This window comes from Hippocampus bargibanti, linkage group LG07 (assembly GCF_051943395.1).
Source record: "Hippocampus bargibanti isolate YZ-2025 linkage group LG07, ASM5194339v1, whole genome shotgun sequence".
Lineage (NCBI taxonomy): Eukaryota > Metazoa > Chordata > Actinopteri > Syngnathiformes > Syngnathidae > Hippocampus > Hippocampus bargibanti.
The window spans coordinates 1,136,448-1,208,536 of NC_142740.1; the positions used below are offsets into that span (position 1 = coordinate 1,136,448).

General features: G+C 41.1%; 3 protein-coding genes and 2 long non-coding RNA genes across 8 annotated transcripts; 2 read left to right on the plus strand and 3 right to left on the minus strand.

Annotated features, from left to right (window-relative positions):
• Nucleotides 1–19,209: 19,209 nt before the first annotated feature.
• On the minus strand, nt 19,210–29,281 carry LOC148895049 (kynurenine--oxoglutarate transaminase 3-like). The gene is made up of 13 exons (XM_089001554.1): nt 29,195–29,281; nt 28,099–28,168; nt 27,958–28,022; nt 27,718–27,862; nt 25,977–26,213; nt 24,750–24,875; nt 24,543–24,663; nt 23,386–23,462; nt 22,255–22,344; nt 21,987–22,173; nt 20,986–21,059; nt 20,816–20,902; nt 19,210–20,115 (listed from the first exon to the last, which is right to left on the minus strand). Exons 2-13 carry the CDS (start codon nt 28,165–28,167, stop codon nt 20,047–20,049), a joined length of 1,347 nt encoding a protein of 448 aa, XP_088857680.1. The 5' UTR covers nt 28,168; nt 29,195–29,281; the 3' UTR covers nt 19,210–20,046.
• Nucleotides 29,282–30,431: 1,150 nt separating this feature from the next.
• Nucleotides 30,432–36,706, minus strand: LOC148895050 (uncharacterized). Of its 2 annotated transcripts, none has more exons than XR_016115513.1 (4): nt 36,565–36,706; nt 33,662–33,800; nt 30,651–30,817; nt 30,432–30,567 (listed from the first exon to the last, which is right to left on the minus strand). It is a non-coding gene; the product is annotated as an uncharacterized LOC148895050 (long non-coding RNA). The 2 variants fall into 2 exon arrangements; XR_016115512.1 differs by having other exon boundaries at nt 30,651–32,085.
• Nucleotides 30,467–37,206, plus strand: lrrc8c (leucine rich repeat containing 8 VRAC subunit C). Its single transcript, XM_089000436.1, has 3 exons — nt 30,467–30,605; nt 32,132–32,274; nt 34,975–37,206. The coding sequence occupies exons 2-3, from the start codon at nt 32,137–32,139 to the stop codon at nt 37,204–37,206; spliced, it is 2,370 nt and encodes a 789-aa protein (XP_088856562.1). The 5' UTR covers nt 30,467–30,605; nt 32,132–32,136.
• Nucleotides 36,810–38,152, minus strand: LOC148895052 (uncharacterized). The gene is made up of 3 exons (XR_016115514.1): nt 38,016–38,152; nt 37,063–37,266; nt 36,810–36,935 (listed from the first exon to the last, which is right to left on the minus strand). It is a non-coding gene; the product is annotated as an uncharacterized LOC148895052 (long non-coding RNA).
• Nucleotide 38,153: 1 nt separating this feature from the next.
• On the plus strand, nt 38,154–46,889 carry lrrc8db (leucine rich repeat containing 8 VRAC subunit Db). 3 transcript variants are annotated; one of them, XM_089000435.1, is made up of 3 exons: nt 38,154–38,292; nt 40,710–41,719; nt 41,801–46,889. In XM_089000435.1, exons 2-3 carry the CDS (start codon nt 40,712–40,714, stop codon nt 43,217–43,219), a joined length of 2,427 nt encoding a protein of 808 aa, XP_088856561.1. In that variant the 5' UTR covers nt 38,154–38,292; nt 40,710–40,711; the 3' UTR covers nt 43,220–46,889. The 3 variants fall into 3 exon arrangements, with proteins under 3 accessions (XP_088856561.1, XP_088856560.1, XP_088856559.1); XM_089000434.1 differs by having other exon boundaries at nt 40,710–41,152; nt 41,228–46,889; XM_089000433.1 differs by having other exon boundaries at nt 40,710–46,888.
• The last annotated feature ends 25,200 nt before the right edge of the window (nt 46,890–72,089 follow it).

The window sequence follows — 72,089 nt, forward strand, 5'->3', positions numbered from 1 at the left end:
TTGGCTTTGATGTTTACACGCGTTAATCGCACAACTAAATCCATACATAGATGAAGCTGATAAAAACAAACAAAAAAAATAGCATTCGACAAGCTTGTCTTGTTGCTAAGTTCGGCAACATGTAAACAAAGGCAACTTTTTAAAATCATCTTAGGGTTTTAGCTGGCTAATGCTAATTTAACATGGGGGTAAATGTAGCTGTTAGCTTGCCAAAGTTGGCATACAGAATGTACTGTCAGAGGTTTGTTGTGATGGTTCTCACTGGCTAAAGCTAATGCTAACCGTACAGTTAAACAAAATGGCAGGTGCGTTTGTGAGGTGGCGAATGTTAATAGGATATGTATGTATGTATGTATGTTTGATATGGTGATTGCCGAAAGATAATGCTAACCATGGAGGTTTGATATGGTTGATTTAGCTAGCTAATGCTAACTGAATTGAAAACTAGAAGTGTGTGTGTCAGGAGAGTTAGAGAGAGTGAGTTACATCTGTGATTTATTTATTTCACAGACTTTGTGTAATTTTAAGTATTTTGTGTTGTTTTTTGTTGTTGTTGTTTTGTTTTAGTGGTTTAGTAGTTAGATTCCCAACCCAAAGCTAACTGGATAACTTGTAACCCCAATGATTGAGAGTGGATTGTGGCTAATGTACTGCTGAATTTCCTCGGTCATCAAAAGCCATCACGGTTATGATTCCATCAATGGACTTTTGTTTTATTTGGCCATCTGGGCACCATCAAGCAAACCATTTTTTGATTTGATTGTCAAACTCATGGATTTAAACATCAATCTCATCAGCTTCCAACAAGGCCTAGCGTGTGGCTAGCGTAACTCAATGATGTTTTAAAATCATCAAATGGCGTCTCGGTTACATCGCAGGCGACATGAAGACAAGTGGAACGTCTGTGAATCCGTCCGCTCATTCTTTGCTAGCGAGTGCTCGTTAAGGAGCGCTTGTTAGCCGCGGCGAGCTCTTGTTATGAGGCATTTCGGAAATGAGGCAAATAGAAAGTTGAGCATGAAGAGCGCAATCAATAGCGCTTTTCATTTGCTCTTAATGCTCGCCTGCATTTTGTCCCCGGTTGCTAAGTCAGAGATGGGATGTCTCCCGTCTCGCCGCCGTCGCCGTTCTGGCACGTTCCAGCGCGCAAATGAGTATGGATTTAACATCACCAGATGACATGATTCTCCTTTTTTTTATCCTTCCAAATGAGATATTGAAGTCAATATTTCAAGCGGCGTGCGTGGACAACAAAGAAATGACAAAAAAAGCCCAAAGATTCACATAATTTATCGCAAAATACAGTGATACCTTGGTTTACGAACTTAATTGGTTCCCAGAAAGTGTAAGGCGAAAAGTGTGTCTTCCAAACGTTAATTTAACATAGGAAAGCATTAAAATGAGAATAATCCGTTCCCAGGTCCCCAAAATACATAATTTTCTACTAAATAGGCCTTAAAACTGCAGAAAAGATACCTTATTTACATATAATAAATGTGCTATTGTATTGTAATTAAAGAAAAGTTTGTGTGCCGAACATTTATTTCTCATAAGAAACCATAAAAATAAGAATAATCCATTCCCAGGTACATAATTTTCTACTAAATAAGCCTTAAAACTGCACAAAATATATAACTAATAAATGTGCTATTGTATTGGGCCGCACCTCCCTCGCCCCTCCCCCACCCAACGCCTCATTCTTCATGTACGATCGCTGGTCATGTCCCATCAGTGTCGCGGTTACACCTGAACACTCGACTGGTGCCAAACACCTGGCGTCCGTCTCGCTCGGTCCGAATGAAAAATAAGCATAATCTACGTCTGGTAAATGAGGGGACTGGGGGGGGGGGCTTGTGACGGATTGTTCGGGCGCAAAACGGAGCGAAGAAACGGCAAATGCACACGACGACTCTGCTCTTCTGTTTTCAACTGGACTGTATGTTCTAGTGCGGTTAGCGTAGCTAGCTAACATTAACATTATTAGGTATTGGCTATCTATTCGCTAGGTATTGGCTATCTATCTATTATTATTGTTATTATTATGATTATAATTATTATTACAACCTTCCCCCAGAGAATAAACCCCGCCCTCGCCCTCCAACCTCTGGCTCTAACTTTTGAGCAGAGTTGCCGGAATCTGTTGCGGTTTGTTAATTAGCCGAGCTGTGAGCATATTGTAGATGCAGCTGTTAAGGCGGGAAATCGTCACGCGTGTACCGACAAGATTAATTCCCGCACCTCTTCAGCATAATGGCAGAGCGGAGCTGTAACAAGTACATTAAAAGCCGCGGCGAGCTAGCCAAGGGAAAATTAGCATGGAAAGCGCTTAGCACGACTTGATTACAGAGCTCGTTTGGCCGCCGTAAAGACGCTTTGACGTTCTTTTAATCAAAGTTCAGCCATCGCAAAATGCTGACTGCACACGGTACGCAAGGGAATTGGGGGGGGGGGAATCTCGTGGGGGGGGAAAAACACACAAAAGTCCAAATTTTTGGTCTAATTGTGACTGACGCTGCTGACTTGGTCTTTTTTTAGTCCTCGCGATATTTTTGTGGGTCGTTACGCATGAAAATGAGTTGACTGTGTGTCAGAGATGTTCGATCGGACACTGTGGACAAAGACTCAAACCTAGAAGGATTGTCTTTACTGCCGGCAGGAGACACAGCAATTCATGACAGACGGCTGAATTCTGCAGCCCTCTGCCAAGCTATTTATTGAGAGTATCTGCAAATTTAAGCGATACATTAGTAAAACATCGTTTTCTTGATTAGAATACCATCCCCCTTGAGTTCTAAGCACAAACAGCTGTAAGCAATAAAATATTGACTGAAAAATGTGTAATCTGGCTCATGAGCTCTTCCTGTGAAGGAGTTTCAAGTCGTTTCCCTAATCCTAAATTCTGTCCAAGGCGTAGATTTTATTTAATGTTTAAAAAGACTGGACACCAAAGCAACAACGACAAAATTTAAATGCCTGTGATTATTTTGCTATTTTAGATGCTATAAAACCTTTTTCTGATGTCAGTTAGGAAACAAACCTTTAAAGGACAACCGACATCTCCGGACAAGTTGCGTCCATAATTTGTAAAATGGCTTCAAATGACTTCTACTGAGCGTATTTTAATAAGATTCCGCCGCATACAGCTATATTTTACCTTTTAAGACACAGACGTTACGTAGGGAACGCCCCTGACCGAGAAAGCGACACACAATGCATTTTGGGTATTTTTTTTTTTCCGTCTGAAAACACCGTGTTGATTGCGAAATTAGAAGGAAATCAGCCCATTTCCAACGGAGCTTGTGCGCCATCTTGTGCATTTTCTGGGCGCTACATTGGAGGCCAGACGGCTCGAATTGTTACGGAAGGACTTCTTTAATGGATTGCAAACATTTATGCTTTCCTCTTCAGAACTATTTGAATCATATTCATAACTGGATGAGTAACAAAAAATGATCTTTTTCCGAATCTGAGCTCTCTGAAGCTATTGTTTTGATTCTGGAGCAAGGCAGTTTGTGAAGGAGTATTCTGGTGTGACGTCACGAACAAGGGGGCGGGACCTTCTGAAACTCGCCATTTCCGGGGTCATTTTGAAGTAGTTTTGGGACACCAAGTCATTTTTATTGGTGTTTTGCATTTGACAAAAAATATCCGCCTGCGTGTTTTGGGTATTTTAGATGCTATAGAACGTTTTTCTGATGTCAGTTAGGAAACAAAAAAAAATGTGTTGGTTGTCCTTTAAAGGGTGAATAATCACGATGGCGGACATTTTAGTTTTTCACCCATGACTTGTTTTGTTTTCCTGTCACGCCCGTGCATTTAGCGCAAACAGTACATACCGCTTTGAAGCTCTTTAAACGTCACTCTAGCGCATACAAATAGTGGACGTTAGCACGTTTTTAGCGCATGTGCACTTTCAAGTCGCTCGGCGGGCATTAAGCAGTTGGAGCGCTCTCGCTTAGCTAACAACGTCGGCGCTAATGCGCGTAAACACAAAGAAAGCGTCGCCAAACGTAACAAACGAGAGGCCTGGTTGACATAAGAGCGGACATTTGCATCGTCTCCGCCGAGGTGGGGGTGAGCGCAGGAATAATTTAAAATGGAAGGGCATTAAGGAACAGGAGCCCGGTGGCTAATTAGAATTTGCACATTTCCAAATGGGCCGCGATAGCCACGCAAATGATGAAATATAACCGGCGCTCACGTGAGCGGTCCGGGGCCAATGAGGGCGCGGCGAGTCGCAAGACATCACGTCGCTAATGCACTGGCGGTCGCCCGCGTATTGATAGCTTCAAAGTGCGCGGCGCTAGCTTATAGCGCGCGGCTCATTAAGCTCGCGTCCTTTCAAAGAAGACGAGGAAAAAGGAAATGTTTGCCGTCGTCGTCGTCGTTGTTGTTGTTGTTGTTGTGACATTTATTGGATTAAGGACGCCCGGACGGGCACATTTATCAAACCGAAAAAGAGGAGCGCTCGTTTTCAGACACAGGCTAAAAAGTCAAAAAGCTAGCTTGGTTTTTTACCCTCCGTTTTCCACTTCCCCTCCACCTTCCTTCCTTCCTTCCTTCCCGTCTTGCTTCCTCTCGCTGAGCCATCACAGGGCGCTACCACATAAAGGGTGACAAGGTCGCAAGACATTTATCGTACGATAAAAGGTCACCTCTCGATCCCCCCTGATGGGCCATCACTCCACTCATGAAGCGTCCTTGAGGCACGCTTTTTTCTCCGCCAAGGTACTTTTATGTTAGCATGATGTATTTCATTAACTTATAAAAAGAGAATAAAGGTATAAATGTGCTTATGGAATTCCATATAGCACAACGACAACCAGGTTTTTCTCCATTCTAATGGTCATGATAAGAAGAGATTGGACTCCTACTCTTTATCTTCTACTCAAAAGCTGTGCTGACCTCAGATTTCAATCTGCTCCAACTGACCCTCTGAGCTAGTGGGCTGCATCTTCGGCAGTATCGAGACCGAATCGAATGCATTTAGATAAACAATCCGTAATGGAGGCAACCGTATGAGAAGCTTTTTAATGATCCGACTCAATCAGCTAAAGACGGGCGAGGACGGATCAATGTCGTCTCCATTACGCCGGAGCGAGCCACGCGACGGATTACGGCGGCGGCGGCTGATCTAATGGAGCGAGTCCATCCTGAATTGCGACTGAGCCTCGGTCGGCGTCACTTAACTGCGACAACCTGGCAAAGAGGAACTTTGACAACATGTCCCGAAATCTGCCCAGCAACAAAGTCGAAGCGCAACAAAGTCGGATGAGGACAACTTCAAGTTGGGTTTGAGACGGACAGAAAGACATTGGCATGAAAATGTGCTCAACTCAAGTCCTATCAAAGCGACGGTTGAAAGCGACCAGGAAAACATAAAGCGATCACACCTCGCAGGGTATCGATCCGCTGTCATAGTCACGACACCCGATATGCCAAGTGTACAGAAACAAGCACTTTATTGTGGCGGGGAAATCACAATAATAAAACGTCGACATGCTGAGAGAGAGTGAGAATGGACTCACTTTGATGCCGCGCCTTCGTCCAAATTAAATTTGCGCTCTTCATGGAAGAATTTGTCAATTTGCAACAAAAAAAACAACAAATAATATTAAATAAATAAAATAAAATACGCAATCTGGAAGCACATTTTATGGTCGAGCGTCAAGTTTTTGTTTTCAGGATAAACTTGGAAAGCGCTCGCTATCACATTTTTCTTAACTCCGCCTACATTGAGGCTGCTACTTTCTATCCATCCATCTGTCCATCTAGCTACGTATACATCCATCTAGCTACATATCCATCTAGCTACGTATCCATCTAGCTACGTATCCAGCTAGCTATGTATCCAGCTAGCTTGCTATCCAGCTAGCTAGGTATCCTGCTAGCTACATATCCAGCTAGCTACGGATCCAGCTATCTACGTATCCAGCTAGCTATGTATCCAGCTAGCTTGCTATCCTGCTAGCTAGGTGTCCAGCTAGCTACATATCCAGCTAGCTAGGTATCCATCTAGCTACGGATCCAGCTAGCTACGGATCCAGCTAGTTACGTATCCAGCTAGCTATGTATCCTGCTAGCTACGTATCCAGCAAGCTATGTATCCAGCTAGCTACGGATCCAGCTAGCTATGTATCCATCTAGCTATGGCTCCAGCTAGCTACGTATCCATCTAGCTATGGCTCAAGCTAGCTACGTATCCAGCTAGCTACGTATCCAGCTAGCTATGTATCCAGCTAGCTTGCTATCCTGCTAGCTAGGTGTCCAGCTAGCTACATATCCAGCTAGCTAGGTATCCAGCTAGCTACGTATCTATTTGCCTTTTGTCCATGTTAACGCTTTGTTAAAGCTTCAGCTGATGTTAAATATAAATCAATATGATTGTATTGTATTTTGTACATCTGCCCCCATTTCAAGCTCAAATAACTCCAGACCCATATAACTCTTTTTTTTAATGAAAGAATAAAGTCTAGGGTTTCTAACGCTGTATTTAATGTTTATGTCATCCTAAAACTAAATATTCTGTGGGTCCTGCAATTTGAGTGAAAATGACACACAAAAAAACTGGCACTGGAGTGGACACCTATTTGCACATCGTCCATCTGTGAATGACTTAATAATCCTTTTATTATTTTTTGGGGGGGCTCTGGGACATTATGGGCCTTAAATTATCACCGAAGAGCTTGATAATTATCTTTGAAATGATCGTCACGGAAACCTTTGATTATTTTTTTTCAGCGACTCTTTAAAAGGCAAGCGAGGCGTCACGGCGGCCTGAGTTTGACGTGACGAGATCTATTTGGCTTTCTCCTCCCATTAGGCCAGCTTTAAATAATACCGTCAAATAAATAGCCTCCATTAGCGCCATCACGTTGTGCTAACTCACGCGCTGTTTATTATGCTAATGGAACTTGAAATTAAGAAAAAGACCTCAGATGCCAGAGGATTTAATTAATGGGCTTCGAGGGGGGGGGGGGGGGGGGGGCGTCTAATTCATTTGTGAGTAAGTAAGTCTCGTTTGCACTTTGCACCGTTGATTGCCTCTGACTTCCTTTTTTTTCTTCTTCTTCTTCTTCGCCTCCGCTAGACGTGAACACCTCGTTATGGCAACAGGCTAATTAAAGCTAATATGGCGGTGAGTCATTTGAGCCGTACCCGCTTTCACTTGGAGGGAGAAAAAGGTGCCGTTGGAAAGGGGCGGGCCCTGGTAAAACACACCACGCCATTTGTCATTTAAGAGTCCAAACGATTTGATTTAAAAAAAAAATATATATATATATATATATATATATATATATATATATCTTGTAATTCTTATGCTATGCTAACAGAAATATTTGTTTTAGCATGATCAGACAGAAAAAAAAATGGAAAACTAACCTTGGTTTCAAAACACAAATTGGAGACCCAAAAACCTATCAATCAATCAATCAATACATCAATCAATCAATCAATCAACCTACCAATCAATCAACCTAACGATCAATCAATCTACCTGTATCTACCGATCAATCTATCTGTATCTATCGATCAATCTCTGTATCTATCGATCAATCAATCTGTACCTCTCGATCAATCAATCTGTATCTATTGATCTATCAATCTGTATCTATCGATCTGTATCTATCGATCTCTCTCTCTACCTACCTACCTACCTACCTATATCTATCTATATCAATCTATCTAGCTATGAGCTATCTATTCGCTAGCAATTAGCTATCTATTTGCTGGCTATAAGCCATCTATTTGCTAGATATTAGCTATCTATTCGCTAGGTATTAGCTATCTATTTGCTTGCTATAAGCTATCTATTTGCTAGCTATTAGATATCTATTTGCTAGCTATCAGCTATCTATTCCCTAGCTATTAGTTATCTACTCACTAGCTATTAGCTATCTACTCGCTAGTGAATAGATAGCTATTTGCTAGCTATCAGCTATCTATTACCTAGCTATTAGCTATCTACTCACTAGCTATTAGCTATGTATTTGCTATCTATTATCTATCTATTTGCTAGCTATCAGGCATCTATTCGCTAGCTATTAGCTATCTATTGACTAGCCATTAGCTATCTATTCGCTAGCTATTAGCTATCTATTCACTAGCTAGCTTTCCATCTATTTGAGTTACTTCCGGGTTGAGTGAACGCTGGCGCACGTGGCTGCCACTGCTCCCCCACATAGAAAAATTTATCCTGACTGTAAAGTGATCTTGAGAGTTTTGAACGGCGCTTATAAATGTAATGTATTATTATTATTATTATTATTATTATTATTATTATTATTATCACAATAGGCAAAATGGCAGTGAAGGAGCTAAACACAACAAAGTCTACATTGCTAGCTAGTATGGGCTCTCGATGGCCTCCCACTCCCGCCCCCCCCCAAAAGCTAACAAACAATAAACCTGTCTACAGTACTAGCAAGTACAACGGTTGTATGCTAAACAGACAAGCTAACATAAAAATATCGACGTTATTAGCTACTTTAATGACCAGAGAATAACATAAACATGCTAGTAGCTAGTCTAATGATCAGAGGCTGGCATAAACATGTCTGTGTTACTGGTGAGTATAATGAACACAAGCTTAAATCACCGCCGCACATAAACACGTCGACGCCGACTGCTAGCTAGGCGCTAATGTAACGTAAAGAAGAACAAACGAGTGATGTGCAAGATGGAGGATGGGGAAAAAAATTGAGGCTAGGATGAAAAATAAACAGGCCTCTACCCCGCCATGAAAAAAAAGTGCCTCAAATCACCCCCACCCCTGAAAGGAAACAACATTTGCGTGAGTGGCAATAATTCAAGGCTAATTAAGACACCAGCGTACACAAGCACTTTCGGGGATGTGCGGCTCGTCAATCGCTGACACGGATCTTGCTCCTTTTCTTTGCTTATGTGGAATTTGTTCTTTTGTGTACCATGCGTGCGCGTTTCCTTAACATGAGCGACCGGTCATTTTCATTTCCTTTTGAACGGAGATTTTAGTATAATAATAATAAGAGCAACAATAATATCAATAACGACGACGAAAAATAAAAATCCAAATTAAAATTAAAATTAAAATCACAATAATAATAATAATAATAATAACAATAACAATAATAATAAAAAATAAAAATAAAAATAAAAATAAAAATAAAAATAAAAATAAAAATAAAAATAAAAATAAAAATAAAAATAAAAATAAAAATAATGCAATAACGACGACTACGAAGACGTCAGTGAGGAAACAAAAAAAATGGTGTCGGTTGTCCTTTAATGGGCGCAAGTGAAGACTGACTTCAGATGGTTAAAAATCGGTTGAAAATAATCAGTGGTGAGCCAAAAACGGAACTTTTAACTCATTCACTGCCATTCACGAATTTATTCGGGAATTGAAAAGCATGACGTGAAGCGCCATTCCCAAATTAGTTCCGGTTGTTTGTTTTTATGCTTGGGTGCCGATAAAGTGCTGGCCAGATGTCTGGCAATGTTTTTTCCCCTTCTATAAGGGGGCAGCATTTCGTAAATGGTCCAAAAAAATAAAACATAAAAACCTACTATTGTGTCATTTTTCCATTTTTACACATTTAAATGAGTCAATCGCAGAGCTAAAAGGAAAGTGGAACATTGTGGAATACAATAACAAAAAAATAATTCCGCCATTAATCCGATGAATTACAAGGCAAACAACACATTTTAAAACATTAAACGCGTAGCCATGTTTTCTTCCCCCATTTCTTCTTCTTCCAACAACTTGTTTAAGTGCAACACATATTTCCACAAGGAATGGAGGATTAAAAGATTATTTGCCACACAAACATAAACACACGTGCACCCACCGTCATATTTGATAAGTAGCATTAATTAGCAAAAGATAAAAGTCAACCGAAAAGGAAAAAAAAAACAGGGCAATTGATGGTAGGGGCTATTAAGAATTTACCTTCTTAATTAAGCCACGCTTGAGTTTGACAGCGCGCATGCGCATGCGTGTGTGTGTGTGTGTGTGTGTGTGTTATGGCTAGTCTTGTGAGGACCACTATGCTTTTATACCATACGTATTGAGAACATTTTTGACAAGTGAGGACCTTTCGGCCGGTCCTCACAAGTTTTTCATTGTAAAGGCTTCTAGAGTGTCTATTTATGTGTTTGTTAAAGTAGCCATTAGCTATCTATCTATCTGGTTAGCTATTAGCTATATATATGTTTATATATCTGTATCTATCTATCTGTACCTATTCCGTAGCTATTATCTGTCTATTCACTAGCTAGCTTTCTATCTATTTGAGTTACTTCCACTGCTCACCCACAGAAAAACGTTATCCTGTGACTGTAAAGTGACCTTGAGAGTTTTGAAAGGCGCTTAGAAATGAAATGGATTATTATTATTCCAGAGAGGTCCCCACAAAATCACCCAAAATGATTTTTGGTGTGTATTTTCAGTTCACTTGGATACACACACTGTGTGTGTTTATGTGTGTGTGTGTGTGTGTGTGTGTGTGTGTGTGTGTGTGTGTGTGTGTGTGTGTGTGTGTGTGTGTGTGTGTGTGTGTGTGTGTGTGTGTGCGTGGTTAATGAGAGGAAAAAGTAAAATGATATTTTAACCAAATTCACTACAGGGGTGAGGACTTTGAATGTAGGCATACAGAAACCTCACTCCTGCTGTTATTTCAGTTTCAAGTTCACTTTTTATTTTGTTGTTTTTAAAGATGGAGGGGTGATATTCAGTGTTCAAATGTGACACTAGTTCTTCTCTAAACTTATCAGCAATGGTGGTCCGCACTCCTTATCTGGAGTTGTCCGGACCTCACAAAACCATTAAAACAGAAAGGTGTGTGTTTGTGTGTGTGTGTGTCTGTGTGTGTTTAAGGTGTTGCCAAATGCAAACAACAAGTCAACCCCCAGACCACAAAGTACACATTAGACGCTCCCGCCGTAATCACAAAGGGGGTTCACAGCCGCCTGCAAACGTGGATAATTAGTCCGCTATTGGTAGAAATGAGGCCATTATGAAAGCCTTCCCCGCGTGATTAACTGTTCGTAATGTCGCCCCGCCAGGACCGATGGCGTCTAGTGATGTGTCGTTCGCGAACGAGCCGGTTCTTAGAGCCGGATCTCTGGAGTGAACGAAGAGAGCCGGTTGCTAACAAGGAGCCAGAAATGGGAGCCGACTTTTTTTGTCCTCTATTCCCTGCCTCCAGTCTTCGGTTAAAGCCACATGATTGGTCAAGAACGCAGCAGGGGGGGGTGGTTTAAACATTAAAGAGACAGGCAGACGACACAGAGAGAGTTTCAACTTTGATAGTTCAAAGGCAGAGTATAGACTGCAAGGTTAAAATATACCATCAATCAGGCTCCACAAATAACGCGCACAAGCCATGTGTACACTTGATGCAAAAAGCTATCAACCCAGCTAAACAGATCACAATTGATGAGGAACTAGATACGATGATAGCAGAGAAAGCACCTACAAGGGATCATTCCTCAAGATGGTGAAAGAAGAAGGTTACGTTCCTCATCAAGTGTTTCATGCTGATGAAATCGGACGCTCCATTCCATCAAGCCATCAACGACAAAGGTAAATAAAACCACTTTATTAGACAGTACAGTTTATTTATTTCATTATAATACCATAGCACGTTTATTATACATAAAATGAGGTATATTTTGTGTAGTTTTAAGGCTTAGAAAATTAGAAAATTATGTTTTATGAGGACCTGGGAACGGATTATTCTAATTTTAATGGTTTCCTATGGGAAATAAATTTTTGGGATACACACTTTTCGCCTTACTCTTTCTGGGAACCAATTAAGTGCGTAAGCCAATGTACCACTGTATTATATGTTTTACTAGTTGGTATGATAGCATTATTAATATGAAAAGCTGATCATCCAACCACAGGGAAAGTGAAAGTGAGTAGATGCTCTCTGTGCACATATAAATCAAGGCATATAAATAAAAATATAGGTTATGGTGTATTATTTACATGTGTAATTCATTTTTCAAATAAGTTTACATGATTTTTGGTAGTTAATTAATTTAAGCAACAAAAAAAACCTTTTTAGTGAGCCGAGCCAAAGGAACCGAATCTCTGAAAAGAGCCGCAATTCCCATCACTAATGGCGTCGCTCAGGAAACGACGTCAGTGACGTCAAGCTACCGCACCATTTTTTGGGGTGCTTTTTTTAACCCCTCGCGGGTGGGGGGTCTGCTCGCGTTTATTCTTGAAAATGACGGCGCGCGGCACCGCACCGGCCGCGTGGAACAGCTGTGCGTCGCTAACGAGGCGGGGGTGGAGTGGGGGGTCTTCGTTCGTACAAGGCCACCCTTCGGGGTACGCAAACAATGACTTAATGAGAATGGCCGCCATTACTGTAATTAACACAGAGCACGTCAAAGCACTGTCAAGAGTTTCAGGAAGGTCTCGCGTTCGGGGGGGTTGGCGTGCGATGACCAGAGGACCCCCCCACTCAACTGACCCCCCACCACCACCCGAGACGTAAATGGAATTAATGAAGGGACAAAACCCACAGCAATGAAACCAGCCATCCTCACACGTTAAATAGTCTCGAACCACAAAAATGTTCGGCTTGCTGTCCCCCCCCCAAAAAAAATACAAAAATATATATATTATGACTTAAAAAAATGTATATATACTGTATTTGAATTGTTCTTTCACTTTTTAAAATTCTCAAAGACTAAAAAAATCCACCTTGACTATGGGGGAGGTGGGTGGCAGCAAGTGGCAAATTATTTGTGGAATAAAATATGTAACTTATTTAAATTGTCAATTTATTAATGTATTGATGTATTAATTTATCAATGTATTAATTCATCAATGTAAAAACTTAATATTTTAGCATTTTAACATTTTAGCATTTTAGCAATTTAGAATTTAAGCATTTTAACAATTTAGCAATTTCACATTTCCACAATTTAACACTTTAAAAATCTAATAATTATTTGAATAGTCATAATGTAATAATGTAATAATGTAATAATGTAATAATGTAATAATTTAATAATTTAATAATGTGTCAATGTAATAATGTGTTAATTTATTAATAATTTTATTCATGTATGAATTTGGTAAGGTAATTTAATACTTGATTATTTTATTATTGTGTTATTTTATTTATATATTTAATTGTTCATATATATATTGATTTATTAATCTGTGTATTTATTTGTTTTTATTGTATTTATTTATTTATTTATTTATCTGTTTGTCTATTATTTATGTAATTATTTATGTAATTATTTATGTAATTATTTGTCTAATTTATTTGTGTATTTATTTATTTATCTGTGTATTTATTTTATTATTTATTCATTCATGTATGTATCTATGTATGTATTTATTTACTTATTTATCTGTGTATTTATTTGTTTTTATTTATTTATTTATGTATTTATATTTTATTTATTTATTTAAGTTCTGGCCAAATGAATGTTGTGAAACTCACCATCGTGAAATCGCTCTAAAAATAGTCAATCCATTTTTTCCCCCATAAATAAATAAAGAACATTTGTAGTCAAAGATTCGCCTTCTTATCGTGTCACGATAAAGTTAGCGAGTGAGGCGTCTTTACAAAAAAAAAAAAAAAAAAAAAAATTGAAGCTTTAATTTCCTATCTGGGTCCGAGATCTGAACGTCAATCCGCGCGGGCCGAAATAAGGAACGCAAACCTTTCAACAGAAATGAAAGGCAGCACATTGAAATATTATGAGATGGCCCCCTCATTGAAATCAACTTGAATTCAAATCATGGAGGCCTGTCTGTTCTTTCTCTTGGTGCGTCTGCTTTGTGCCAGTTTGAAGCGCTTAAATGGACTTTGTGTCCCATTTTGATTGCAGCAGATGGGCTTCATGAGAGGAAGAAAATAATATTTATAATCATAATATTTAATCATCAAAACCCTCGCAAACAACAGTCAGCCAGTGAAGTAATCTGCAAAAGTGTGCGTCTTCATTTGCATAATTGACACATGTGTAACCCCCCCCCCCTCCAACTGCCGACAGACCGACCCCCCTCCCCCGCTGAGCACCCCACTCCATGTCGATGAATGATGAAGACAATAAAAGATGGTAAAATTGGGAACAACAAAAGCAAAAGCAAAAAAATTGTCATCTGGGCCCATACGCGCTCTGATTAATCTGCTCTTGCAAATCAGGGCCGCGGGGGGGGTTGCGATGGGATGCCAAAGGTGGCCTTGGTGGGGGGGTTGCAAAATCCTCTAAGGTGATGACGACTTTCCCCAGTTAGACATCCCCACATCAATCAAAAACAAAAACAGGTACTAAGTGTTGTCCACGCATGTATGTATTCATATACTGTGTTGCTAACCAAAACAGCAGCACGTAATCATATGTGAAGTATGTAAGTAGAGTATGGAGTGTAAAATTATGCCCAGTCTTGAGGACACCATAAAATAGATGACACAAATCCTCCCCAAAAATAACTTGGGTCCTTCTTATCACCTCCACGGGAGTCCCACAGGGCTATGTCCTCTACCCACTGCTCTTCATACTCCATACGCAACTCAACTATAAACAAAGTGCACGATATGGAGTCAAAATCCATCAGATGACAATGAAAAAGAGTAAAACTAAAAATTAAGTTTCATGCTGAGTCAAAAGCACCCCCCTAAAAATTTTTTTATATTTTTTTAAAGATGGGGAGTCGAGTTGACATGCCCAATATTCAGTGGAAGGTCATTCCAAAAAGAGAAAAGGTCGATCCCTACTGAGCTTCAAATGCCAGTTCACTTATCTCATTATTATTATTATTATTATTATTAGTAGTAGTAGTAGTAGTAGTAGTAGTAGCAGTAGTAGCAGTAGTACTAGTAGTAGTAGCCGTAGTACTAGTAGTAGTAGTAGTAGTAGTAGGAGTGGTAGTGGTATTGGTATTATTATTATTAGTAGTAGTCGTAGTAGTAGTAGTAGTAGTAGTAGTAGTAGTACCATAGTAGTAGTAGTAGTAGTGGTATTATTATTATTATTATTAGTATTATTATTAGTAGTAGTAGTAGTAGTAGTAGTTGTATTATTATTATTATTATTATTATTATTATAAGAGGAGATTATTATTGGTGCGCCCTTTGGTCGTGAAAATACGGTATTAGTAGTATTAGTAGTAGTAGTAGTAGTAGTAGTAGTGATAGTAGTAATTTTATTATTATTATTAATTTTAGTAGTAGTAGTAGTAGTAGTAGTAGTAGTAATATTTTTATTATTATTAGTAGGAGTGGTAGTAGTAGTTGTTGTTGTTGTAGTAATAGTAGTGGTAGTAATGTTGCTGTTATTGTTATCAATTTTAGTAGAAGTAGTAGTAGTAGTAGTAGTAATGTTATGATTATTATTATTATTATTATTATTATTAGCTATCTGTAATCACTTGCTACGACGGCATGAAATGAAACTTATTAAGGCAAGACAATGAGGGCGCCTCATTTCTATTCGTCTTATCAAATGAACAATTTCACGTCGTCGATCTCGCGCGAGATAACAACATTCTCATCACAATGATAAAGCGACACTCATTTGCATAAATACCGCGAAAATTCTGCTGTGATTTACATGTCAAGTGTTCGCTTTTTTTATTTGACCTAATTAATAATGAAAGTTTACACAATTAGGCTTTGATATGTTCAATTAATCTTTTAAAATCGTGATTTATGATTTTATTTTTGACGCTAGGCTGAAATATACTGTGCTTGTGCGTCCTCTGCCGGTCCAAAGCAGTATTGCAAAGTGAATGACCCGGAAGATCGCCTACAATTATTTCGAATTCAAAACTATTTTTTTAAAATAATATTTAGAAAAATGGCGGGGTGGGGGGATATCAAATTTAAAGGAAATCTACGACGTCAATACAAATATTTACACACAACGTTTACTTCTGTCGCCGTGAAAGCAAAACTGTGGTTGCATTTTTTTTATCAAGCATGACAACGGCGACTTCCGGATTCTGTCTTCCTCTTTGCTAGCTTTTAGGACAACCGACGCCATTTGTTTTTGTTTCCTAACTGACATCAGAAAAACGTTTTATAGCATCTAAAATACCCAAAACAAGCAGGCTGATATTTTTCATTGATTTGAACCTCGTCGGTGCAATTAGGGAAATGTAGGTTGGAAAATAAACAGGCAGACGCCACCACAAATTAATTATGCGTCCGGCAAGCTGTTTAGGCGGTGGGCCATATGGCCACTGTGGGAACGTGTATTAATGGAAAGGTTATTTTGGGGAGGGGGTGTTGTAGGCCCCTCTCACACAGAAATTCTCACAGATATTTAAGGTTGGGACACGGATGTCGGCGAATGCGGAAGACTTTGTTGTGATGCCGGCGAGGACTTCAACTTGCGCCTTCATTGCAATGAACGCAACCTCCTTAAAACACTAATTGTGAATTGGATTTATGTTTAATTGTGCTCATTTTGTATATGCATATTGTTTTATTATTTGTACTTGTATTTGTAAAAGTTCAAGGTGTATGCATATATTGGCTGAATTGATTTCCATTGGCTGGTGCGAATGGCTGCCGCTGCTCACCCGCACGAAACTGTCCTTGAGAGTTTTGAAAGGCGCTTAGAAATTAAATGTATTATCATTACTATTATTATTAGTAGTAGTATGTTTTTTATTATTGTTTTATTATTAGTAGTAGTAGTATGTTTTATTATTATTAGAATGTTTTATTATTATTATTATTATGTTTTTATTATTAGTATTTTATTATTATTATTATTATTAATATTGTTAGTAGTAGTAGTAGTACTAGTAGTAGTAGTATTATTATTATTAGTATGTTTTTATTATTATAATAATAATTATTATTATTAGTAGTAGTATTAGTAGTATTAGTATTATTATTAGTATTAGTATTATTATTATTAATAATATTATTAGTATGTTTTTATTATTATTAGTATGTTTTAATTATTATTATTATTATTATTAGTAGTAGTAGTAGTAGTAGTAGTATTTGTATGTTTTTATTATTAGTAGTATGTTTTTATTATTATTAGTAGTAGTAGTAGTAGTAGGAGTAGTATTAGTAATAGTAGTTTGCAGTCCACAGCAGCAATTGAAGAGTATTAGTAATAGTAGTGGTAGTATTATTAGTATTATTATTAGTATGTTTTTTATTATTAGTAGTATGTTTATTATTATTATTATAAAAATATGACGTAGAGCACCATTCCCAAATTTGTTTTTTTTTTTCATGCTTGCGTGCCGATAAAGCGCTGGTCAGACATCTGGCATTTTTTTTCCCTTTCCACGAGGGGGCAGCATTTGCCTTTTGTACATGTTAGCGCTTTGTTACAGCTTCAGCTGTTGCTAGCTAGCTATTAGCTGTCTAGTAGCTAGCTATCTTTCTATCTATTTGAGTTATTCCGGCTTGAGTGTAAACTGGCGCGTATGGTTGCCGCTGCTCGCCCACAGAAAAACTTTATCCTGTGACTGTAAAGTGACCTTGCGAGTTTTGAAATGCAATCTTGTCTCCAAACCCTTCTTAAGGAAAACGTAATGTATGTAAAACGCACCTGGAGGAGAGCATGAGCGCGGTGTCAAATTTCCCGGGCCGCCATTAACCTGATTCACGGCCACCACAGATTATTGGCACAATCATGCTCATTTGCATAAATGATGGCAGGATTATGAAAGCGGCGGCAGATGACTAATCCGGGTGCGAGCAACGACTACGTGTCTGAGAACGTGACGGATAAGCTGCGTGGAAAACGTTCTCGCGCCACCGAATGCCCATCGCCGTTCAATTATTAGCAAGCGTCAGTCGATGGGAAAGTGTCAAAATGGCTGCCAGGAGATTTGACCGTTTTTTTTTTTTTTTTTTATATTCTAGGTAATTTTCGTCAATTATTTGATTTAATTTGGTTAAGTTTTTGTACTCAACTTCACGTTTAAAGTCTTAGCGCGGATTTAAAACCTGGAATCCTGCTGTGAAACACCAATTTTGAGAGCTTCTTAGCATATTTGAGGAAAGAGTTGTTGACATCCGACGGAAAAGTTGGTGTCAAGGGAAAGACATTTTTTTTTCATCTGAAAGCGAAGAAACCAAAATGATCAGGCAACAACGTAGGCCACAAAACTATCTATCTATCTATCCCTCCACCTCTCTTTCTCTCATTTTTCTCTTTCTCTCTCTACATATATGTATGTCTCTCGCCCTCTCTCTCTTTCAATTTCTGTTTCTCTCTATGTCTCTCACCCACTCTTTATCTTGCTCTCTCTCTCTCGCCCTCTCTCTCTATTACACACTCACACGCTTTCTCTTTCTCTCTCTTTTTTCTTTTTGGTTTCGTTTGCTGATAATTAAGCATGCGACGTGCCATCTGCCGCCCCGATTGGCGTACACTTTTGACTTCACACGGTAATTAAACGACGTTGCACTCACAAGCTCGCAAAGGGGGGAGATGGTGGTGTGAATCAAATGACGGCATCGTCGCCAAAACACATTGATTATTCACCAGAAGAGGATTATAGCGTCAATAATCACCTTCAGATGTTTCCGTAATGGCCTCCAAAGTTGTTTTGCTACCTGCTGGCCCTCATTTTTCCCAGCATCCTTCACTGCCCCGGGTTTCATTTTAATAGTTTGACTTTTGTGTCTGTTGTTGGGTTTTTTTTGTAATATTTTTTTATTGTAGAGTGATTGGCTAAAAGTTTATATGTGAGTGAAATTCAATTAATTAAATATTCACCTTTGTAATGTAATACGTACCGTGCGTGTCTGATTTGGTGTTCAATTGTGTGGTTTTGTCGCCCTCTAGCGGTTCGACGAGTACCCTGCAGACAGAAACTCCCACTAAGAATCAAGGGAAGAACGATGGTCAAAGCTTAAAATTCGTGTTTTATAAAATTAAATTATGATATAATTATGACATTATAAATTAAAGAATAACATTTTGTGTTTTATTGAAGTTGTTGGGAGATATACTCCATACCGAGTCGCATTGAATCGCTTGAAAACAACATTTCGTACACAGTACACATAATTGTATCTTATATATTGTATTCTATTTATAATTGTATTTTATTTATTATTGTATCGCTGCTTGTCTGTGACTGTAAAGTGTCGTTGGGAGCTTTGAAAGGTGCTTGAAATAAAATGTATTATGATCGTACAGTATGTGCATTTGAATTAAAACCACTTTCAAAAGTTCCAAGTCAAAAAGTCATCTATTTTGATGAAGCACATTGCGAAGCAAATGATTAAAAGGCCACTTGTTAATTCATACATTTATTTAGGAATGTCAAAACAATTAACGTGAACTGAGGGTTTTCGTGAGAAGATTGCCCCTACTGCCGGCAGGAGACGTCGCCATTCATGACTGACGTCTGAATTCTGCAGCCAAGCTATTTATTGAGAGTATATGCAAATTTAAGTGATACATTAGTAAAACATATTTTTTTTTGATTGGATGACCACGCCCCTGGGCATTCTAAGCGCGGACAGCTGTAAGCAATAAAACATTGTCTCTTCCATGAACTGATAAATTTGTAACCTGGCTAATGAGCTCTTCCTGTGCAGGATGTTCAAGTCGTAAATAACGTTGGACCTAGATGAAGCTGACAGTTTAACTCGCTCTGTCTGTTGACCTGATTGACCCCAGGTTGCCCGTGCTTCAATTGTGTATTTGAGTCACACATGTTGACTAAGCATATAACAGCACGAAACGTTTAAATGTGATAACTTCTTATTCTGTCTAATCTCTATCACAAAGCTTTAAATATGTCATTGTGTTGTTCCATATAATATGAGGTTCATTAAAACTGGTCATCATAAATGAATGCTTTGTTTTCAGGATTTGAAAATAGAAGAATTTATCCATCTATCAATTATCCGGACTGCTCGTCCTCAATAGCGTATCCCAAACGATTGTCTTTTTAATACTTAGATTTCGTCATAGGATACAATTCAGATGTGAAAAAGAAAGGGGCATAGAACAAAAGCTTGAGTCACTCCACTGGTTTCTAAGAGATCTACAGACTGATGATTTATTTATCTTCACCGCATGATGCCAAAAAAATCTTCAGTTGCTGCTTGCCAGCGAATTCCAATTCTTCAGGATCGCCTCGGCCGCATCCAGAGTTTCATCTCTCTGTCATCAAAAAGTATTAAAAACAACAAGAGTCAAATACATTGATACCTCGGTTTACGAACCTCTTGGCTTACGAACTTTTCGGTTTACGAACGTTACATTGATGAAAATGTGACCTTGGCATACAAACTATTTTTTGGGATACACACGGAGCTGCCACAACGAGTGATGTGTCGTTCGCCCCTTCTCCGAACAAGAAAATGGCAACCGACTGTTTTTGTCCTCTATTCCCGGCCCCTAGTCTTCGGTTAAAGCCACGTGATTGGTTTGGTGAAAGAAGAAGGCTACGTTCCTCATCAAGTGTTTCATGCTGATGAAAGCGGCCACTCCATTCCATCAAGCCATCAACGACCATTACAAAGGTAATTAAAACGACTTTATTATATAGTATAGTTTATTTCTTTAATTCTAATACCATATCACATTTATTATACATAAAGTAAGGTATATTTTGTGTACTTTTAAGGCTTATTTAGTAGAAAATGATTTTTTATGGGGACCTGGGAACGGATTATTCTCATTTTAATGGTTTCCTAAGGGAAATTAATTTTTGGGATACACACTTTTCACCTTACACACTCTGTTTGGGAACCAATTAAGTTTGTAAGCCAAGGTATCACTGTACATGTATTGACAAGAAATAAAAATCATACATTTGTGAAATAATAAAATGATTTTTTTTTATGTGTGTGATGTTTACCTTGATGAAGCAAAGACGAATATATTTCTCAAAGGCCTTGGTGGATTCTTCTCCGACAAATGCAGTGACAGGAATGGCTGCCAATTTCTACGTCAAATATGTTTCCCCCAAAAAATTGGAAGCACATATCGTGATCCATATTGAGATAGGTAATATTTCAATTCATTTACCTTTTCTTTAATCATCCATTTGACAAACTTGTAGTCGTACGCCTCGTCGCTGGCAATGTGTGACAGATCTTGACCTTCGGGTTAAGTAGGAAAAAAAACAATGCCTCAATTTCGAAAAAGGAAGTTTTCAAATTCATACAACAATTATTTCCACCTTTAAAATTATTATCTTGTGTATATATATACAGTAAAGTCTGGTTATATCGATATTCAAGGGAGTCCGAAAAAATATCGATATAACCGGGACTATCGATATATCCGACCCTGTTTGCATGTAATTTTCTCCGTGCGTGCATAGAAATAGTATCGATATAACCGGGACTATCGATATATCCGATATCGATATAACGAGACTTTACTGTGTGTGTGTGCGTGTGTGTGTGTGTGTGTGTGTGTGTGTGTGTGTGTGTGTGTGTGTGTGTGTGTGTGTGTGTGTGTGTGTGTATATATATATATACAGTAAAGTCTCGTTATAGCGATATCGGATATATCGATAGTCCCGGTTATATCGATAGTATTTCTATGCACGCACGGAGAAAATTACATGCAAACAGGGTCGGATATATCGATAGTCCCGGTTGTAACGATATTTTTTCGGACTCCCTTGAATATCGATATTACGAGACTTTACTGTATATATATATATATATATATATATATATATATATATATATATATATATATGTATCACGCGAATTCGGTCAAAGCGCGACCCCTGGTGGCGAGGTAAAGGGTTGGCATTTAGTCGAGTTCTATTTCGATGTCTTTAAAACGAAAAAAAAAAACTAAAATCCTTCATCTTATGAACACTACTTTTTTATTGCGACGCTAGCCGTGAGAATCTTGACAATTATTTTCATCGGGCTTTTTGGAAGCATCTCAAAAACAAGTGTTAAAGTGACCTTGATAGTTTTGAAAGGCGCTTATCAATCAAATGTATGATTATTATGACAATTACTATGATAAAAAGTGCCAAGCGAGCGTTAGCACAGGGAACTCACTTAGCGGCGTGATGTCAGCCAACATGAAATAGCCTCCCTCAGGAATGATGGGTGACAGCCCAGCCTCTCGCAAGATGGCTGCCAGGCGGTCGCGCTTCACCTCCAGCTCTTCGCTAAGCGATGTGAAGTAACAGTCGGGCTGACCCATCAGTTGGCAGTTCAGGAGTAAACCTTGCGCCACGGCCTCCTGCCAAGGAAACAGACTCCTTGTTACAAATCCAAACTTTGTTTTTTTAGGTCACGACGCCATCGCCTGGCGGACGCTTACCTGTAATGGCGTCGGGCAGGTGTACAGCGTGTTCTGCATGACGGTTTGAAGATGGCGGATCAGGTGCTCGGGTCCGATGGACCAACCGAGCTACGAGAAGAAGAAGTCAGAATTCAGAAATTATATCATTTAGAAAAACGCACGACTTCCCAAACGGCGACATGGACGCACGGTTTGATACGTGGAATGGTCGCGGCTTGGAATTGAAGCGGATTTACGTTGAACAGGAGATGTTAGATAATCTCTTTTCTTCAATGGACGCTACAGCTGCGTGTTTGCTTTCAACATTTAGCTTGTGGCAGACGTGCATATTCCGCTATGATGACTCTGATCCACTGGTGAAAAGGACGCTTTGATTTTCTCCTCTTTCATCTCGAACTGCTTCATGCAACACAGAGGGTGCAGAAAGCGTCTAAGATTGAATGACTGTGTCTTTGTGTTGTCATATTATGTTGTTATTTATTTATTTTTTGTTATTTTGATTTCAAAATGGCGCCGCGAGAGTGGCTGCCTTTACAGCAGCTCCACGCTTTTTGTTTTTAAAAATCCATTTCATTTCTAAGCACCTTTCAAAACTCTCAAGGTCACTTTACAGTCACAGGATAAGTTTTTCTGTGGGTGAGTAGCGGCAGCCACACGCGACCCGGAAGTAACTCAAATAGATGGAAAGCTAGCTAGCTAATAGATAGCTAATAGATAGTCAGCTATCTATCCAGCTAGCCAGCTAAATAGCCATGTAGCTAGCAAGATAGCCAGCCAGCCAGCTTCTTCTACTTCTCTATTTCTTCCTTTCCTTTCCTTTGCTCTTACTTTCATATATTTGTTGATGTTTGTCTTTTTAACACTGAAAAAAAAAATAGTCGAAACAAGATCCCAAACGATGCGATTAGCAGTTAGCCTATCGTGGCTATTATATCGTGAAGTAAAAAAATGTTGCCATTAAAAAAAATAATACATAAATACAAAACAAATCTGGTAAAATGAATATGATTATTTGTTTTTTTTGTGTTAAAAATGTCCATCCCCAGCATATAGTTTTCCATTTTAGTTTGAAGCGGCCATTTTCGGGTGGCAAACAAATGACATTAGCATAAACGCGCATTGATGGGATTGCTGAAAATGGCGTCTCACTTTCCATCCGGTGACACTGAAGGTCTTCCCCGCGCTGCCAATGGTGATGGTTCGATCCCACATTCCGGGCAAAGTCGCTACCAAAGATGCACACATTTTCAAATCATAATCATAACTACACTATACATACTTGTATGTAGATAGGGATAAATGACACTTTAAAGTGTCCTTGAGAGTTTTGAAAGGCGTTTATAAATGAAATGTATTATTATTATTATTATTATTATTATTATTACTTTCTATTTCAATAATTCAGCGATACTTTCCATGTTATTTAATTTATTTATGTATTTATTTATTTATTTATTTATTTATTCATTCATTCATGTATTCAATTTTTTTGTATTTAGGTATTCATTTATTTACATATCTATTTACATATTCATTTACATATTTATTTTTGTATGTATTTATGTTTTAGTTCTTTATTTATTTATGTATGCATGTATGTATGTATGCATTTATGTATGTATTTATTTATGTATGTATGTAGTTATTTATTTATGTACTTATTTATGTATTTATGTGTTTATTTATGTATTGATGTATGTATTTATGTATGTATGTATTTGTGTATGTATTTGTGTGTTTATTTGTGTATTTATTTGTGTATTTATTTATTTATTTATTTGTGTATGTATTTATTTATAGATTTATTTAGATATTTATGTATCTGTTTATTCATTTATTTATTGATTTTTTACAGGACAAAGAAATACATTTAACCAATTGAATGAAATAAATATATTTTGGAATGAAAATATATACTTATACAATACGTACAAATAAATGTAAAATGCAAAAGGGTGTATTTTAATGAGGGAATCAATATTTTGACTTTTGAATTTACAATTAATATGGCAAATGCAACTTTAATCAACAGCTAACCGATGGCCACATTAATTGATATTAATTTTTAAGGGTGGGGGTAGTTAATGAATCTATGGTTTTAAAAATGTCAAAATTGTTTAGATTTTTATATTGTCCGATTGATGTAGACCGCCATGACTGGAGACTTGTTCTGATTTTCGTTTTGACTCATAAAACATTAGCAAACATTTGCTTTGACTGGAAATGATAAACAAATATGACATTTTGTTGATATGAAAAAATGCAGAAGCCCCTCCCCCCACCCCACTCGTGCATTGCCAACTCACCAATTTTAATATGGCGCTGTCCACGGTAGACCATCCACTCGTAAACTTCGTCACTGAAGCACAGCGTGTCGTGTTTGATGCACAAGTCGGCGATCATCTGCAGCTCCGCTTTGCTGAAAACCTGCGGCAAAAACCAACTTGTCCAAAATGGTCGCCATCCTTATTGACTTTCTTTCATGTTGTTTTTTTTTCTTAGTTCAATTTAACCTTCCCGATGGGATTGTGGGGGGTGTTGATGAGGATGGCCTTGGTCTTGGAGTTGAATTTACTTGCTAGTTCCTCCGGATCCAGGATCCAGTCGGCACTGGTGGAGGTGGTTTTCTGGCCCGATTTCTGCCACATGGAGAAGAACGTTTTACAAAGGCGGATATGAATTGTTGGCAACGTTTTGTTAAAAGGTAATCTAACATTTTAGTCGTGCTGAAATTAAATCGTCTGTAAAATACAATGTTGAATCATATTTTGTGGAACATGCACAGTTTAAATTACAGTGATACCTCGGTTTTCGAACCCCTTGGCTTACAAACTTTTCACTTTACGAACGTTAAATGTATGAAAATTTTACCTTGGCATACGAACTTTACCTTGGCATACAAACTTTTTTCATACACGGAGCTGCCTCAATGAGTGATGTGTCGTTCGCGAACGAGCCCGTTCTTCAAACAACAAAATGGCAGCTAACTGTTTTTGTCCTCTATTCCCCGCCCCCAGTCTTCGGTTAAAGCCACGTGATTGGTCAAGAACGCAGCAGTGAGGGGGGGTGGTTTAAAAAAACATTAAAGAGACAGGCAAACAACAGTGAGAGAGTTTCAACTTTGATAGTTCAAGGGCAGAGTGTAGACTGCAAGGTTAAAATATCCTATCAATCACTTGATGAAAAAGCTATCAACGCAGCTAAACAGAACACAATTGATGAGGAACTAGATAAAATTATCACCGACAAGGTATCATTCCTCAAGATGGCGAAAGAAGGCTATGTTCCTCATCAAGTGTTTCATGCCGATGAAAGCGGCCACTCCATTCCATCAAGCCATCAACGACCATCACAAAGGTCAATAAAACGACTTTATTATACAGTACAGTTTATTTCTTTAATTATAATACCATAGCATATGTATTATACATAAAACAAGGTATATTTTGTGTAGTTTTAAGTAGTTTGTGTAAGTTTTAAGTAGAAAAATGTTTTATGGGGACATGGGAACGGATTATTCTCATTTTAATGGTTTCCTATGGGAAATTATTTTTTGGGATACACACTTTTCACCTTACACACTCTGTCTGGGAACCAATTAAGTTTGTAAGCCAAGGTATCACTGTACTACTAAAATTAATGAAACATTTTAGGAGGCATTATTTTATTTTAGGAGGGCATCACGAAATAGTTGCACAAATAGTCACATTTGCATAAAATTGATTCTCATTGAAGCTTACAGGCCGTAGTGGTATCAGCACAGGTTGGCCCCCCGCCATTCGGACCATGGGCACGTAGCAGTCAAAGAAAGGTTCTATGATGATGACCTCGTCGCCCTCCTGCACCAAAGCCTGGATGCTGTTGAACAAGGAGCCGTAGCCGCCGATGGTGACCAGGACTTCCTTGAAAGGGTCGATGGGGCGTCCGTACACTTTGCCGTAAAGCTGAGAGAGGGCCTTCACCAGCGTAGGGTGACCCTACGCCATCAAGTCAACACAAAAATGGACAGAGCGCATCGAGCTAATGCTAATATGAATATGGCCAGGTTAGCTGGCTTGTGAAACAGTGTACGTACAGGACAGTTTATTTACTTCTAATTTATACTTTTGTAACGCTTATTTTAACACGCGCCACAGAATCGCAAGTACGAAAATCTCCCGATTTATGATTTCGGAAACTTAACATGGATGTTAGCAGTGTGCTCTGCTGTTAGCAGTTTATTAAAGTTAATATTGGCGGTATCTGTAACATCAAGGTATTGTCGTGGTTGGCTGAATAAAGTCAAAAAAGGGAATTATAGTTAAAGCTAGCTCAAGCAAAGAGAATATGACCTATTGGAATGCTAGCTTGATGAAGCTGACGGTGAATGTCCTCAGCGGTGTGCTCTGCTGTTAGCAGTTTATTAAAGTTAATATTAGCGGTATCTGTACAATAAAGATATTGTCGTGGTTAACTGAATAAAATTAAAAAAAATGAATTATAGTTCAAGCTAATGGTACCGTATGTGTGCAGGTGAACTACGGCTGCGTTAACTGGCTAATACAAAGTGTGTCTGTAAAATAGCGGTGTTAACATGTTGACTGGAAAAATAATATTTTAAAAATCGTACCTAATATGTAGTAATTTATGTAAAACAGAAATTGGTTGGCGAAAGCTAACAAAAGTACTTTATTTGACAATATGCAAGTGTAGTGTGCTCAGGCTCAGTGCCGAGAGCTAACGACAGATTGTTAGCTTCTTGAAAAAAATGGTCCAAGTCATTTCTTGACATTTTTTTTCTCGGAATGCTAGCCATCATACCTAAAGTCGTCTATAGAGTTAAAGGACAGCCGACTAACTGACATCGGAAAAACGTTTTATAGCATCTAAAATACCCAAAACACGCCTGCTGATATTTTTAGTTCAATTAAAAACACCAATAAAAATGACTTCAAGTGTCCCAAAACTATAGACGGATCCCAAAAATATAGATTAACTATAGAAGATGGCGTGGTCGCCATCTTCTGCCTCTTTTGGGTGATACATTTCCCGCCAATGTTGCCTCAAAATGGCACGGAATAAATTCTTTAATCGATTGCAAACATGTATGCTTTCCTCTTCAGAACTATTTGAATCATATTCATAACTGGATTTGGAACAAGAAAGCATCTTCTCCCAATCTGAAGCCATTGTTTTGATTCACGAGCAATGCAATACGTCTTGGCGTGACACCACGAACAAGGGGGCGGGACCTTCTGAAACTGGCCACTTCCGGTTTCATTTTGTTGTTGTTGCAGATTTTGGACACTTGAAGTCATTTTTATTGCTGTTTTGCATTTGACTAAAAATATCAGCCTGTGTGTTTTGGGTATTTTAGATGCTATGAAACGTTTTTCTGATGTCAGTTAGGAAACACAAAAGTGGCGTCAGTTGTCCTTTAAGCAGAGAATGTGTAAATTAAGTGCATGATGGTACAAATCTCTAGAGTGAGGTCCTACTCACAAATCCTCGAGTATATTGGTTCATTTTGTCTACCGCCACTGCCTGCACCAGGGCGTCCTTGATGTACGGGGGTAACGAAATATCCGGGAAGCCTTGACCCAGGTTGACGACCGAAGGATCCGCTGTTAGAGCCGTAAACGCGACCCTGTTTTTTGTTTTAAATCACAAACTCGCGTTAGCGTGCTAACTCGTCAAATAATGATTAAAAGTACATTAAAAAAATGGCCAATGCTCACTCACCAGACGTTCTTGTCCAGTCCTTGGATTCTCTTGGTGTTGACATGTCGGGACGCCATTGCCGTATACTGCAACACACCAGCATTTATGTTATTATTTATGTATTTTTGGGAGGGTCGCATCGTGCAACTGCGAGTGACTGACCTGCGACGTACAAAATGTTCTTCTGAAAGCCAACGTGGAGCAAAGTGGAAGAAGCTTGGCCACACTCATTCTGCAATTAAGTGTTTGAGTGAATCACACGTTGATAAAATGACAATAAAGTAAAACTACCGTGCCTCCGATGATGCTTTTAGTACCATCCGCAGGGAACAATATGCCATTTATAGAGTGATACTGTCATTTATGGGTCACCAATTAATATAATGAGTTTCTTCCAGTTATTCTAGTAATGTCTGTTTAACGAATGACATACCAGATCACAACGTTTTAAAGTATTTCTCATTAAAATGTTACATTTGCTCTTAATTCTATTTTTTAAAGTAAATATGGAAATGTAGTGTCCCAGAAAATGCACAAAATGGCGCCCAAGCTCCGTTGGAAATTAGCTGATTGGTCTGCTGGGAATTTGTGTCAACGAATATCAAATAGTTGTCTTGGTGCAACACACAATGATTCATCATGGCGTTATTAATGTTTTTTTCCTTCTAATTTCGCAACCAACACAAAGTTTTCAGACCAAACAAAGTACCGCAAAATGCATTGTGTGTCGCTTTTTCGATCAGGGGCGTTCCAAACGTGACGTCACGTAGGGATCGTCATCAACTCGAAAATAAGACTTCCTGAATATTCAGCGCAAGTCTTAAAAGGTAAAATATAGCTATATGCGGTGGAATCTTTGTCAAATACACTCAGTAGAAGTCATTTGAAGTGATGTTACAAATTATGGACACAACTTGTCGAAGGTGTCAGTTGTCCTTTAATGCCTGAAAGGAATATACAGAGTGCTTATTGCAGTAACGTGGAGGTCCCGTTGGGTGGTATCGCTGTACAAAAGACCCTCTTAGAAATCCACAAAGAAAACAAACAGAAAGAAGCTCGCTGACTCCAGGGTCAATAGTTTCACTGTATGAACTCCAAAGTGTCCATTTTACCCCCCTCGTCATATGGCAACGTGATTTATGAATAATTATGGGTAGCGTTCAGACGCACTTTGACATTAAGTCGAGCGTTTTAAGACCTTTAACGAACAGCAAAGCACAAATATATTTTCAGCGTATGAATAGAAACGGCGTCGTACCAGTGTCCCATCGGTTTCAGCAAAAACAAACCATCAAAGCTTTGCAAGATCATTCGGAGAAACGAAAGAACAGCCCACAAGCAGTATCGCTTACCCGATAGGGGAAAGGATGCGTTCATGTACAAGCCGGGAAGAAGCACTATCAAATGGAATTGCTTTTTTTTCGCTTGGTGGGACATTTTCGTCACTTTTATAAACAGATAATTAAAAACAAAGTTGTTGAATTTTAAAATTTGAATACAGTAATAATCGAGTATTTATGTACGAAAAAGCGATAGCTCCAGTGGCTATTGCGAATACCGGATGCTTCCTTCTGACATTATAGGAGTACTTGAAGGCAACACCACTAAACCACGTGACCGTAGATGTCAAGCTGGTTATGTCTTTCGACTTTTTCCAATTCCAATACAAACATAATTGTATTGCTTACTAATAATTAATGACAACATTAAAAATAAGATGTATTGTGGCCAAAAGTGCTTTTGGTGCGCTGGCTGTGTTTGTTCTTTAGATAGTTGTTTGTTTGTTGCTTTCAATAGTATATAAGGTGATTCGTTATAGTTGGGAGAAGCTATTCAATTTTGTTGTAGGAGTGAAAAGCGAATTAAATGTCATTTTTAACGGTTATTGATCATGTTTAATGATGTAGTTTTTTTTGCATAATAAATACATGTAAACAAAAACCAGCTTATTTCATGTTGACATATGATGATGATGTCCCCCAAGGTGTTATCATCATGACACTATTAAAATGAACACAACACGATCAGCAACTTCTGGTCTGACGGTGAATCACCCCAGCTCACTTTAACTTTTCTTGAATCATCTACTTGAATGAAATGTATAATAATAATAATAATAATTATTATTAATTAATTAATTATTATAACATGGGGAAAGGGGAAATGCTGACCCCTTGTGGAAATGAAAAAATAACATGGCCAGCTCTTTATCGGTACCCAAAAGGGAAAAAACTAAACCCAAACAAATTCGGGAATGCCGTTCTACGTCATACATATTTTCAACTCCCGAAAAAAAAAGTGAATGGCAATGAATGACTTAATGTGGTGGACCCTTATCTTGTAACAGAACTATAACGTGACCCCTGGTGACCCCTGGTGTACTGTCTCTGTACTCCACCTGGAACCGCTGGGCGGGTTCTGGTCTCATGTTTCTCTCGAGGCAGTCCACTCCCACTTTGATCCACATCTGGCCCTCCTCCTTACACATCTCACATCTCACATCCACGCCCGACCGGCGTGCGAGCCACTCGGCCGATATCGAAGGCGGTTAAGAAAGGCATCACCGGAGGCAACGGAGCAAGAACCGCCTCAGGCATCACGGCGATGACGAGGAGAACCGACCTGGTTGCCCTTTAAAAAAAGAAGAAGAAGGAAGATAAACTACTGAGGTAAAGTCAACTTATTTATTTATTTTTTTAGTTTTTTTTAGATACCTCCTCCAACCAAGTACGTCTGTGTAAGCTCTCAGTTGTACAGGAGTGGTCCATCGATGAAAAGGTTTCTTCAGCCGTCATCTGTACTTTTTTGAAGGTGTCGGACGTTTCGCTTCTTATCCAAGAAGCTTCGTCAGCAAACTAAAGTCTTACTGGTAGTTTAGGCCCTATATATATATATCCCTCCAAGCAAGTACACACGCACACGCGCACATACACACACACACACACACACACACACACACACACACACACACACACACACACACACACACACACACACACACACACACACACACACACACACACACACACAACATCACACACAATACATTATATAGACACACAACACACACTTATATTACAATATATAGACACACACACACACACACACACACACACACACACACACACACACACTTATATTACAATATATAGACACACACACACACACACACACACACACACACACACACACACACACACACACACACACACACACGCACACACACTTATATTACAATATATAGACACACACAAGCACACACACACACACACACACATCACACACACAACACATTCACATTATATATACACACTCACACACTTATATTACAATATATAGACACACACACACACACGTACACACACGTACACAGACACACATCCACACACGTAGACTGTGTTCTTTGTCGTCCAAAGTCTGGGCGTGTTCCAAACAAAACAGTTTTTGGCTTCATCTGGGGATGGCGGACACGTTTCCTGTCAGGAAAGGGATGTGTGGCTAGCCAGCGGGCTGACTCATCGGGTGGGAATGGCCATTTTCCTATAGACAAAGTCCACCTTTTTTGGCCTCTTAACTCGTCTGACCGCGAGCTAAATTTGGAAGTCAAGCACATCGCGTGGCTATCGAAAACAGGCACAAAACAAAACCCGAACAAATTCGGGAATGCTGCTCTACGTCATATTTTCATATTCCCAAATAAATTCGTGAATGGCAGTGAATGAGTTAACTAGAAGTGAGCAACTCAATTCAAAATGGCCGAACTGCTTTGTTTTTCCACCGTATGATTTTCCGAAATGTTTTTGTGGTTCTTCTCAAGACAGACACGCCCACCAAATTTCATGTAGCTAGCTAAGTTAATTTTTAAAGGACAACCGACACCATTTTTTTTGTTTGCTAACTGACATTAGAAAAAAACGTTTTATAGCATCTAAAATACCCAAAACATGCTCATATTTTTAGTCAAATGCAAAACACCAATAAAAATGACTTAAAGTGTCCCAAAACTGCCACAAAATGAGTTCGGAACGGGTCAGATTCAGAAAGTCCCGCCCCCATGTTCTTGACGTCAGGCCAGGATACGCCTTCACAAACTGACTTGCTCCAGAATCAAAACAATGGCGATGGCAATTATGGACTTGTCCAAACTTCCTGTGCAAAAAAAAAATAAAAAAATCAATTTTTTGTGTCCTCTCAGGCATCATGATTCCCGTGATGGAATTCCGCCAGTTCTCGGAGCAGCAGCCCGCTTTCCGGGTCCTGAAGCCGTGGTGGGATGTGTTCACCGACTACCTGTCCGTCATTATGCTCATGATCGGCGTGTTTGGATGCACACTTCAGGTTAGCCTCTTTTGTCCATCGCTCACGAGTTGGCTAATTTGACGCTAGCATATTTTATGTCTTTATTTATGACAACCTAAAGAGGCAGTAAAGGAGGCATTCACTGGTGGAAGTTAACTGTGTAACTATCTAGCTATCCCGCTATTAACTATAGAGCTATGTAGGTGGCTATCTATCTATCTAGCTATCTGTTGGCGATCTATTAGCTGACTGGCTGGCTTTCTATCTGTATTTAATAGTGATTTAGTGTATTAGCTAACTAAATGTCTAGCTATCTATCTGTTGGCCATCTATTACCTATCTACTAGCTGGCTGGCTAGCTTTCTATCTATTAACTTCCGGGTTAAGTGAACACTGGCACGTGTGGCTGCCGCTGCTCACCCACAGAAAAACGTATCCTGTGACTGTAAAGTGACCTTGAGAGTTTTGAAAGGCACTTATAAATGAATAATAATCATCATCATCATCATCATACATTTCATTTAAAAGTGCCTTTTAAAAGTCTCACTTTACATTCACAGGATACGTTTTTCTGTGGGTGAGCAGCGGCAGCCACACGCGCAAGCGTTCACTGAACCTGGAAGTAACTCAAATATATAGAAAGCTAGCTAGCTAATAGATAGGTATCTAGCTAGATAGCTAAACAGCCATATAGCTAATATATAGCTAGCTCGCCAGCTAGATAGCTACATTGGTTTAAAATGGGAAAAAATCTGGCTTCAAAGGATAGTGTGGAAAAAAATTCAGGCAGCGTGAAAGGGGCTTTTGACTTGATCACCAATGCTAGGAAAATTCAGCGTCAACTTTTGACTGGCGCTCTGTACTTTTCACAGAAAGAGAGAGCGGGAGAGAGAAGAGGGAGAAAAAAAATCAGGCTTTGATAGGCAGAGCAAAAGGATCCTTTGATAGAACCACAGAAGGCAGGTCAGCTTTGACCACCGGTTTTCCGACGGTATAACTTTTACACAAAACCAATGGCGCAGTGAGAAGAAAAAAAAATCTGTCTTTGACAGTGCAGCGTGAAAGCTAGCTTTGATACCACTTCCAAAGCCATATAATTTGTAGTTCACCTTTAATCCTCAAATCAAGGATGGTATCTTTCAAATTGAACGACAATCCAGACCAAAAAAAAGTGTGTGTGTGTGTGTGGGTGTGGGGGGGCGGGGGTATGTGTGACAGGTTTTTGATACAGTCTTCAAAAGGAGGAAAAAAAATATGGGTTGTTGAAAGCGGATTTTGATATTTGCGCTAAAGCAAAGAAATTCCTGGCTCACCTTCAGTACCTTTTGTTGCAGAAAAGTATGATTTTTGTTATTATCTCCAAAGCAGCTAATTTCTCGGATCAAAAGTGTGATACGATGTATTGAATAGTCACAGAAGACCTTACCTTAATTCGGGGGTAGGCAACTGGCGGTTTAGACGCAAGTGGTTCTTTAGCGTCGCCCTAGTGGCTCGATCACTGGAGGTTGGTTGATTGAAAAGTAGGATCTTATGTCCCAAAAAGGTTGGGCGGCCAACAGGATGCGCTGCAGCGGGGGGAAAAAAAAGGTAATCAAAAAGGCTCATTGTGTATTTGGAGCCAACGTAGTTGTTTTGATATTAGGCTAATATAGCTCAGCTCATGTTGATACATCAGGCACATTTTGTCTTCATTCTAATACAGTCATACATTGGCTTACGTACTTAATTGGTTCCCAGGCAGAGTAAGGTTGAAAAGTGTGTATCCCAAAAAATAATTTCCCATAGGAAACTATTAAAATAAGAATAATCCGGTCCCCATAAAACATAATTTTGTTATGTATAATATGGTATTACAATTAAAGAAATAAACTGTACTGTATAATAAAGTAGTTTTATTTACCTTTGTGATGGTCGTTGATGGCTTGATGGAATGGAGTGGCCGCTTTCATCATCATTAAACCCTTGATGAGGAACGTAGCCTTCTTCTTTCATCATCTTGAGGAATGATCCCTTGTAGTTGCTTTCTCTGCGATAATTTTACTTTGTTCCTCATCAAATGTTCTGTTTAGCTGCGTTGATAACTTTTTGCACCAAGTGTACAGATGGCTTGTGCGGGTTATTTGTGGAGCCTGGTTGGGATATTTTAACCTTCCAGTCTTCACTCTGCTTTTGAACAATCAAAGGAGTCCACATTTCACTGTTTTCTATCCATGTTCTCACTCTCTCTCTGTCGTCTGCCTGTCTCTTTAATGTTTAACCCCGCCCCCACGTCTGCATTCTTGACCAATCACGTGGCTTTAACCGAAGACTGGGGGCGGGGAATAGAGGACAATACCAAGTTGGCAGCCATTTTCTTGTTAGGAGAACGGGCTTGTTAGCGAACGACACATCACTCATTGTCGCAGCTCCATGTGTATCCCGAAAAATAGTTTGTATGCCAAGGTTAAATTGTCATAAATTTAACGATCGTAAACCAAAAGGTTCGTGAGCCAAGGTCTTCGTAAACCGAGGTATCACTGTACTTATTTATTTATTTATCTGGACAGATGCTGTATTTATTTATTTATGTAGATATTTATTTCGGGCCACCATGGGTCTTTCAATATTTCGGGTTGTCTACCCCCAGCCCTAATTGGTGACCATTGACTCCTTCCCCCACGCCCCCAACACAGCACCACTTCCATTTGCATTTGTTTGACCGTGACGTCGGTGACACTGGCTGTTTACGTTCTTTTGTAGGTAATGCAAGACAAGATCATCTGTCTTCCGCACAGAACATCAATGCCCTCCAAAAACACCAGCGAAGTGGCCGTTAAGCCTTTACATTTCCATTACAACACGTCATCCGGGCCGAAGGAAATGAGTGGGCTTAAGACGGACCTGGACCTCCAGCAGTACAGCTTTATCAACCAAATGTGCTACGAGAAGGCCCTTCACTGGTACGCCAAGTACTTCCCTTACTTGGTTCTGATCCACACACTCGTCTTTATGGTGTGCAGCAACTTCTGGTTCAAGTTCCCCGGGTCCAGCTCTAAAATTGAGCACTTTATCTCCATGCTGGGCAAGTGCTTTGACTCCCCCTGGACCACCCGGGCTCTGTCCGAGGTTTCTGGAGAAAACCCGGAGGAGACGGATCACAAAAAGAGCGCAGTCGCGGTAACCCCGGGAGGCGTGGGTTTGGAGAGGACCCAATCCCTTCGTTCCATCCCGGAAAAAATTGTGGCGGACAAACCATCGGCAAGCGTCCTGGATAAAAAGGAGGGCGAGCAAGCCAAGGCGCTTTTCGAAAAGGTGAAGAAGTTCCGCTTGCATGTGGAGGAGGGTGACATCCTCTACATCATGTACGTGCGGCAGACGGTTTTCAAGGTGTTCAAGTTCCTGGTGATTGTCATCTACAACAGTTCCCTGGTGGACAAAGTGCGCAACAGGGTTCCCTGCGAGGTGGAGATCCAAGACATGACCGGCTACAAGGACTTTGAGTGCAACCACACCATGGCGCACCTCTTCTCAAAACTCTCCTACTGTTACCTGTGCCTGGTGGCCGTCTACGGACTGACCAGCCTTTACACGTCCTATTGGCTCTTCTACCGCTCCCTGAAGGAATACTCTTTTGAGTATGTGCGTCAAGAAACAGGTATCAGCGACATCCCGGACGTGAAGAATGACTTTGCCTTCATGCTGCACATGATCGATCAGTACGATCCGCTGTACTCCAAGAGGTTCGCTGTCTTCCTATCAGAGGTGAGCGAGAACAAGCTGAAGCAGCTCAACCTGAATCACGAGTGGACGGCCGAGAAGCTGCGGCAGAGACTTCAGGTCAACGCCAACAACCGCTTGGAGCTGCAGCTCTTCATGCTGCCCGGCTTGCCCGACACGGTCTTTGAACTTGGCGAGCTGCAGTCGCTCAAACTGGAGATCATTAACAACGTGAGCATCCCCGCCTCTGTCTCGCAACTGGAGAACCTTCAGGAGCTCTCCTTGTATCAGTGTTCCATCAAGCTGCACACCACGGCCATGTCTTTCCTCAAAGAGAACCTCAAGGTGCTCCGCGTAAAGTTTGACGATGGCAGGGAGTTCCCCAGTTGGTTGTATGGCCTCAGAAACCTGGAGGAGCTCCATCTAACCGGATCCTTGTGCCCGGATGCCTCCAAAAACATCATCCTGGAGTCACTGCGGGATATGAAATGTCTGAAAACGCTCTCGCTGAAGAGCAATCTGACCAAGATACCCCAGTCCATCGTGGATGTGTCCAGCCACCTGCAACGACTCTACCTGCACAACGACGGCACCAAGCTCGTCATGCTGGGAAACCTGAAGAAGATGACTAACCTGACGGAGCTGGAGATGGTGCGTTGTGACCTGGAGCGCATCCCGCACGCCATATTCAGCCTGACCGGCCTACAAGAGCTGGATCTGAAGGAAAACAACCTGCGTTCCATCGAGGAGATCGTCAGCTTCCAGCACCTGCGGAAGCTCACCTGCCTAAAGCTCTGGTACAATGGCATCATGTACATCCCCGAGCACATCAAGAAGTTGGGCAGTCTGGAGCGACTTTACTTCAGCCACAACAAGATCGAGATCTTACCTTCGCACCTGTTCCTGTGCAACAAGCTCCGGTATCTGGATCTGTGCCACAACGATATCCGTTTCATCCCACCGGAGATCGGCGTCCTGCAGAGCCTACAATACTTTTCGGTGGGCTGCAACAAAATCGAGAACCTGCCGGATGAGCTGTTTTTCTGCAAGAAGCTCAAGACGTTGAAACTGGGAAAGAACTCGCTGTCGGTTCTATCGCCAAAGATCTCCTACCTCGCCCAGCTGACCCACCTGGAACTCATGGGGAACCATTTTGAGCTCCTGCCGCAGGAGTTGGGCTGCTGTCGGGCACTCAAGCGTAGTGGCTTGGTGGTTGAGGACACCCTGTTTGAGACTCTGCCGTCGGACGTCAGGGACCAGATGAAAGCGGAGTAAAAAGACGCTTTACTGTCACCACGATGCCTGCTGCTTGCTTCCTCACTGGCTTTGTAAGATCTAATAAGCACACATAAGAATTGCACTATTTTTATACTGTCCATTGTCCGGTTTCCTGTACACATTTATATAATTCAGCCTCTTGAAGCACTTGTCATTTTCACTTCCAGTTGCAACATGAAATTTGCCGAATTTTGCTTCCTGGGGATCTTCAAAACATTTGGACGATTTGAAAGTGTATTTTGATGCAGTATGCCAAAGAAATGTTATGACCCCTCCCCCGCCCCCTACCCCGACCTTACAAAATGGCTCCCGAGTCGGCAGCCGTCGGCAAGTGCTCTCCAAGAGCTTTGCATTTTTTGTTGTTATTGACGGTTGGGATTTGTGAGACTATGCAAGTGTACTTAATAATTAATAATGTAATTAATAAAATGACCAGAAAGCATTGAGGGTTCAAGTTTAGAATTCAAATACCGTACATTTATTTTAAACACATATAACAAAAGCACATATCGTCATGACTTAATTAAAGTTCTATACCTGATGCTAATATTATTTTTGTCACACGGTGTGCCATTTTTACGATACACTTCGTGTTATTGTTGTTGGGGGCGGCTTCGTTTTGCGTTTGGCACTTGTTGGATAGCTCCCCCAGCCCTTGCCTGACACTCCCTCGGCGGGTTTTCGGCGTCACGCGACACGCGGCTTCCACCTGCCGTCCACAAACGGAAATCAGCAGAAGAACATCCGCGCGCACACCGCGTCCACCACCACCGCCGCGTTCACTTGAATAAAGCCGGAAAGTCTACCTCGTTATCCCGCCCAACGCCACCCGTGACCGGCGGCGGAACAAACCGGACCAGACCATCCGCGACAAGGCGGGACAACAGCGGGTCGGTTTTGGAGGAGGGGGTGGAGGGGGGTGCTGGAAGTATCAGCCGCCCTAAGCCGCTTAGAAGCGGCCCGAGCACCGAACGCCACAGGCAGAACCGCCGCGACCAGGAAGAATGGAGGGCTTCGACGCGGCTGTTGAGCGGCCACCAGCTTCGGTTCGAGCGTAACAGGAAGACACAGACCTCAGTGAAGGTTAGTACGAAGTACGACTCTTTTTTTTTTTATATCGATTGGAACGACATCGGGAAAACGGTTCGGGGTTGTTTGAATAAGATGCGTGCTTGTTTTTTTGTGTGTTTTGTTTGTTCTAAGAACATTTAAACAATAATAGCAAACGTGCAGATAGTGCTTGTGTTTTTGTATGTTAACCCAACAAATGCGGAAGCAGGCGTGCGGCGTTCAATGACAAGTCGGACATGAGGAAATTTCTTCTTCATTGTCCCCTGAACACGTTTCCACCCCCCAAAAAATATGATAAAATATAGTAATTTATCCTGTTAGAGTTCCATTTTTACCATCACCCGATATTTTATTAGCGACGCAATCCAACGCAAATCACAGGTTTTATAGTTAGCTGGCTGGGTAGCTAGCTACAAAGATAGCTTAGCACTCATTCATATTAATATTACAATGAAAAAGAACGTAAAAACATAAGCGGCACCGAGGAGAAATTAAATCAAGAACGAATCGAATTTGAAAAGCAAAACGAATCCCTAAAAAATATGATATTACACGTTGGTACGACCTGAGTAATGCATATAGTTTAAATATTGCAAAGTTAGTAACAATGTCGATTTAGTTTTTTGGGACAAGAATAATATTGTAAAAAGCTGCAATAAAAGAACATTTTAAACATGTTGATATTGTAGGAAACTATGACAAAGGGCAACCGACATATTTTTTTTTGTTTCCTAACTGTCATCAGCAAAAACGTTTCAGAGCATCTAAAATACCCCAAACACCCAAATATATATACACAATATATATATATATATATATATATATATATATATATATATATATATATATATATATATATATATATATATATATATATATATATATATATATATATAAATAAATACCCAAAACACAAAATACCCACAACAAAAATGTGTTAAAGTGTCCCAAAACTACTTCAAAATGACCTCGGAGATGCCGAGTTTCAGAAGGTCCCGCCCCCTTGTTCGTGACATCCCGGCAGGACGTCTTGCCTTGCTCTAGAATCAAAACAATAGCTTCAGATTCTGAGAAGATGCTTTCTCGTTACTCATCCAGTTATGATTATGATTCAAATAGTTCTGAAGAGGAAAGCATAAATGTTTGCAATCGATTAAAGAAGTCCGTCCGTATCAATTCGAGCCATCAGGGTTCCACTGTAGCGTCCCAGAAAATGGACAAGATGGCGCCCAAGTTGGAAATGGGCTGAATTGTCTGCTGGGAATTTGTGTCAACTAGTATCAAATAGTAGTCTTGGTGCAACACACAACAATTCACCATGGCATTATTGATGTGTTTTCCTTCTAATTTCGCCATCAACACAAAGTTTTCAGACCAAACAAAGTACCCAAAATGCATTGTGTGTGGCTTTCTCGGTCAGGGACGTTCCAGACGTGACGTCACGTCTGGCATCGTCATCAACTCGAAAACAAGACTTCCTGAATATTCAGTGTGAGTCTTAAAACGTAAAATATAGTTACTTGCCGTGCAATCTTTGTCAAATACGCTCAGTAGAAGTCATTTGAAGTCATTTTACAAATTATGGGCACAACTTGTCCGAGTGTCGGTTGTCCTTTAAAGGTTTCAAAAAGGGAGAACAATTTTGTTACTAATTTAAAACAACGAAATGGCCGGGGATTCGTTTTTAAGAAAAATAACTGATATATCGCTGCCTTGAGGTTACCGTCAGTGTGAATGAAAATTACACCATAAGAAAGTATTTGATTTCATAGGCCAAGGAACAAAAACAAAAGGTGCCGAGTTCCCAACATCAGCGGGATCTTTGAGTTCATTGTAAGTGGACACTGTTTTTAATTCATTTCATCGCCTGGCGCAGGTGATTGATGAAAAAAATTGCTAATGCACTTATTCCAAATCCACTTCAAGTGTAAGACCCCGCTGCCACCCTGGCGATAGCGCCTTCATGGAAAAAGCATGTCTGTGTCTGATCGCTTTATTTACAGACAACAGGCAAAGGCTCATTAGCATTAACTCATTCAGTGCCAGACCATGTGCAAAAATGTGTTTTCACTCAAATTGCAGGACCCGCAGAGTTTTAGGACAACAAATATTCAATTCAGTGTAAGAAACCTTAGCCTCTCTTCTTTCATCAGAAAAAGAGAGTTAATTCCTGAATTATATGGGTCTGGAGTTATCTAAGCTTGAAACGGGGGCGACTGTACAAACTGTGGTACGTGGGAGCAAAAAAAAAAAATGCCAGAGTTTTGACCAGCTGCTTTATCAGCATCGTCCCCGCAAGAAAAACCAAAATCTGAACAAAATTCGAAAATGGCGCTCCACGTTATGCTTTTCAATTCCTGAATGAATTTGGGAACGGCAGGGAATGAGTTAAACCGCCACAAAACTCATGTTTTGTGTGTGTGTGTTAGGAATGTTCACCCTGACCGAAGTCGCCTCCTTGAACGACATCCAGCCGACTTACCGCATCTTGAAACCATGGTGGGACGTCTTCATGGACTACCTGGGGATCGTCATGCTCATGCTCGCCATCTTCGCCGGGACCATGCAGCTGACGCGAGACCAGGTCGTCTGCCTGCCCGACTTGGACTCGCCTCCCGACGAGGCGCCGCCCCCGCCGACGGAGGTTTCGGGCAGGTTGTGGAGTGAGGAGAGCGCCACGGGGGAGCAAGCGGCACCCATGATGGTGGCCCCGGAGCAACTGCCGACGCAGCAGCCGGCCCCCAGCGGGATCCGGACCAAGTTGGACTTTCAGCAGTACGTCTTTGTCAACCAGATGTGCTACCACGTCGCCCTTCCGTGGTACTCGAAATACTTTCCCTACCTGGCGTTGATTCACACCCTCATCCTGATGGTGAGCAGCAACTTTTGGTTCAAGTATCCCCGCACCAGCTCCAAGATCGAGCATTTTGTCTCCATCCTGGGCAAGTGTTTCGAGTCTCCCTGGACCACCAAGGCGCTATCCGAGACGGCGTGCGAGGACTCGGAAGAGAACAAACAACGCCTGGCGGGGGCTTCCTCCCATCACAAGCACTTTTCCACCAGCAGTGAGGAGGGCAGCCCCAACCAGTCGGCGCCCATGCTGACCAAATCGGGGGTCACCTTTTCCGCCGAGAAGCTGGTGAGCGAGGCACCCTCCATGACAATCCTGGACAAGAAGGACGGTGAGCAGGCCAAGGCGCTCTTCGAGAAGGTCCGCAAGTTCCGCGCCCACGTGGAAGACAGCGACCTGATCTACCGCCTGTACGCCCTTCAGACGCTCATCAAGACGGTCAAGTTCATCGTCATCTTGTGCTACACCATGACCTTCGTGGCCTCCATCGACTTCCACCACCTGTGCGAGCCCGAGATCAAACACCTGACTGGATATAGGAGGTTCCACTGCACGCACAACATGGCCTTCATGCTGAAGAAGCTCCTGGTAAGCTACATCGCGCTCATTTGCGTCTACGGCGTCATCTGCATCTACACGCTCTTCTGGCTCTTCCGCCGTCCCCTCAAGGAGTATTCGTTCGAGAAAGTCCGCGAGGAGAGCAGCTTCAGCGACATTCCCGACGTGAAGAACGACTTTGCCTTCCTCCTGCATATGGTCGACCAGTACGACCAGCTCTACTCGAAGCGCTTTGGTGTCTTCCTGTCGGAAGTCAGCGAGAACAAGCTGAGGGAGATCAGCCTGAATCACGAGTGGACCTTTGAGAAACTCCGTCAGCACGTGACCCGCAATCTACAGGAGAAACTGGAATTGCACCTCTTCATGCTGTCGGGCGTGCCCGACGCTGTGTTTGACCTCACCGACTTGGAGATCCTTAAACTGGAGCTCATCCCAGAGGCCAGGATCACGGCCAAGATCTCCCAGATGATCAACCTACAGGAGCTCCATTTCTACCACTGTCCCGCCAAGGTGGAGCAAACGGCATTTATCTTCCTGAGGGATCACCTGCGTTGCCTTCACGTCAAGTTCACCGACGTGGCGGAGATCCCCAGCTGGCTGTACCTGTTGAAGAGCTTACAAGAACTGTACCTGGTGGGCAACCTGAACTCTGAGAACAACAAAATGATCGGACTTGAGTCTCTGAGAGACTTGCGACACCTGAAGGTCCTGCATCTCAAGAGCAACCTCACCAAGGTGCCCACCAACATCACGGATCTGTCGCCCCACCTGGTCAAGTTAGTGGTACACAACGACGGCACCAAGCTCCTGGTGCTCAACAGCCTGAAGAAGATGATGAACCTGTCCGAACTAGAGTTGCACAACTGTGAGCTGGAGCGGATCCCGCACGCAATCTTCAGCCTCAACAACCTTCAGGAACTGGACCTCAAATCCAACCACATCCGGACCATCGAGGAAGTCATCAGCTTCCAGCACCTGAAGCGACTGACGTGCCTCAAGCTGTGGCACAACAAGATCATCTCTATCCCGCTGTCCATCAGCCACGTCAAAAACCTCGAATCGCTCTACCTGTCGCATAACAAGCTCGAGTGTCTACCCAGTTCTCTCTTCACCCTCCTCAAGCTCCGGCACCTGGACGTGAGCCACAACTCCATCTCCACCATCCCTCCGGAGGTGGGCTTCCTGCAGAATCTCCAATACTTTGCCATCACGGGCAACAAGTTGGAGATTGTACCCAAGCAGCTCTTCAAGTGCACCAAACTACGGACCCTGTGCCTCGGCCACAACTGCGTCGCCGCCCTGCCGGACAGGGTGGGCCAGCTGACGCAGCTGAGCCACCTGGAGCTCAAGAGCAACTGCCTGGACCGTCTCCCGGTGCAACTGGGACAGTGCCCCCTGCTGCGCCGGGGTTGCTTGGTCGTGGAAGATCACCTCTTTGAATCGCTGCCCCTAGAGGTCAAGGAGAGTATCAACCAGGATTCGGCCGGCGCTTTCGCAAACGGGTGTAGGTGTTTGACGGACGGGCGGTAGCACGTCGGGCCGCCGTGTTATTATTTTTATTTTTTGTTTTAATGCGGCATCTTAGACAAGCCAAGTAGGACTCTTCTGGTACCCCTTTCACATCGAAACAGTGCCAGAAGGGGAACGAACATGCTTCGATCAGAGGTGCTACCAAGTATTTGAGGCTCCAAGTAATAAAAAAACAACAACAATTGATTAATTAATTAATCAACCAAGAAAGTAATCAATCGTGTAATTAACTAATTAATTAACCAAGCACACAACCAATTCATTTAGTAATTAATTACATCATAAATACAAAATAAACAACCCCCCTTAAAATAACTAGATAGATATATAAATAAATAAATATGTAAATAAAAAAACAAATAAATACAAATAAGTAAATAAAAATATAAATACATCGATATATAAATAAAAATATAAATGAATAAAAATGTAAATAAAAAACAAATGAATAAAAACACAAATAAGTGAATAAAAATATAAATAGATATATAACTAAAAATATAAATAAATACAAATGTAAATAAATACATATACATAAATAAGTAAGTAAGAATCTAAATAAATAAAAACATCAATAAATAAACTAAAATATAAATAATGCAAATTGAAAACTAAAAATTGAAAAGGCCTACTTCTGCTCTTGGCTGGTTTTCTCAGCCCAAATATTTGACCACTATTTTACACCCGCCATCTTGGTGTGAAAGGGGTATGAGTAAGTTCAAAAAAAATATATTTTTGCATCGGCAAAAGTATCGGATTGGTAAGCCTTGAGCACAGTTTATATATTTTTTCCCATCCTCGTGCAGCAGCTCCCGAGCCAAGTAGAACTTTGTTCCTAGTGCTTTTACACCAAGCCAAGAGGGACGGAATGGCGCCGTTAGTGTAGATCCTAAGCTAGTTGCAACTCGACCGGTCCACAGAAATATTTATTTTTAAATATTTTACCTTGAGTTGGCAGCAGTGACCGGCGCCACATTGGGGATCACCAAGGGAGGCTCAAACGGCGCCATCGTGAGTGCTGTCGCGGGCACTTCCTGGTGTGCATCCAGGTGTGAGGGGGGGGGAGAATACATTGGGTACCACCTTTTTTGTTCTGCAAATGGGAATATACACATTTGTAAGACCTGTCAGTTACGGGTGGTGCAGTTTGTGAGTTACCAAATTTTCAACGGCTGGTTTATGATCACAGTTGCAAAGCGAATGTTAAAGCGAAAAACTGATCATAAACTACTACGGGACCCCCAACCAACTTTCCCTCACCATGTTATTTATGTCCTCATGTTTATCCTCGTAGCAACATAGCATTAGCGACAAACGCGAGGGATAGGGGACATTAAGATCACCAAAGACTGCAAGTTCGGCCATTTTTGTCACAAAATGGCGGACATTTTAGTTGAAATTAGTTTTGTCTGTGTTAAACTTTGTTTTATTTGCCACTAAGATCTTGGCAAAGCATTTTTTTTTTCAGGAATGTTCTGTGTTACCCGTCGTGCTCTGTTTCATTGATATCGGGCGCTTTTGTTGCCATGTTTGAAACATGAATTAGTGGAGCAACTCGAGGCTGCGCAAATTGTTGTACTGGCGTTTGGGAAACGCTTCTGCAACATAAGGGATGAATGCTAAAATTACATTTATTTGCGCTGGATATTACTATTGAACGATAGTATTAAATGCTAATTACTAATTTTGTCAAGTTGAGTCTCCCAAAATGATAGTTTTCTCAGTTTCTTTTGGAATGTGAAAAAAGACTCGCTGTTACTAATACTTTTTTTTCCATGGGGGGGGGACAATTTGTGACATTTTCTTTTAGAGAATATTGTGACGACTCTTGTGTGGTTTTCACTTCAGAAAAAAAAACTTTTTTTCTATTATTTTGACTTTGCACCACCAAATATTAACATTTTTTCATGTAGCTTTTTTTGACTTCTAAAAAAAGTTTTGCTAACTTTAACCGTGTTAACCTCCATGCCCTAGAATATCACAACTTTTTTATTATAACACCAGAGGAAAAACCTCAATGTTATTTGTTACAGTATTAGCTTTTCGGTCATAAAAGATGAGGTACTGCTTAAAGGCCAACCGACACCATTTTTTTTGTTTCCTCCCTGACATCAGAAAAACGTTTTATAGCATCGAAAATAGCCAAAACACGCAAGCTGATATTTTTAGTCAAATGCAAAACACCAATAAAAATGACTTCAAGTGTCCAAAATCTGCCACAAATCATCTCGAAACTGGGGATTTTCAGAAAGTCCCGCCCCTTAGTTCGTGACATCACGTCAGGACGTCTTGCATTGCTCTCGATTCAAAACAATGGCTTCAGATTCGGAGAAGATGATTTCTTGTTACTCATCCAGTTACGAATATGATTCAAATAGTTCTGAAGAGGAAAGCATAAATGTTTGCAATCGATTAAAGGAGTCCTCCCATATCAATTCGAGCTGTCAATGACAGCAATGTAGCGTCCCAGAAAATGCACAAGATGGCGCCCAAGCTCCGTTGGAAATGGGCTGATTTGTCTGCTGGGAATTTGTGTCAGCAAATATCAAATAGTAGTCTTGGTGCAACACACAACGATTTACCATCGCGTTATTTATGTGTTTTCCTTCTAATTTCGCCATCAACACAAGTTTTCAGGTCAATCAAAGCACCCAAAATGCATTGTGTGTCGCTTTCTCGGTCAGGGGCGTTCCCGCGAGAGTCTTAAAACGTAAATGAGGTGGAATCTTTGTAAAAACTTTTCTGGAGGCGTCGGTTGTCCTTTAAGTTAATATAAAAATTACATGTATACTCTGGAAAAATAACATTATTTCCCCATCTACCACCTCATAATATTCAAACTATTCAGCCCTGTAAAGTGAACTCTTCCTCATAATTTTTTTTTTTTGGGGGGGGAGTAATATTTGAATTGTATATTTGTTACTGCAAGGGAAAAATGTATTTTGAATGCTAGTATTGCACTTTTCTTAAAGTCTATTCTTGATGTAGCGACATGAATAGGTCCTAAAATTTAAAACACTGGAGCCTTCAAGGGTTATAACAAACAAATCCTGTACGTATTTATTTTTTTTGTTAATTTCACCCAAAGCCAACATTAGATGTTTTGGCTTTTTTTTCCTAGAGTACCTATTGTTGTGGCTTATGTGTGTGTGTGTGTGTGTACATTGAACAAATCTTTACTGTGTGTCAAGAGCACAAAATCCAAAAGTGAGGGAATATGAGTAACAATATAGTAAATATGTTTTTGTTCGTGTGTGTGTGTTTTTGGGAAGAGGTGAAAAGGTTTGTTTGTGTAAGCTTACACATTCCGCTGTCCTCTGTGGTCAAACATTGACGAAAGAGAGACCAAACATCCAAAATCCATGAGAGGATTACAACACAGATCTCTTTTTTTCATCTTCTTTTAATTTTTGTATTCGTTTTACTCTTAAAAAACATCATATGAGTGTGATATTGAAATAAAATTAGTTCAGCTTGTTTAAAAAAAAAAAAGCTGAAAAAGAAAAAATGTGTATTTTGGGTTTATTTTTTACTCAACGTGAGAAAAAAAGTAAGGGAATGTATTTATTTGTAAATGACCCCCTCTAGTGGAAGAAAGTGAGTACTGTACTGTGATTTGGAACATTTGTTCTTGTCAGCCAGTCCAACAAAACTCCAAACTTGCACAAAGCAAGCTTGTTTGTTTGTTTTTCAACGACTATTAAAAAACCAATTGGTTAACATTTGGGAAATATTTGCTTTGACAAACAATCCACCCTGCCCTCGGCCTCCGTCTTTTCTTACCAGCATCCTCCATTTTGAGGTGGGCACGCGGGACGATGAGGTCTGGAGTTCTGAGAAGCATCCTTTGGGACACTCTGGATCCTTTTACTTTTTGTCTTTATCTTCTACGTCTTTTCTCAGGTACCATTGCCAAGGTCCCAACCCCCACATCCATCCTCGCCGGAGGTAAAATCTATAAGCAGTGTTTGATGGAGGCCTTGAAATGGACGCCTTTAAGAAGGTTACGGGCACTGTGGGTGGAACAAAAGTGACCCGAAGGGACTAAAAGTGATCTTGGAAGTGCTTTACACCAAAGTGTGTCTCTCAGTTAGTACTCGGATGGATGAGAGGGGGCAGCATAGCATCACGTTTGGACGACAAATACAAATTCATCATTTTAACAGTAGACAATCTGAGTAAGGCTTCAAGAAAGGATTATAAATTATGGTGTCAAAAGATGATTCGACATTTAGGCGAGGTACGATTTCAAGTTAGGTTTTCGAGACATAGTTGGTCTTTAAATTAGTGTTTCAAAAGACGGTTTGAGTATCAAGTACAGGTTTTTAATACGATTTTTAAATCCAGACATTAAAATTACAGATTGAGGCAATGTAACCCATTAAATAACCGTGATTTGTGCATTCGAATAAAAAAATGGCCTTGCTACAATAAACGTCATCTGAATTAGTAGGGATGTGACAAAATGTTTCAATAATAATTGCGGTGGAATATAGGTCACGTATGCGTACCTACATAGTTGATCTTTAAATTAGTTTTCAAACTACGGTTTGGGCATTAGGTACAGGTTTTTAATACGATTTTTAAATCAGGGGTTCAATCCAGAAATTAAAATTACAGATTGAGGCGAGTGTAACCCATTAAATAACCGTGATTTGTGGATTAGAATAAAAAAATGGTCCCGCTACAATAAACGTCATCTGAATTAGTACTGACACCACACCCTCCATAACCACCGTGTGTGTTAGTTAAAACGCAAATTATTATTTAAACCTTCTAAGAAATAGCGACTTTACCTGTTAGGGAACACTTGTGACCAGCAGAAGTCGAACTGCAGACGGCGTGCCGGAGTTTTGGACACTTTTCTTCTCGCCATGGTGAGTTCGACCATCGTATGTCAGCTAGCGCTTGTTGTGCTAATTGATGCTAACCGCTAGCATTAGCAGGCCCGAATTTCTTTTTACAGGCCGCTAATGAAAATATATCGTCGGCGTATGTGTAAAACTATTTTTGACACTAACAACTTTTATTCGTATGGCGTGTCGATAAAAAAAATGTGTCTTGGTAAGTAGTTGTGCTAACTAGCCAACAGCTAAGTGGTTTATATACTGAAACCATTAGCACGAGCAATGACGAGGCTTAGCCTGAGATACAAATGTATTTGGGCTACAATGGGAAGGTAATTCATATTTATTCATTCATTTTGAGGACAGTATGTATACTCTTATTCTTGGTTTTTGATTGCAATTGCTAAAAATGAGGTGTTCATCCATGTATTCCATGTATGTTTCTATTTATAATTGTATTTAATCAATTGCATTCTATTTGTGATTGTATTGTATTTATTATAGTACATATGCTCGTCTGTGACTGTAAAGTGTCCTTGAGAGCTTTGAAAGGCACTTAAAATGTAATGTCTTATTATTATTAGTAGTAGTATTCTTTTTGAATCAGAAACAGAAGTCCCAGTGAGGAAATTTGCAATCTGTATACAGCAGCAAGATTCAAAGGAATGCAGGGGTTGAAAAGAAAAAACAAAACAAAGTATTGCATGTACACAAAAATGACATAAGACTGAACTGTACAACTTCACAAAATGTTTCATAAGAAGAACTGTGCATTTTGTTGATTTTATGATTTAAGAAAAGGTTAATCTGTTCATCACAGTAGGTGGTTGGCATAAAACAAAACAAAAAATACAAAACAAAAAGAAAAGATGCTCCCTTGTGGCGGCGATGCATTTACACATCCACCAGCAGCTTTTATGTTGGTTCTCTAAAGGCCAAGAGCACTTCACGACCTTTATGGCACTCGTCATTGTCAAAAAGTTGTGACGATGCACACGGAAAATACTAAGGTGACCGGGGCAGGTGGGCTCCAGGGAGGGAGCGCCCTCCACCGGCCACAACTTGAGTGTCCATCAGTGATGTCTCGCGGGTACACACATACGCACACATGGACAGGTCTCTTGATGGATTTTGTGTGTGTGTGTGTGTGTGTGTGAGGACAACCAACTCTACTTTACTCCTTGACCGACCTCTTTAAGCCTTCAAAGGTGACGTGATTGGATCTGATTTCAGCCTTGGGATTGTGCTGTATTGTGTCCAGTTGAACATTTGCGACTTAATTTGAAATAAAACCTCAATTGAAACAGGAAGGGAATCCGTTTCAAAAAGATTGTTGAATACATCCCAAATAAACCCGAACAACACACGGATCAACAAACTAAGTTGATACCTTCTTAAAGGACAACCGACATCACTTTTTTTGTTTCCTAACTGACGTCAGAAAAACGTTTTATAGCATCTAAAATACCCAAAACACGCAGTATGATATTTTTATTCAAATGCAAAACACCAATAAAAAAGACTTAAAGTATCCCAAAACTGTCATCCAAAACTCACAAAATGAGCTTGGAACTGGGCAGATTCAGAAAGTCTCGCCCCCCCAGTTTGTGATATAACGCCAGGATACACGTTTGCAAACTGCCTTGCCCCAGAATCAAAAGAATGGCTTCAGAGAGTTCAGATTCGGATAAGATGCTTTCTTGTTGCTCATCCAGTTATGAATATGATAGTCAAATAGTTCTGGAGAGGAAAGCATAAATGTTTGCAATTGATTAAAGAAGTCCTTTCGTATGAATTCAAGCCGTCAGGACTCCAATGTAGCGCCCAGAAAATGCACAAGATGGCGCCCAAGCTCCGTTGGAAATGAGCTGATTTGTCCACTGGGAATTTTGTAAACGTACACCTTCTTTATGCGTGTTACCGTAATTGGCTGCGACACACAACGATTCACCATCGCATTATTTATGTCGTTTTTCCCTCTATTTTCGCGATGCATACAGTGTTTCCACACGAAAAAAAGTACCCAAAATGCATTGTGTGTCGCTTTCTCGGTCAGGGGCGTTCCTTCAGCGATGTCACTCCGGCATCGTCATCAACTCGAAAACAAGACTTCCTGAATATTCAGAGCGAGTCTTAAAATGTAAAATAAAACTATATGCCGTGGAATCTTTGTCAAATGCTCTCAGTAGAAGTCATTTGAAGTGATTTTACAAATTATGGACGCAACTTGTACGGAGGTGTCGGTTGTCCTTTAAAATCAAAGATGCTAGTCAATGTTTCTAGATAATTTCTAAAGCTGACGTCTTTTTTTTCCTGAAGCACTTTAGATTTCCGTCATAAATAATAATAACATTCATACTAAAAATCATAATCGTAAAAATGTAGCAAGCAAATGCTTCCATTTTGCTTCTCGAATGCCCTAAAAAATGTAAGGCTGACAATATTGATGCGACTGAAAACGGGCGAACACACAAACGGAAAAGGCACACTTACACTTCGTCTACTCACAAAGTGAAAAGAGGCCAATTAATATTTCAGCAGCGGGCGATTAAACGTTGGGAATTAAAGGCCTTGGAAGAGGTCGACTCATCCCGGGAAGGCCGTTACGTCCTCGGGAGCGTCTATCGATCCGACCACGGCGTCCGCTCGCATCTATTAACTCTGCATTTGAAAGAAAAAAAATCACGGCTGATGTGAGCCGACCCCGGGAATTCCCCGACTCCGCACTAATAAATGTGCACGTTTTTGTTCTTTTTCGCCCCGCTCTAAATTAGCTCTCGGGGGAGCCATAAATCACGTCGGCGTATTTATGGAAGTAAGCAGGAGAAAACGGGACAATTACAAGTACAATTGTATCCACGTGGCGGGAAATATTGCTGTTGATACGTCTGTGTAAGCTCTCAGTCGTACAGGAGTGTTCCATCGATGAAAAGGTTTCTTCAGCCGTCATCTGTACTACTTTGAAGGTGTCGGACGTTTCGCTTCTTATCCAAGAAACTTCGTTAGCAAACTAAAGTCTCACTGGTAGTTTAGGCCCTATATATATGTATATATCAGGAACTTGGACACTTCCTTCCTGCTATCTCTCACGGGTGCTAACGTAGCATTGCAAGTGTCAAACTACTACTTTACTTTCGACCGTTTCATTGATAGTATTTCGTCATTGCTAATACGACACACACCGCAGAACCCGGTCTCTCGTCAAAATCAAATAATAATAATAATAATAATAATAATACATTTCATTTATAAGAGCCTTTCAAAATTCTCAAGGTCACTTTACAGTCACCGGATACTTTTTTCTGTGGGTGAGCAGCGGCAGCCACACGCGCCAGCGTTCACTCAACCCAGAAGTAACAAATAGATAGAATGTTAGGTAGCTAGCTAGCTAATAGATAACTCATAGATAGTTGAATAACTCAAATAGGTAGAAAGTTAGCTAGCTAGCTAATAGATAACAAATAGCTAGATAGCTAATAGATAACTCATATATAGTTAGCTAGATAACTCAAATAGGTAGAGAGTTAGCTAGCTAGATAATAGATAGCTAGCTCGATGGCTAGCCAGCCAGATAGCTAATAGATAGTAAATAGCTAGCAAATCCTTTGGTCCATTCGTCCTGAACCATACTCGTCATTTTATTCGCAGAAGGACTAGCTTTGAGCTAATGGCCGAGCTGGTTGATTTAAAAGGGCGTGTTTACCTTTTACCCAGCAACGGACGACATAGGCTAGTATCATTCCATTCAAATTGCCCCTACGGTCAACGGCAGCCTTAAACTGGCTCGCGAGCCATAGGTTGCAGACCATAGGTTGTTGTAACCTATCGAGTATCCTTTGCGGGATGTTAGAAGGCCCATTTCGCTCCTTGTTGGTTGCTAAAAGCTCCTTTTAGCGGGCAACGTGCATGGCGCTTTTTGCTTTTAGCGGTCGAGGGTTTATTCTGGTCATTTTTGTGTTTGCGTAGCTTGTTGGATCCTTTTTTCCCCTCCGTTTGCCTTCTGAATTCGTGATGGCCGTGCTGCTCACGCTGAAGTAAAGTGGTTCAGGCGGCGGATGATCCACTTTGAGCGGGCGTGTCGATGGCTGTTCTTGATACCCGGACGCGCTACATCGCCGCGCCGCTTGTTAACAGCGTGTATGTTAATGACTCCGCATAGGAGTTGATCGATGTTCTCGCGGCTTTGAAGGAGCAACCGCGGATCGATACGCAAGATTGCTCACTTCAAGCGGTCACTCCGTAGCCGGCAAATTAACACACTCGGAGACTTTCGCAATTCCTCAAATCGAGTATATTCAAGCTGTGGCTTTATCGCCATGGTTACTGCTATTTCTTAACCAGTGTGTTGTGACACGTTATTATGCTGTGAGAGATCACAGCCAAACATTATTCCATCTTATCAAAAGATTGGTATAAATTTTTGTTTGCCAATCATGTACAGCGATACCTCAGCTTACAAACTTAATTGGTTCCCAGAAAGTGTGTGTAAGGCGAAAAGTGTGTCTTCCAAAACTTAACTTCCCATAGGAAACCATTAAAAATAAGAATAATCCATTCCCAGGTCCCCATAAAACATAATTTTCCACTAAAGAAGCCATAAAATTACACACAATACACCTTACTTTATGTATAATAAATGTGCTATTGTGTTGTAATTAAAGAAATAAACTATACAGTGTAATAAAGTCGTTTTATTGACCTTTGTGATGGTCGTTGATGTAGTTGCCTCTTGATGATATCCGAGTGAAGTTGCCGTGCTTTCTCGGCGATAATACCCTAACTGACACTGTCCCCTGCTAGCTGCTTTTCGTTAATCCAAATCAACAGTTTTTCAACCTCTTCTATTGCCTGAGACCGTTGCTTAGACAACACAGAAACACCCTTAGCCACACGTAGCAATGGTCGACTTAGCATACTGATGCTGGGACGCTAAATCACACAAACGCACACCTCGTTGGTGTTTTTTGATGATCTCCTTCTTCTGCTCGACTGTCATTTTCTTTTGTGTCCTCTTCGGCTTAACACTAGCCTGTGTCTGAGTCTTTTTCGTCTCCCAAAAAAGCAAAAGTATCCACTGCATAACAAACCACGTCTGCACTGAGTGCACTCAAAGAAAATGGGTGTGGAAAAGTAGTCCGGAAGCCACGGTGGCGCTGTTCGACCGTGTGGTTTGGTGTTTTTTCCGCCGAAAACTAGTCCGCCAGCCATTGTGGCGCTCTGTGTGTTTCCCGAAAACTAGTTCGTACGCCGAGATTATATTCATGCAAATTTAATGTTTGTCAGGCGAAAAATTTGTTAGCTAAACCGTTCGTAACCCTAAGTATCACTGTACAGCATGGTGTCAAAGTCAAGGCCTGGGGGCAAAATCTTGCCCACCATATCATTTTATTCGGTCCATGAAAACAAATCCTGCTTGCTAAAGTCTGACCCTAAATTTCAAATTGTCACTTGTAAACTACAATAACAGTCATTATGTCTTACGTCAAATTTGAAAACTAGTTATCCAAAAAAAAGACTGCTGTATATAATATATCACATCGTAGCGAAATGCATTTTGTGTGTGTGTTTGTGCGTTAGCATTAATCCAGTGGCTTTTCATCAAAGCAATGTTTGTGGTTTGCCCAACCATGTTGTTTGTTCTCTTTGTTTTACAGGAAACGTCAATAAACCGCTTGAAGTCAGCACATATGGAAGACGTATTTGCCGTAAGTCTATTCTTCTCTTTGTATTCTATTCCTTTTGTTTCCCAAATCCTGTCGGCTGCACGGTTGCACTTAAAATGATTGTCAGACATATGCATAAGCAAGGGGGGGGCAGTCGCGCATTGCCGCGTGGATCCGCGTGATATTAGCGTGCTAGAGCTAAGATGACTGTCAGCAGACAGCATTACAAATGCGCTGGCTGATGCGTGCGTCAACATGACAAGCGGAATGCGAAACGAGGCGCGTGAAATGAAATTCGCGCGTGAAGCTATTGTCCCACGTCCTTTTATTTGTAAAAATTCATGCAAGGGGCGGGGGAGGGCACACACACAAAATGTATTCACAAGGCAAACATCGACAACACGCCGCGGATAGGCTACGCTAGGAGGTAGAGTTCAAATATTGCTCCATGTTGCAAATCAACTCCTATGTTCTCATTTTTGCTCAGGGTGTACATGCTAGCTGTGTTAGCTGCGATGCTCCGCGGCCCAAAGAACAAACTTAGTTAAATTGTGTCATAAAAAAAACATGCATACTTTAATAATAATAATAATACATTTAATAATTTAAAAAGCGCCTTTCAAAACTCTCAAGGACACTTGACAGGATTTCACTGCTTTAAAAAAATAAATAAATAAAAAATAAATAAATAAATAAATAAATCAGTATAATAATTAAATGTATAATAAATAAATAAATAAATAAATACATGAATTAATTAAACTACCAAAAAACAAACAAACAAATAAGTAAATAAATAGGTAAATAATAAATAAGTCAATAAATAAATAGGTAAATAACTAAATGACTAAAGAAATAAAATAAATACATACATACATACATAAATGTATGAAAGAATAAACATTACTGTATAATAAATACATGTATAATAAATAAATACATTAATAAAACTAACAAAAATAAACATAGCACAAACATAAGTAAATAAATGGGTAAATAATTAATAGGTAAATAAATAAATAGGCAAATAACTATATAAATAAAATACATAATAAATAAATATAAATAAACCAATAAATACATAAATGAATGAAAGAATGAATGAATGAATAAACATTACTGTGTATTAAATAAATGTATAATAAATACGTACATTGATAAAACTAAAAAAATAAACATAACACAAACAAACATAAGTAAATAAATGGGTAAATAATTAATAGGTAAATAAATAGGTAACTAAATAACTACATAAATAAAATACATAATAAATATATATAAATAAATAAATAAATAAATAAACATTAATGTATCATAAATAAATGTAGAATAAATAAATACATTAATACAACTAACAAAAACAATAAATAAATAAATAAACACATAAATAAATGTGATGAGTGCTATTGCCTTGGTCTTGAGCGACATTTCATTACAGATAAAAAATATTTGAAAAAAGATTTTAGCATGGTTAGAGCAACATCAAGTTAATGAAGTCATTTCTGCTGACTCATGCCGCACACTTTATTTTTCCTCTTCCTCCAATGACTTCATATTAAATTAAAGAAGATTTGTGTTTATAAATCAGAGCATCATTGATCATATTGGGGATTAATTTGATTTGACAGAGTGGCTTACGGTTTCAAATCAAGATTTCCAAGTTAGGCTTTCAAGACCCGCAAGACTTTTTTGACAGTTGGCTTTCAAATCAGGCTTTTCAGCAAAACTTTAGCTTTCAATCTTTCATATGGACCAAACACGGCGAATCAAGCCAAGCATCCCCAGTTGCATCCGTCACCCCCCCCCCCCTCCTCGCTCCCCCAATTTGCTGTCCACCTGCAGAAACATCAAGAAGCAACCGTTTCAATCTTTTACGAGGGAAGAGGCCTGCAACATGGATACATGCACGCGGACCTGGGCTGTCGCCGGGAGGGGGGATAAGGGGCGGGGGGCAATGTGGACTTGATGAAGGCGGGGGTCTGACACCTGTGATCAGGGCCCTGTGCCTATTCTCTTTGAAATGCCAATGCCCTCATTTTAATTTTCAGCGGAGCAATGAGGAATTGGGGGGGGGGGGGTGGGGGTGGTAGTCCCTCATGACAGCTCGCCGGACGCCAGGGGCTTGTCATTACAACGCAAACACACACTTCATCCAGCGACGCTTGACTTGGAAAAAAGATCACATTCTTTGAAAAATAATAAATTTTTAGAGTTGGGGGGGGCAGAAAGTTAATCTTGAAGATGCCTATACAAATTAAGACTTTATAAAATGGAAATAAAAATATAAACATTTATTCATAATGATAATAATAATAATAACAATAACAATAAAAATACATATTTTTCTTTTTTCCATTGCGGTAAAATGCTTTTTTTCTTTGAAAAATAATAACTTTTTACGTTTGGGGGGGTCAAAAAGTTAATCTTGAAGATTTATTTACATATCTCCAAATAAGACTTTATAAAATAGAAATAAATAAATAGTGTATTATTGTTTATAAAATAGAAATAAATAAATAGTGTATTATTGTTAATACTACTACTACTATAATAATAATAATAATAATAATAATAATGATGATAATAAATATTTTTCCTTTCCCCCACTTTTTGAAGTAACAATGCTTTTATTTTATTTTTTTAAATAATACCTGTTTGAGGCCGAGGGCCAAAAAGTTGAAAATGGAAATTGTTCTTGGATGAATTATTTTTTTGGTTTGTGTTTTTATTTGTATTTATCCTGATGTTAATTTTTGATTACATATCTTTTTAATTATATAGTTTATATAGTTTTATATAGTTTAGTTATACATACACAGTGTGGCGTAAAATTGTGTGTTTGTGTGTGTGTGTGTGCTTTGCAATTCCGACGGATTTCCTCATCAAAACACATCTCGTAAAGTGCTAGTATAATAATTAATAGTTGCTTTATGAAGTGAGTATTGCGGTCAAAATCTATCTATTTGAGTAACTTCGGGGTTGGCTAGCTTTTAGCTAGCTAGCTATAAGCTGTCTATTAGCTCGGTTGATAGTTTTCTATCGATTTGAGTTATTCCGGGTTGAGTAAACGCTGGCGTGTGTGGCTGCCGCTACTCACCCACAGAAAAACGTATCCTGTGACTGTAAAGTGACCTTGAGAGTTTTGAAAGGCGCTTATAAATGAAATTAATTATTATTATAGCTGTTCAAAGCGACTGGCAATCAACAAAGATGATGTGACCCAACCTCTTCCAATCAAATTAGCCGCTAACGTCGCTAAGGACAGGTATGCTCGCCGCCCCCCAATCTCGACGTCGCCCTTCCTCCCTAATTCCAACACAAACATGTTTAATTTAGCTGTTGCATTTTCACACCTGCTTATCCCTCAACCGTAAAAGTTAAGCAAGCGCGCACGCTAGCCGGAATCGTGCCGCCGCCCAACCATAGCAATTTGTGTACATATTTTTCCCAGAAGGCTTTGCGTGACCTCGAATGAGCGTCGACCTCCAAAGCAGCTCGCTCGGTGACGTTTGTAGTCTTTTTTTGTGCTTGGAGGGGCTATGAAATATTTAAAAGGCTGCAAACCCCTTCCATAGATCTGGTGGCGGTCCGGTCCGCAGCCCCCCCCCCCACCCCCTCTCTTCCAATCCTGGGGGATATCGGGGGGGGGGGGAGTACACACGTGCTGTCAATTGATATCCAATGGCGAGGTGGTGCATTATACAGTAGCAAGCCAAGCGCTTTGTTTTATTCACAAACTGGACGTTGAAATAAAAGCAGGCTGGGGGCGAACGGGCAATATACGGCAAGGGTCCGAGGAACAGGTACAAATAAACTATGTATAAAAGCGGCAGTCAGTTATAGCCCCGGGCCAAACTCGGCACCTCCCCCCCCCCACCCTCACCCGAAGACACGCGATCAATTCTTGGCTCACACTTGACAAATGTTTATTTTTGCTCGGCTCAACGTGATGACACGTCGCTTTTGGGCGCTTTGCTTCACTTTTTTACTTTGGCTGGCCATGCTGATGCTTTTTTGAGGGGGAAGGAAAGTGTGTGTGTGTGTGTGGGGGGGGGGGGTGAAAATGTTTTCAGCGGCAAAGTTTTATGTCACATCGTTGACGCCAGCGGTAACGTTTATGTTTAGTTCACTAAGGTTGTGAATAGGCTTATATTTCTAAGTTCATTTTTTTTTTTTTGGGGGGGGCTTTTTGTTAATCCAAATTAACAGAAGTTCTTCAACCTTTTCTATTGCCCGAGACCGTTGCTTTGACAGCACGGAAACGCCTTTAGCAACACACGCACCTTTAATAGCTTCTTTGTTGCGAAGGATGGTAGCAATGGTGGACTTAGCATATTGCTACTGGGCCGTGAAGTCAGACAAACGCACATCTCGTTCGTGTTTCTCAATGATCTCCTTCTTCTCCTCGACTGTAATTTTGTGTTGTGTCTTCTTCGGCTGAACACGAGCCGTGAACACGATCCGTAAAAAAAATCATTGAAGACGATCGACGTGTGCTCTGAGAAAGGGAGTGTGGAAAGGTAGGCCGCCTGGGGCGCTGTTCGGTCGTGTGGTTTGGTGTTCTTCCGCAGAAGTTTACTCCGCCAGCCATGGTGGGGCGGCGCTCCATGTGTATCCCAAAAAGTAGTGCGTATGCCAAGGTTTGATTTTCATAAATTTAACGTTCGTAAACCGAAAAATTCGTAAGGCAAGGTGTTTGTAACCCGAGGCCCCACTATAAAACCCAATTTAGCAATCTAACACAAAAAAATGTTACATCCAATCGTGAAACACGAACACCTCATTAGCATTGATAAGTACTGAAGGTGAAGGTTTCTATTCTGTTCCGGAGTCGCCGTTTTGAATCCTTTTTTTTTGGTGAAGAGAATTGGGGGCATTGGGTCGGTTTGTTCCACCTCAATCCGTAAGTACATTAACCCGCGTGGATGCGAACGATCCCGTGAACAAATTGGAGAACGTTGCCAACAAATTCAGCCCCGCCCCCCAACCATGAACGAGGGCCTTGAAACTGTAATTCCATGTCTAAGAAAAAACATCTTCACGTCTTTGAATAAATAAATCTTCAAAATCACCATCTTTCATATTTTTTCCATTATATGTGAAAAACGCCCTCGTCTCGTCAAAAAGAAATAAATAACCACCCGTCCGTGAATGATCTCTTCCTTACACTCCCGTCACCGCGAGCAGTGATTGTTTTTTTTACCACTGGGGGGCAGTGTGTGACTTCCTATGCCGTTCAAAGAATGGCGTCCATTTGAAGTGAAATTGCTCTGATCCTCTCAATCAGAGCATCATTCACAGCATAATGGAGGCCCATTTCAATCCTAATATCATCTCATTTCGCATTCAGATGGACGCCACACTACCCCCCCGCCACCCCCAAACTCCCTTCGCAACCGTCGGAGGAATTTCTCATTTTCGACACGCTTATGCATTCGGGATCATGTCGACGGACATCCGCATATTTCCATATAAGGCGCGAGAACATTGTGTGCTCTACAATGCTAACATTAATGCAACCCCCACGGACAGGCTAACAAATCCATAGCATCACTGTTAACACGGTTATAAAGCTTTAGACAACGCATAATAATAATACTTTTGATTTATAAGCGCCTTTCAAAACTCTCAAGCCTACTTTATAGTCACTGGATCAGTTTTTCTATGGGTGAGCAGCGGCAGCCAAACGCGCCAACCCGTAAACCTGGAATAACTCAAATAAATAAAAAGCTAGCTAGCTAGCTACTTGATAGCTAACTGCTAGCAGCCAGCTAGCTAATAGATAGCCAATACTGTAGATAGCCAATATATAGCCACCTAACTAATAGATAGATATCTAACAGATAGCCAATAGATAACTTTTATACGGGAATTGTAATTATTTATAAGTGCAGCTATTAGCCAAGGTTGACAGGTACGTAATTTGAATAGAACCGGTGGAGCAACACATGTCGACATGATATATATTCTTTATCCTTTGCAAAAAATGACTAATATCACTGCATGTGTGTCCATATTATACCACACCCACGTGGAAGGATACAATGAAACAATAATCGTGACAGAAAAAGCCGTTCAGGTGTCACCTCACCGATGATTTGGTTGAACGAACGCATTGCAGTCCCATTCTAATTTTTTTCCAGTCATTCTAAAAATGTTGCTAGCTCACTAAAACTTGACGGCAATTGATTTAGCCACTTTTAGCCCAATTGATGTCATTTATTAGATTACATTAGAATAGATTAGATTTGATTAAAAGAGCCTTTATTTGTCTCACAGTGAAGACATTTACATTTCACATCAGCAAAAACAAAATATAGGACCTGGTGTAAAGGCAACCACTCTCGACGCCATAAGGAATTAATCAGCCCGTTTCCACAGGCTGATTAATTCCTTACATGGAGCTTTGTCGCCCTCTTCTGCCTCTTTTTGGTGCAACACGAAGTTTTCAGAGCAAACAAAGTACAGCAAAATGCATTGACGTGATGGAAGGACTGCTACAATGTGTCCTTTTTTCGGTCAGGGGCGTTCCTTCAGTGACGTAATGTGAGGACTCATCACCAATTCAAAAACAAGACTTCCGGAATATTCAGCGGCAGTCTTAAAAGGTAAAATATAGCTATATGCGGTGGAATCTTTGTAAAATACGCTCGGTAGAAGTCATTTGAAGCCATTTTACAAATTATGGACACAACTTGTCCGGAGGCGTCGGTTGTCCTTTAAGTTTTTCAAAATCGGCCATTTTGAATCGAGCTATGTAGATTACGAGCATGGCAGAACCGTCGCTACAGTTGCCGTTGAAATTCGAGTCGTAATTTTGTATCTAAAGTCAACAAACGGAAGACATGCTGGGCGGGTAAATAGAACGTATTATTTCCTAATGTAACGCCGCTAAGCCCGACCAGCTCACGTTTTTTTTTTTTTTTTGTTTCTTCGTCGGGGAGCAAACAGCGAGCAGGCGTCCAAATGGCCAAAGTAATTAATGTTCGCACGCGGCGGCGACATATTAGAATGTTAACAGTGTCGGAGCCGTGTGCCGGCGAATACCGAGTGAGGGCTTTATTACGTCGGGGCCTAGACGGGGGGGCGACATCCCACCTAATTGGGGACATCACACTTCCCCGCTGCCTAGTCTTATCCTTAGCCTCTTCTTCTTCTTTTTCTCATTTATGCAGCCTCCCATCTTCTCTCTCTCTCTCTCTCTCTCTACATCCTCCTTATAGTGTCTCTCGCCCCTCATCTCCAAGATCTGCTCTCATTAGCAGTCGGCTACAAGCCCCCCCCCCCCCACATCTCCTCCTTCCTCTTTCTTGTTTTGCATTTCAAGTGGAAGCGAGGGGAAGCTGTCGTAGGCCGACATCTGGGACCCGCTATCTTTTTTTTTTTTTTTTTCTTCTCATCCCTCCCAGGAGCGCCGGCGTGTCATTAACGGGATTAATCTGGGTCCTAATTTCCTCATGATGGCTCTTTTAATGCATGTGAACCGGCGCAGTCTCTTGACTCATTAGCCACAATTTGCCCGCCAACATTTATTTTTGCTAATATGATTTTTTTTTTCCCCTCCCTTCCCCACGACTACCTCCCCCCACCCCCGCTCCTCCTCCTCTGCTTCGTCAGTAGGCTCTAACACCGGGAGAGCAAACACATTTTAATTGTGCTCGAGCGTCTCCTAATCAGCACATACTTAATATGCACTTTCATTACGCGTAAACTGGTGAGGGGGGAGATAAATAAATACATCACTGAACTATTGCGTTAGAGTAAAATTCAACTTTTTTAAAAACATTTTTTTAGTTCTCAAGTGTAATCGGGCTCCCTGTCACCGTACACAAAAGAATCACTCAATGGAATTTCCAAGTACAGTACCGTATTTTCTGGTGTATAAGGCGCACCCCCAATGAATATTGTATTTTCAAACTTTATATCTACAGGTACATCCGAGGTACGACCGGGTTTCGTTCCGACAAAACGGTCGTAAATCGAAATACATTACTATACACTATTATATACCATAATGTTGACAGTTCATTTATAAACTTTTAGTGTCATTTTAATCATTTTATATTTCATATTATCGATCTTTATTCCACGCTTTCTGCTGACCCAAATACGCACGGCTTTCCACGCATGCGAGCTGTCCAAAAATCGCTGTCCCTGCTAGCGGCGGCGCCGACCGTGAGCCCGACGCGGCATTTGCTATTCCCGAAGTTATTTTGGAAAGCATGGCGTTTTTTTTTTTTTTTTTTTTTTTTTTTTTTCGCTTGCGGACGTCAAAGTCAAAGTCAGCTTTATTGTCAAATATGCTAATATGCATGACATACAGCACAGATTAAATTACTGTCCTTTTGGACCCAGTGTGCAACGCAGGTGTGCGGATCAAGCTCCGGTCAGACCTCTGGCAATGTTTTTCCCTCCCACGAGGGGGCAGCATTTGCTTTTTGTCCATGATAGCGCTTTGTTTCAGCTTCAGCTGTTATTAAAGCACATTATAAATCAATATGTATGTATTGTATTGTATTGTATTGTATTTTGTCAGATAGAAAATAGCTAGCAAATACAGTGCCCGCTAGGTAGCCTGCCAGATAGCCAGATAGCTTATGGATAGAGAAGAATTTTAAAGTTGAACCAATATTGTATTGTATTTTGTACAGCCACCCGCATTTCAAGCTCACATAACTCCAGACCCATATAATTTAGGAATTAACACTTTTTTTCTGGTGAAAAAAGATAATCACAGGATTTTTACACTAAATTGACTGTTTTTGCAGTCCTAAAACTCAATATTGTGTGCGGCCTGTAATTTGAGTGAAAATGACAACAACCCTGGCACTAGAGTGGACACATTTTTTACACATCGTCTGAATGAGTTAACATGCAGCAATTCACCCCAATGATACAAATGAGTGTGTTCATATTTTTGTTTTCTTTATTTATGTATATATTGCATCGGGCTTTCATTGCCCCTTATCGAGGTTTCCACATGCCAGGGACGCCGGAAGGGTACCGGGGTTAAAGTTCAACAGCCACAACAGCCGCCCAGCATCCTCCCGGGTGAGGATCTTTGGGATGTTTTTTTTTTTTTTAATAATCCAACACGTCGTCCAAACCGGCGGGGAACCCCCGCAGCTGCCTCGGGGCGTGAATACTAGCGCACGTTAGCTGGCCACTAAAGCGTGACGCCTTGCCGCAGGCTGCGTTGCTTGCGTTCACGTCGCTTTGCCGAGGCTAGCATGATATTGTTTAGCCGCGTACCCTCTCGTATTTGAAACCGGAGGGGGGGGGGGGGGGGGTGGGTGACCAAATCATATCGGGATAACGGATGAATTGCGTCATCGTTGGGCTGAAATGAATGTTGAAAATTGATATGAATCGAATCACATTGTGACAAAATGGAGTCATATCATTTTATCATTGAAGTGAATCACAATTTTGTGATATTGATATTTTTTGCGATATGTTGTTTTTTTTTAGAGCTAATTAAAGAAATACATTTTTCAATGCAACAAAATACTAACGTTATTTTTTTCACTCGACAGTCAATCCTCGGTTTTCGAAAGTCTCGGTTCTCTTCCGATTTGGTTTTCAACCAAAAATTGTGGGTTTTGTGTCCAACCAAAATTCGGTTCTAAACTAAACTGAGCGCACCGGAATGCGCCACTCGACTACGCTCCACTTCCTTATACAGTGATACCTTGGCTTACGAACGAGTGTGTAAGGCGAAAAGTGTTTATCCCAAAAATTAATTTCCCATAGGAAACCATTAAAATGAGAATAATCCATTCCAAGATCCCCATAAAACATAATTTTCTATTTTCTAATTTTCTAAGCCTTAAAACTACTACACAAAATATACCTTATTTTCTGTATATTAAATGTGCTATGGTATTATAATTAAAGAAATACACTGTACTGTATAATAAAATGGTTTTATTGACCTTTGTGATGGTCGTTGATGGCTTGATGGAATGGAGTGGCCGATTTCCTCAGCATTAAACACTTGATGAGGAACGTAGCCTTCTTCTTTCACCATCTTGACGAATGATCCCTTGTTGGTGCTTTCTTTGTGATAATTGTATCTAGTTCCTCATCAATTGTGTTCCGTTTAGCTGGGTTGATAGCGGAACTAATTATATCATAAAAGACTAGAAATTTGCCGGGAAATGAAAATAGTATCATCACAAGCAGTACTATCCATATAACCGATATCGATATAACGAGACTTTACTGTGTATTTTGTGTAGTTTTAAGTCATAGAAAATAAGAAAGTAGAAAATGATGTTTTATGGGGACCTGGGAATGGATTATTCTCATTTTAATGGTTTCCTGTGGGAAATTAATTGTTGGGATACACACTTTTCGCCTTACACACTCTCTCTGGGAACCAATTAAGTTTGTAAGGCAAGGTATCACTGTATCACGTCATTGCGCAGCTCGACTCTAATTCTAAAATCCACTGATTCCGCTTATGATGCGCCCAACCCACGCCATTGATGTCACTTTGAAAGTCTACCCGTGTGACTGGGAGTGACATTTCCAAGGCGTTTATCACTTTTCCATTTCGGTGAAGTGCGCTCGCTGCTCTTGCGCTCGCTTCCGACCTTACCTGTGTGACTAAAGATTAATTAAAAGTCCTTCAAATGCCAGCTGGCTAATTGGCTAGCACCTGCACACTCCCAGATAATTCCGTGATCAACCTGCCTATGAGGACCGCCACCCCTCACCGTCATCCCTCGTACCCCCCCCCCACCCCCACCCTTCCCCACTGCAGAAAGTGCGGGTACAAGTGTGGGAGTGCTGAGTAAATATTGAACGTGGGGACGAAACTCCTGCTGAACACGAGGACGGAGATGAGAAGCTGTCCTAATTAAGAAGCACTAATCAGGTTGCCAGACAGGGGGGGGCGAGGGGGTGTCATTTATGATATGAAACGCACCCCACTGCCTCCACTTGTTGTGCTCCGCTCAGCTAATCCCTTTTTTTTTTAATATCGCGGAAAATATGCAAATGTCCATTCCAATATCGCCAAACCTGCTCCGGTGGATCCGCTTTTAATTCAATGCCAGTCAAGAGCGCCACCTTGTCACTCAAACGGAACCTTCAGAACAACAATAATGTTTCCCAGTGAGACCCAACTAATGAATAATTGGGGGTACGGCGATTCAAGAATCGCACCCCGTGACCACAATGAGACGGCTTCGTTTCAACGATGAATAATGCACGACGAGGCCGCGACTGCATCTGCATGTCACAGAGTCAAAGCGCGGAGCTTCGGTTTCGAAGCTTGCGGGATAAAAAACGGGCAAACGGAACTTCCATTTTAGCGAAGACGAGCTGAGGAGTAAACAAAAAGTTCAGCTCTCGGGCCACTAAAGTGAAGCTGAAGCATGCTGTTAGCTATGAGCTGCTAGCAGTGCTGAAAAATCCTACCAGCTATGAGCTGCTAGCAGTGCTGAAAAATGCTATTAGCTATTAGCTGCTAGGAGCGCTGAAAAATGTTATTAGCTATCAGCTGCTCGGAGCGCTGAAAAATGCTAACAGCTATGAGTTGCCAGCAGCGCTGAAAAATGCTACTAGCTATGAGTTTCTATCAGTGCTGAAAAATGCTATTAGCTATGAGCTGCTAGGAGCGCTGGAATGGATGCTATTGACATTTTTTCATCTCTTGTTTCCTCACTCGATTAAACTTTTGCATTTTTTGCTGTTAGCCACAATTTAGCTTACAACAGAGTTGAGGAAGCTGATATCGTTTGTAGCAAATCCCCCAAGTGATGTTTACCAGTCAGTTAGCACTCTGTTCAATTTTATTGTATTTATTTTTTAATGCTGTTGTTGAATAACATGAAAATGTCCAACGATTCCCCGGTTTGGCGAAGGCATCACGGGCCACGTTTTGGGAGCAACGTGAATAGGCATCAGGGTGCCGCTTGACAGATGCTCGGAGGTGTTACCAATAGCAGGGGTTGGGGGTGCGCTTTGGGGCTACGACCTGAGCGTGGCGTCAACGCTACCTCCCGCTGTGGGTGCGAATGAGGTGAAAATGAGGACTGGGTGCGAGCGGCTGCGACCATGTACTCACCCCTTGTTTGTGTGCGATAACACGTGTGGCTTGTGGATGTTGCCGTGCCTGCCGTTTGTTTGAAAAAGGAAACAACGGCAACCTCTGAAGTTTCGCGGTTCAGCGTTCACAAATTTGCATACTATAGTTAGAGAGTTAGAGAATAATTTCTATTTGTAATTGTATTTTATTTGTTGTATTTTATTTATTATAGTAGCTATCCTTGTCTGTGACTGTAAAGTGTCCTTGAGAGCTTTGAAAGGCGCTTAAAATAATTAGGATGTATTGTATTGTATTGCATTTTGTCGATTTTAAAATGGGCTTGTAACCTACATTGTATTACTTTCAATACAATAAAGTGTATACATTGCCCTTTAGCATTTACCACAACTTAATGAACAAATTAGATAAAGGTAAATGAAAAATAAATATTTAATGTTTTAAGTGGAAAAAAATATGATGATTGTGATAATGTTGCTCACCACGGCAGTACATTATTTGGTCAATAACAAACGTTCAAGTTTTCCCATGAAGGGTTAGGCCGGGCAAAAGCGCTTTAAATAGCCTCTCCCTCATTGGCTGCTCAATTATTGATTGACGGTTAAAAAGCTGCTGGCTTCATTAGCACCCTAAAAGTGCTCGGGGTGTGCGTGTGGGGCGTCAGTCGGGGTAATGCATGTAAAAGTGGGCTAACTGCGCCGCATTTGAGTCACAGATGGCTCGCTGACTATCGCTGCGAGCCAGAAAACGCCGACGACCAGGAAGAAGGGCAGACGGGAGTTGTCGCTATCACACGCGAGCCGGTGTCGGTGCGCCGGCGTAACACGGATTCACCGCGCGGCGGATGACGATCTGTTGGATGCGCTCGAGGGGAGCTCGGAGCAACGTCCCGGCGAGAGCCTCCATCTCCTCCCACTTTCTTTTTGGATACTAGGATTCATTCTTTTGTAAAAAAAAATGGCTTCCGATGCACGGAATGCAGTATAAAATGGCGTCTGCTGAACACACATTTGTTTAGTTATGGTGATCTCCGGGGGTGAAATCAGAATCAGAATCAGAATCAGAATACCTTTATTCGTCCCGCAATGGGGAAATTTGCAGTCCACAGCAGCAATTGAAGAGGGATGGGGTTGGGGTGGGAGTGAAAGGATAGAAAACAAGATATTCTAAGCATAACAAAATAAATAAAATAAAATAAAAATAAAAAAATGAAATGAAGCAAACTATGTTTTCAGATCAATTTGGGACCTTGGATTAGGTCTGGTAAACAGCCAACTTAAAGGACAACCGACACCATTTTTTTTTGTTTCCTAACTGACATCAGAAAAACGTTTTATTGTATCTAAAATAGCCAAAACACGCAGGCTGATATTTTTTGTCAAATGCAAAACATCAATAAAAATGAACTTCAAGTGTCCCAAAACTACAGTGAGACCTCAAGTTACGAACTTAATTGGTTCCCAGACAGAGTGTGTAAGGCGAAAAGTGTGTATCTCAAAAAAAGAATTCCCATAGGAAACCATTAAAATGGGAATAATCCGTTCCCGGGTTTCCATAAAATATACTTTTCAACTAAATAAGCCTTAAAACTACACACAACATACCTTATTCTATGTATAATAAATGTGCTATTGTATTGTAATGAAAGAAATACACTGAATTGTATCATAAAGTCACTTTATTTACATTTGTGATGGTCATTTATGGCTTGATGGAATGGCATTGGAGGTCGAAGGTAAAAGGGAATTGCTGTTTGGAAAGAGAGGCGCATTCCATAAGGACTGTAATTAAAGAAATTGTCTTGGTGCAACACACAACGATCAGTCACATCACGCATCGTCATCAACTCGAAAACAAGACTTCCTGAATATTCAGCGTGAGTCTTAAAACGTAAAATATAGCTATATGCTGTAGAATCTTTGTCAAATACGCTCAGTAGAAGTCATTTGAAGTCATTTTACAAATTATGGACACAACTTGTCCGCAGGCGTCGTTTGTCCTTTAACTGCCTTGTCACGGCCGTGTAAACATACATTTGTTTCCATTGTCTTCAAATAAAAGCTTTCGTTTTATCTTATGGGTAAGTGGAATACACTTAAAGGACTACCTCATTATAAATACATATAAAAAAAAAAATAAGTCATTTATGTAGGTCACTTGAAGTGAATGCATTAAGATCATTGAATTATTCATGATAATTTGGGCACCTCAAAATGGAGGAATCTTTAATAGACGTGAATTTTATATCATCCATCTTATTATCGACGGAAATCACACCCTTTCATCATGTTATTGGAGCCATCATAATTGAAGTGAATCACTTCACGTCACGGAAACTTTATTCGTACTGAACTGGGAATTGCGTATTAATCTGATCGGGAATTGTATCGTCGCTTGAGTTAATCGCAGCGTATTAAAACTGAGGCAGTGGGTAGGTCCTATGGACCTACACGGGTGTAAAAGACGACCCCGCCATCCACGAGTCTCCTGCTGCCTTGCGGGTTAGGCTTTATAAAGCCAAAGGCTCATGGGAGCGGAACCTCCCAAGGCGGTTTGGTGGTGAACCCCACCCCCCCTCCGGCAGCTCCTATGGGAGTAAACCCGAAATCAATCCGGTAATGGCGCACCTAAGGCGGTCTGGTGGCGAACACCGCTACCTCTCCGGCAGCTCCTGCGACCATACTGACCCCAAATTGTATCAGCTCAGCTGTTCCTTTGGTCCAGTCAGTGTGGTGGAGAGGGGGAGCAAGTTGCATGGGCGACAACCTGCTCTCCATAATACACCGCCCAGGCACACTGTCCACAACACAACACAACACAACATAACAACATACACCTACACTCACACCCACACCTGGAGAGGATACTCCAGCTTCGTCCTCCAACGATGACGTTGAAACAAATCGGGAAGCAACAGTTTACCGGTTATAAGCCATGTAGATTGGCGTAGTTCATGGCGCCAGGGGTTGCTTCTGTCGGTGGGAGAGACCATCGTGTCTCATTGGACACTACCGCCCGCCTTAAGCTGGGCAGCCCTCAGCCAATAAGGTGTTGTCCCGTCATGGTCTGCTATCCTTAGAGGGTACCTAGGGAATGGGACAAAATCCGAACGGCAGTTCGTTAAACAAAGTACCAGGCACCTTTGATTTTGCCAGAAACGGAAACGGAAATGGAAACAAAAGGAAAAAGAAAACCCCCACTCTTAGACTTGGATGCTGGAACGTCCGCACAATGCTACCAGGACTCACACAAGACCTTCAGGATATCAGTGACACAAGGAAAACGGCTGTCATCAACAACGAGCTCAAGAGATTGAACGTCGACATAGCGGCTCTGCAGGAGACCCGCTTAGCTGACTCGGGCACTCTGAAAGAAAAGGACTACACCTTCTTCTGGCAAGGGAAAAGCCCTGAGGGGCACAGGCATCACGGAGTTGGCTTTGCTGTAAAGAACAGCTTGCTGAATAAGGTAGAACCAGGTAGCAAAGGCACAGAGCGACTCCTGACCCTCCGCCTCAACACCACAGAAGGCCCTGTGACCCTTATCAGTGCGTATGCCCCGACCTTGTCAGCTAGCCCAGAGGCCAAGGACGAGTTCTATGAGCGCCTGTCGTCCATCCTAAGGAACATCCCCGTCACAGAGCGAGTTGTCCTGCTGGGTGATTTCAACGCCAGAGTGGGTGCAGACAACGAATCATGGCCATCTTGCATCGGGCATTTTGGAGTAGGAACGATGAACGAGAATGGACAGAGACTGCTTGAGCTCTGCACTTACCACAGCTTGTGCATCACCAACTCCTTCTACAAGACCAAATTCCAGCACAAAGTCTCTTGGAGACACCCCCGCTCCAAACACTGGCATCAGCTGGATCTTATCCTTGTCAAGCGAACAGCCATCAAGAATGTCCTCCACACACGGTCTTACCACAGTGCAGACTGCGACACAGATCACTCCCTGGTGTGCTGCAAGATCAGGCTGATACCAAAGAGATTCCACCACTTAAAAAAGCAAGGGAATTCTCGCATTGATGTCAGTAAGATGTCCCAGCCAGATCTTGTCCAGCAATTCTCAGAGGCCTTCAAAAACGAGTATGACGTCCATCTCCAGAACAAAGCTACATCTATGTTTGCCACAGACAAGTGGGAAACCCTGCGACACACCATCCACAAAACTGCACTGGCTACCTTTGGGAAGAAGACAACGAAGTCACCTGACTGGTTTGAAGCCAAGTCGGCTGAGATGACCCCCGTAATTGAAGCCAAGCGGGCTGCATTTGCAGAATACAAACGGATGCCCAATGAAAGGAACCTGCAGATCCTTAGATCAGCTAGAAGCAAGGTTCAACGCACTGTCAGACTCTGCGCCAATGACTACTGGACAGAGCTCAGTCAAAACATCCAGACAGCAGCTACAAATGGCAACATCAGAGGGATGTATGATGGCATAAAAACGGCAATGGGACCAACACCAAGCAGAACTGCCCCTCTGAAATCTTCAACAGGGGAAGTGATCACAGATCAGGCACAGCAGATGCACCGCTGGGTGGAACACTACTCAGACCTCTACTCCAGAGAAAACATGGTAACACCCTTAGCCCTGGATAACATAGAGTGTCTGCCAGTCATGGAGGAACTGGATGTAACACCAACAGAAGATGAGCTCAGTAAGGCCATAGATAGTCTGGCCTCCAGAAAAGCCCCTGGCAATGACAGCATTCCTCCTGACCTCCTCAAGAGCTGCAAGTCAACCCTACTCCACCCCCTGCATGAACTCCTATATCTGTGCTGGGAAGAAGGTGCCGTACCACAAGACATGCGAGATGCCAAAATTGTCACCCTATACAAAAACAAAGGAGAGAGAAGTGACTGTAACAACTACAGAGGGATCTCCCTACTCAGCGTCGTGGGGAAGGTCTACGCTCGGGTCCTCTTAGCTCGCCTTCAAAAGCTGGCAGAACGTGTCTACTCAGAATCACAGTGTGGCTTCCGAGCTGGTAGATCCACAACGGACATGGTCTTCTCACTCCGACAATTGCAAGAGAAGTGCAGAGAACAAAACCAACCACTGTACATTGCGTTCATCGACCTCACCAAAGCCTTCGACCTCGTCAGCAGAGATGGACTCTTCAAGGCCCTCGCAAAGATTGGCTGTCCCCCCAAACTGCATAGCTTGATTGAATCATTCCATACTGACATGAAAGGGACTGTACAGTTCAATGGAAATCTCTCTGAGCCTTTTGGCATCCGCAGCGGCGTCAAGCAAGGCTGTGTGCTCGCTCCAACACTCTTTGGGATCTTCTTTTCTCTTGTTCTAAGGCATGCCTTTGGAACATCCCATGAGGGAATCTACCTCCGCACAAGATCAGATGGCAAACTTTTCAATCTAGCTCGCCTGAAAGCCAAGTCGGAAGTTCGTGAGATCATCATCAGAGACATGCTGTTTGCTGATGACGCTGCAGTGGCAACTCACCAGCAGTCGGAGCTGCAATCATTGATGGACTGCTTCTCTCGAGCTTGCAAAGACTTTGGACTGACCATCAGCCTGAAAAAGACCAATGTGCTCGGGCAAGATACCCCATCAACACCAGTCATCAACATCGATGACTACGAACTTGAAGTCGTCCACCAGTTCACCTACCTTGGGTCCACCATCACTGACAACCTCTCCCTTGACACAGAATTAGACAAGAGGATTGGAAAGGCTTCTACAACACTCGCCCGACTCACAAAACGAGTGTGGACAAATCATGATCTAATCATGAAGACAAAGATGGCCGTGTACAATGCCTGCGTCCTCAACACCCTGCTCTACGGCAGTGAAACATGGACCACACATGCAAGCCACGAAAAGAGACTCAACTCATTTCACCTGAGGAGCCTTCGCTGCATTCTCGGCATTTCTTGGCAAGACAAGGTGACAAACACTGAAGTCCTATCCCGTGCAGGTCTACCCACCATGTACACCCTGTTGAGGCAACGTAGACTACGCTGGCTGGGCCATGTGCATCGAATGGAGGATGGCCGCATTCCCAAAGACATCCTTTATGGGGAGCTTGCCACAGGGAAAAGAAACACCGGCCGCCCCCAACTGAGGTTCAAGGATGTGTGCAAGAGAGACATGAAGAGCCTAAAAATCAACACAGAATCCTGGGCGGATCTAGCCTCAGACCGCTCCAGCTGGAAAAGCACGCTCCACTTTCGGCTGCAGGACGGTGAGAAAGAACTGACAAAAAAGGCAGCGGAGAAACGTGCACGCAGAAAGAATTCCGCAGCCAACAAACCGGGACCACCACGAGCAAACAGACC

What these genes read in the sequence shown, in the direction of transcription:
- lrrc8db (XM_089000433.1), top strand. Translation starts at nt 40,712, where the DNA reads ATGTTCACCCTGACCGAAGTCGCCTCCTTGAACGACATCCAGCCGACT.
- lrrc8c (XM_089000436.1), top strand. Translation starts at nt 32,137, where the DNA reads ATGATTCCCGTGATGGAATTCCGCCAGTTCTCGGAGCAGCAGCCCGCT. An exon ending in TGTTTGGATGCACACTTCAG is followed by an intron (nt 32,275 to 34,974) that starts GTTAGCCTCTTT and finishes GTTCTTTTGTAG; the next exon opens with GTAATGCAAGACAAGATCAT.
- LOC148895049 (XM_089001554.1), bottom strand. Translation starts at nt 28,167, where the DNA reads ATGAGTGTGGCCAAGCTTCTTCCACTTTGCTCCACGTTGGCTTTCAGA. An exon ending in CCCACAATCCCATCGGGAAG is followed by an intron (nt 24,664 to 24,749) that starts GTTAAATTGAAC and finishes TTTTTGCCGCAG; the next exon opens with GTTTTCAGCAAAGCGGAGCT. An exon ending in TTCGTCTTTGCTTCATCAAG is followed by an intron (nt 20,116 to 20,815) that starts GTAAACATCACA and finishes TTTTGATGACAG; the next exon opens with AGAGATGAAACTCTGGATGC.